Here is a 72,089-nt window from a genome sequence, read left to right on the forward strand (position 1 = left end):
CTTTAGAAATAATCCAGGAAGAGAGCCAAAGAACAGGATTGCTGGAAGAGGGAGTTGAGAGAAATTGATCCACCTCCAGAGACAGTATTCCTTAATTTAAAAAAAATGTATTAAGTGACCAGTCAAGACGTTCTAATTATGGTCAAAGGATTCTTTCATTCTCCAAAGACCTTGGAAATTCCTGGCCCATGTAGCTATATACTCTTCGGGGAGCTCATTATTCAGTTCTTCCCGTGAACATCTCGAGACATCTCTAATTGGAAATCAGCTAATTAGAAAGTGGTCCATCATATCCTTAGCCCTTCCACAACAAGAGATGAACAGGTGATTTCCACAGGAAAGGAATCATTGCAAAACTTTCCTGTTAGCCAGAATTTGTGAAAGGACAACATTCCTCAGGACAAAAGAATGCCAAACTCTATAGACTCAATGAAGCCAGGACCTGCTCAGGAATTTTCCCTTATATACAGCAATTGGTTGGGCCTTTATAATCCAGGGCTCTGATATAAAAATAATACAGTCTGTGAAAAATACATTTTTACACCCTTAAAGGCCATTGGAATTTGTGGAAGAGGAGGGAGAGGAGCTTGAAACATTTCCACTTGGAGAAAACTCTAGGAAATAAGGACAGGGCTTCTTGGTGGAAGCAGAAGGATCTTTCATAGATAATAGACTGAAGATCCTCAGCAACCCGGAAAAAAAGTGGTAAGTGGTGATATGTTGCCTCTTCCATGACAGGCACAAAGAGAAGACTCTTCAGGGACTATTTCACAGCTACTTTGAGCACTAATGAACAGAAAGGAAGCACTTTCTGGAAGTGTATTTCAAGGGGGCCTTTGAGGGAATAGCAATATATCTATACAAGTCCCAATGAAGGTAGGTGTTGAAAAAATGGTAATAATAACAGTAACAATATTTCTATAGCACTATGTGCCAGGTACTGTGCAAAGTGCTTCACAACTTTTATTTAATTTGATTTTTTTGCTTCCATTTCCTCATCAACAGTCTCTTGCAATATGGCTTCCATCATATCCTACCAATCAATTATATCCAAAATAAGCAATGACCCTTTCATTGCCAAATTAAAACTCCTTTCCCCAAGTGATCTCTATGTAGTATACTACTGTTGAAGCCCCTTTCTCTACCAAGCATTTTTTTTTCTTCCTTAATTCCTGATCTCTTGTAATTTTGCTCTTGCTCCCTGGGTTTGGATGTTCCCTGAGGCACTGACCTATCTTTACTTTTTCCCATGGCAATTTGATCCATTGCTGTGGTTTTAGTTATTTCTTTTTTTATAGGTGATCCAGAGGGTAGGACAAAACACTCTGAACTAGGAATCTGTGTTAAAATCCCAACTAGTAAGCTTCATTTCTTTTGTTGTTGTTGAGTCATTTTAGCTCTTGTTGACTCCAAAGATCCTAGAATGATTTACCATTTCCTTTTCTAGTTCATCTTACACATGAGGAAACTGAGGCAAGCAAGGTTAAGTGAATTTGCCCAGTGTCACACAGTTAGTAAGAATTGGAGGCTGGATTTTAACTTGGGTCCTCCTGACTCCAGGGCAGTTGCTCTATCCTCTACTCCCCTCAGTTGCCCCTCATCTCTTTTAGTCTCAGATAATTCAGGTATAAAATTGAGCTCACACTACGATGATCACCCACTCCACAAAGTTATTGGCTTTGAATTATCCACTGAATATATTTACATCCTTTCACTATGCCTCTACAGCTTCCTATTAGCATAAGGCATTGTTAATAGGTATAAGCCAGCACATAAGTTGAACTCTTCCTTTGTCCAACCCACTCAGAATCATTCTGTTTCCCCCTTTCCCCAAAAGGATAAAATAAATCTTTAAATCTTCCCTCCAGATTGGCAAGCCTCTGAAGAATCTGGCAATGTCTCTCTGGATCTCTGATTCCAGATTCCCTGTGGAGAGAGAAGATAGGACACCCGCCAGGAGTTAAAGCCATGAGCCCAACATCACATTGCAAGTAATTAATTTGGCTTCTCTGGGAGAAATGAGATTTCCCAACAGGAGTTCGGTACACTCTCTGAAGATCATGTGAATTCATTGTCTTCCTTGCCTCAACAAGCAAGTGTGTGTGGAGGAGGAGGGGAAGTAGGACTAGAAAATAAGGATGACTACAACTCAGTGTCTTCTGAAAATGCTCCAGAAGAGAGACTTCCTTCTCCTTCACTCTAATTTGACCGCAGCCCCAACATTAAATGAAGTTCTTCTGGAATCTCATCTAGGGGAGTTGGCTTAGGGCCAAGAGCTCTCCCTCTTCTCCTTTTCTCTACATCTTCTGACATCATTCCTTTTATATCCTCTTTCTCTCCAGTTGCTAAAGAGTTGACTCTTCTCCTTGTCAAATCCAACCATTCTATTTGTGCTCTTGATCATATCCTCTCCAATCTTTTTCAATAGACTGACTCCTCTATTATCCCTACCAATAACTCTCCCTAACATTCGATCTCTCCATACCTAATGGCTCCTTCTCTGATGACAAACATTCTTATCTTACCATCTTACCCTCTCTTGATCCTCTTATCTATGCTAGCTATCATTCTATAGCTCTACTCTCTTTCTTAGCTAAACTCCTGGAAAAAGACACTTAGTAGCAGTGCCTCTACTTCCTCTCTTCTCTCTTCCAAACTGCAATTTGTCATCCCACCTCATCATTCAACTAAAAATGCTCTCTCCAAAGTTACCAATTATCTCTTAAATGACCAATTTAATGGCCTTTCTCAATTCCTATACAGTACTTAAAAAAAAAAAAACCTTATCTCCTATCTTAGAATCAATACTGTATATGTACATAGTACTGTGTATACAGTATTGATTCTAAGACAAAAGAGTGGTAAGAGCTATGCAGTGGAGGTTAAGTGACTTTCCTGGAGTCACGCAGCTAGGAAATATCAGAGGCCTGATTTGAACTCAGGACTTCCTGTCTCTAGGTCTGATTCTCAATCCACTGAGCCACCTAGCTGCCCCCTATACAGTATTTCTTAACATTTGACAGTGTTCAGCCTTTGACACTCTGTCACTCTCTTCTCCTTGATACTCTCCTGTTTAGATTTTCATGATATTCTTTTATCTCTCCTGATTCTCCTTCTACCTGTTTGACAGACCCTTCTCAAATTCTTTTGCTGTATTTTCATCCATGTCACACTTACTAACCATGAGTGTCCCTTCAGGTTCTATCTGAGCCTTTATATATATGTATTATTTTGTGTGCTGAGTTTACCAACTCCTATGAGTTGAATTATCATCTTTTTGGTGATGATTCCCAGATCTATATATCCCAGACCTATCTTCCTTCCTGGCCCTCAGTAGGGAATATCTGTCTATTTTATTCAGTTGTTTTTCAGTCATGTCTGACTCTTTGTAACCTCATTTGAGTCTTTCTTGGCAAAGATGCTAGAAAGGTTTTCCATTTCCTTCTCCAGTTCATTTTACAGAAAAGGAACTGAGGCAAATAGGGTTAAGTGACTTACCTAGGACATATAACTATTAAGTGTTTAAGGTTGGACTTGAATTCAGATCTTTCTGTCAGTCCTGGCATTCTACCCATTACTCCACCTACCTGACCTATCTGCCTATTAGAAATTTTTTATTGGATGTCTTGTGAACATCTCAAATTTAACACCTCCAAATCAGAACTTATCTTTCCTGTCAAACCTCACTCTTTTCTTGATATCTCTCTTATTGTCAAAGGCATCACCATCATCCCAGTCACCTGAGTTCACAGCCTCCTCACTCATCCCACATCTTCAATCTGGTGATACTGACAATTTTTTTTCAGATTTCCCCATTTCTTCACTTACACAGCCATCACTGTAACTATGCCCTTCATTACCTCTCCATTAGATTACTACAATAATCTTCTAATTAGACTCTCCCTCAGCTCTCCCCTCTTGAAACAGACTTTCTAAAGTGAATTTCCTAAAGAGTAAATCTGACCATGTTATCCCTTTCAATAAATTCCAGTAGTTCCTTATTACCTCAAAGATCAAATATTAAGTCCATTGGTACTTAAAACTCTTTACAACCTAATCTCTTTGTTTCTAAGCTTCTTTAAGAAAAAATATTTTAAACCAAATTTAACCAAAAAAAAGTCCACATACATAGCAGAACATAAAATAGGATTCTATACAAAACTATGAATCTCTATTTTATAATGCTTACCTTTTAAAAGTATAGAGCAAATTCACTTAACTTTGAAAACTTCCCTCCTTCTTCTATATGAATTTCCTTCTGCTCTCATTTGCATAATTTTTATAATATTAAAATGGTGTATAATTAGAAAACCTTGTACCCTTGGACTTCATCTCCCAGCACCCTTTTCCCTGCGCCCCAACATTTGGTGTAAACTGTGTCCTTTCTCTTCTTTTTCCTATGTGCATGGCTAAGTTAGCTCCCTTTTTACTCTAGCTTTTTGCTTTAGTTATTATTAATACATCTTATTAATTATAATACTTGGATATATTGCATATTAATTTTAAATCTTACATTTGCCCTCATTTTTTGGAATCACTATTGCTAATTTCTTTTCCTACTTCTGCTCTCTTGGGCTAAGGAGAACAATGATAACAAATGTAATAATTCTTCCTCTGAATATTTAATTTTATTATATAATAAACATTTATTATTTTATAAATACATACATAAATATAATTATGTATAAATAAATATAAATTATTATATAAATACCTGAATACCAATATTTCTTAAATTTCCTTCCTCCCTAAACCTGGTTTCATCAGCCTTAGATCCTTCAGCAGATTCTCTCAAGGCAGGTTTCAAGTCCCCTCACTACACTGGTTATATCCTCCAAAATGCTCCAATTTCTTCATGTTCCTTGCACATTTTAATAATCAGAAGTGGTTTTCCAACTAAATTCCAGATGTGACCAGGATAGAGAACAATGAGAGAGTCAGTCAGTAAACATTTATTGAGTCTATTGTGTAAGTACTGGGGATACAAAGCAAAAGTTAGTCCCTGCCCTCAAGGAGTTTATAATCTAACAGGGGAGACAACATGCAAACAGTTATGTCCAAACAAACTCTATGCAGGATACTAATCAATAGAGGGATGATGGATCAGGAAGAGAGACCAGGAATACCTTCTTTTAGGAGGTAGGATTTTACCAGGAAAGCTAGGAGGCAGAGACCAAGAAAGAGAGCTTTCAATGTATGGGAGACAGTCAATGAGAATGTCTAGAGTGGGAAGATAAAGACTTATTTGAGGAACAACAAGGAAGACAGTGTTACTGGGTCACAGAATATGTAGTGGGGGCATAAGATAAAAGAAGACGGGTAAGGGTTGGGGGGGGCAGAGAGGGGCAACTAGATTATGAAGGGCTTTGAATGCTAAATAGAAGAGGATTTTACAAGTGATCCTTGAAATGATAGGGAGCCAAATGAACTGATTAAGGGAAAAATTATGTGATCAAATCTATGCTTTAAGAAGGTTCTGCTGGGTGACATAATGGATAAAGCACTATGCCTGGAGTCAGGAACACCAGAGTTTAATTCTGGTTCCAAACACTAACTATATGATTTGGGGCAGGTCACTTAACCCCATTTACCTCAGTTTATTCATCTGAAAAATGACCTGGGAAAGAAAATGTCAAACCCCTCCAGTACCTTTGGCAAGAAAACCCCAAATGGTGTCACAAAGAATTGGACATGACTAAGCAATGTGAAAGGGAATTCTTGATTCTCTGAGTTCGCACCTTACTTGATGCTAGATGAGAACAAGTCAGAAACTTAAGAGTTGAGGACAAACCCCTTAGTGAGTTTACATCTTACACTTAAGAGTTCACACACTCAGAAAGGTGTGGTTCCAAAGGTGAGAACTCAGACAATTTAGAAACCGTGATTGGCTCCCATGAAAAGGGGCAGGGACAGGAAACCACCATAAAAGCCATGAAAATCCCTGAGGAGGGAGGCTAGTAGAGAGTGGACTCCAAGAAGAGACTCATTCCAAGAAAGAGAGAGTGAACTCCAAAGGAGTCACTCCAAGAAGGAAGTTGGCTTCAAGAAGAAGGTCAGCTCAAAGAAGAAAGTAGGCCTCAGGAGTCACCTTCAGCTCCAGTCATTAACTTGGGTGAGTGGATAGCTGGTTTTCTTTCCTGTCTTCTGGAGATAGTTTAATTCTGATAGGTTAACAAGTCCTGGCTGAGCCAAGCACTAGAACAATATTTAGTTACATAGGCTAATGCCTTTTCTACTCTTTTGTACTTTCACTTTCTACTTCTTTTATAAATAAAAGATTTATAAATTCATTTATTAATTTTTTTATGACTTTGAATTTTTATTTTTTAGAAAATTTTTCCATGTTTACATGATTCATGTTCTTACTCTCCCCTCCACTCCCCCACCCCCACCCCATAGTTGATCAAGCATTTCCACTGGTTTTAACATGTGTCATCAATCAAGACCTATTTCCATATTATTGATAGTTGCATTGGTGTGGTCGTTTCGAGTCTGCATCCCCAATCATGTCCACATCAACTCATGTGTTTAAACAGTTGCTTTTCTTCTGTGTTTCCACTCCTGTAGTTCTTCCTCTGAATGTGGGTAGCGTTCTTTACCATAAGTCCCTCAGAATTGTCCTGGGTCATTGCATTGCTACCAGTACAGAAGTCCATTACATTCGATTTTACCACAGTGAATCAGTCTCTGTGTACAATGTTCTTCTGGCTCTGCTCCTTTCACTCTGCATCAATTCCTGGAGGTTGTTCCAGTTCACATGGAATTCTTCCAGTTCATTATTCCTTTGAGCACAATAGTATTCCATCACCAGCATATACCACAATTTGTTCAGCCATTCCCCAAATGAAGGGCATACCCTCATTTTCCAGTTTTTTGCCACCACAAAGAGCGGCTATAAATATTTTTGTACATGTCTTTTTCCCTATTATCTCTTTGGGGTATAAACCCAGCAATGGTATGGCTGAATCAAAGGGCAGGCAGTCTTTTAGTGCTCTTTGGGCATAGTTCCAAATTGCCATCCAGAATGGCTGGATCAGTTCACAACTCCACCAGCAATGCATTAATGTCCTGATTTTGCCACATCCCCTCCAGCATTCGTTACTCTCCCCTGCTATCATTTTAGCCAATCTTCTGGGTGTGAGGTGATACCTCAGAGTTGTTTTGATTTGCATTTCTCTAATTATTGGAGATTTGTAATTTTCATATATTTAGCCAAACCACTAAATTTTACATTTACAGCAACAAAGCATGCTTTAGGAGAGATCACTTTGACAGCTTAGTGAAAGATGGACTGGAATAGAGAGAGATTTGAGGCAGAGAAATTTACCACTAAGCTACTTCAGTCTTCTAAATAAGAGGAGATGAGGGCCTGCATCAGGGTGGAGAGAAGAGGCATATTCAAGAGATGTTACAAAGGGAAAATCAACAGACCTTGGCAACAGATTGGATGCAAGGGGAGGGGTGGGAAAGTGAAGGGTCAAGGATGACACCTAAGTTAATACCCTAACGAATTGGGAGAATAGTGAAAGTTTAGAAGTGGAGAAAGATAATGAGTTCAGTTTTGGACATATTAACTTGAAATGTCTATAGGACATCTAGCTCAAAAAATGTCTAAAAGACAGTTTGAAATGAGAGACTAGAGGTCAACCCAAAGGATAGAGCTAGATAAGTACAGTTGAGATTCATTAGCATTCTTGGGAGCTGATGAAGTAGCCAAATAAAATCATACAAAAGGAAGAAGCAAAGAGGGCTCAGGACAGAGCCCTGTGGGACACCCACAGTTAGTGATCATGGTCTCTAGATGAAGACATAGCAAAGGAGACTGAAAAAGAATGGTAGTTTAGATGTTAGGAGAATCAAGAGAGAGAACTGTCAGGAAAACCTAGGGAGAAGTATCAAATAGAAAAGGGTGAAGAATATTATCAAAGGTTGAAGAGGAATCAAATAGGATGAAGATTTTTAAAAGACCATTCAATTTGGCAGTTAAGACATCATTACTAATTTTAGAGGCAATAGTTTCTGTCAAATGATGAGATGAACCTTTCCTAGGTAAAGACTAGACCCAGACCAGGAAAGCAGGGAACATACCTCTCCCAGGATAACAACTTGGACAAAAACTTACAGACCCCTTGAACTAGCACTGAAAATAGCAACACAAAACAGTCTGAGACTTGGGACAGTGCTTCCCTATCCTTATGTGAGCACAGTTTGACTTTAACATAAAGTTCACAGTCAAGAAACATGCTACAAAAATGAACAAATAACAATAAAATTTGACCATAAAAAGCTGCTATGGTGGCAAAGAAGACCAACGTATACACTCAAGAGAAGATAACTATGTGAAAACAGCTACAAACAAAGCCTCAAAGAAAAATGCTGGTTGGACCCAACCCCAACAAGTATTCTTGGAAGAGTTTGAGAAAGAGATACAAGTGGTAGAGGAAAAGTTGGGAAAAGGCATTAGAGTGGTACAAGAGAATTATGAAAAGAGAATTAACAGCTTGGTAAAAGAGTCACAAAAAACATTGAAGAAAATAAATGCTTTTTAAAAAATAGAATTGGCCTAATGGTAAAAAGAATCACAAAAATTCACTGAAGAAAAAAATTCATTTGAAGCAGAATAGACCAAATGGGAAAGGAAGTACAAAAATTCACTGAAAAGTGAAAAGAAAAGGAACCCCTTTTAAAAAGAAAAAACTCTTTAAAAAGCAGAATTGGTCAAATAGGAAAAATAATATGAAAACTCACAGAAGAAAATAATTTATTATAAAAATTAGAATTGAGCAAGTGGAAGCTAACGACTCCATGAGATATTGAGAAATAATAAAACACAGTCAAAAAATGAAAAAAGGAAATGTAAAATATCTCATTGGAAAAACAACTGATCTGAAAACTAGATCAAGGAGAGCTTAAGAATTATTGGATTACCTTAAAGCCATGATAAAAAAAAAAAAAAGAACCTAGATATCATATTTCAAAAAAATATAAAAAAAAAAACTTCCCCAATATCTTAGGTCCAGAGGATAAAATAGAAATTAAAATAATCCATGGATCACTTCCTAAAAGAGATCCCAAAATGAAAACTTCCAGGAATAGTATAGCCAAACTCCAGAAATCCCCAAACCAAAAAGAAAATGCTTCAAGCAGCAAGAAATAGACCATTAAAATACCATGGAGCCAAAGTCAGAGTTACACAAGACTTAGCAACTACTATGTTAAAGAGGAAGAGAGTTTAGAAAAGAAAGAGAAGAAACAAGATAGAAGGAAATCTATAGTTAGTAATCCTAACTGTGAATATGAATGGGATGAGCTCATCAAAAAACCAGAAAAAGATAGCAGAATGGATTAGAAACAAGAATGTAAACAATATATTTTTTAAAACCCTTACTTACTTAGAATCAATACTGATGGAGGCAGCTAGGTGGCTCAGTGGACTGAGAGCCAGGCCCAGAGATAGGAGGTCCTAGGTTCAAATCTGGCCTCAGATATTTCCTAGCTGTGTGATCCTGGGCAAGTCACTTAACCCCCATTGCCTAGCCCTTAACACTCTTCTGCCTTGGAACCAATACATAGCATTGATTTTAAGGTGGAAGGTAAGGATTAAAAAAACAAACAAACAAACAAAAACAGAAAGAAAAACACAGAGCATTAAAATAACGAGCCAAAGCAGAATCTTTTATGCTTCAGTTGAATTAAAAAAAACCCAGAGGTAGCAATCATGATCTCAGACAAAGCAAAAGTAAAAAATTGACCAATTAAAAGAAATAATTAGGGAAATTACCTTTTTTGCTAAAAGGAACCATGAACGATGAAGTAATAAAAAATTGTGATAGCAAAATTCTCTGAGAAAGCTCTCATTTCTCAAATATACATTGAGTATAGAACTGAGTCAAATGTATAAAAATAAGAGCCTTTCTCCAATTGATAATCAAAGGATATGTGTGGGATGAGATTCAGTATGTAATTCTCAGAGTAGTATTTGGCTTGTTGTAACCCCAATTTTCAAGACCCCTTAGTATTACTATTCCTTAGACTAAAACTGCCTCCTTCCACCATAAAACTTTTCTTTTTTTTGAAAATAGGTTTTCCTGACCTATTTTCAAAATCCTCGAGAAGAGTTTATCTGTATCCTGGGAAGAAAGCCAACTATAAGACTGTAAAAAGGGGAAAATGGGAAAGATTATGGTTGGCCTGGATATTTAAAGTTTGGTCTCCAGGGATCGATTATTCGATTCCAAAATAAAAGAGACCCAAGTCAGGATGACTTTTATGGTAGTTTATTTACAATTAGGAAGGTTGAAGGTAGGGGAAATGAGAGAGAAAAACTCTGGCTGGGACCAGATGCCCGAACCAGGGAGGCTTCAGAGACCCCAGCAGAGGGGGCACAGAGGTTAATTAAACAAGGCTTCTAGCCACAAGGCTTCCTCTAAGAAGAGAGGCCTCCTTGAGGCTAGGGCCTCCAGAAAAGCCAAAGGAAAAAGGAAAGAGAGTCAGCCTAACTTACCCAAGTGACAATTCAAAGGGAAGCAGCCTGAAGTCTCACAAGAGCTCCTCCAATGCCAAGTTCAACAGGGCAAAAAGCCCCTCACAGGAAGTTACCATCAAACTCATTTATTTATTTATGTGTTTGCTTGTCTGTTTATTTATTTATTTGTTTGTTTGTTCATTCATTTATTCATTTATTTTTTTTTTAAAACCCTTACCTTCTGTCTTGGAGCCAATACTGTGTATTGGCTCCAAGGCAGAAGAGTGGTAAGGGCTAGGCAATGGGGGTTAAATGACTTGCTCAGCATCACACAGCTAGGAAGTGTCTGAGGCCAGATTTGAACCCAGGACCTCCCATCTCTAGGCCTGGCTCTCAATCCACTGAGCTACCCAGCTGCCCCCATTACCATCACATTTAAAAGATAGCATCTTTCATTACTTCCTGCATTCACCTCCAGTTTTATATGGACAAACGGCAGCCTCAATCCTGTTTTAGACTGCCCAGGGGGCAGTCACTTGTTTTTGATTTATCACTTGTGGGTCACAGACCTCTCCCCTCCTCACTTAATTCTAAGTTGGGTGGGGTGACATTATTCCTGGTGGCTAAAATCTAAAGAATGAATGAGGGTGAGCCATTTCCATTTACAAAAGATAAGCTGAATGAGGGAAAGTACGGGGAGTTTCGAAAGTATCTTTTTTGTCCTAGCCTGGGAATCCCATGATAGTCATGGGTTTTTTCTTGATCATGGGAGTCTTTAGGGGTATGTAGAGTAGAAAATTACCCACTTGAGAGATGAAACGTCACCATACCCCGCTTCTGTGGGACTGGACAAAGGGGAGAAAGAGAATCTTGCATCAGGATTATTATAAATGTCTGTGATTGTACCTAGAAGAAGAAAGGACATTTTGTACCTCAATCAAGACACTTGTATGGGCAGAATCCCTTTTCCTTCCCTTCCCTCCACCACTCCCACCCTGTCTACACCACCAACATCACATCCCCCACGTTGTCCACTGTTTTCTCCAAATAAAGGCACTTTTCTCTGCCAGCATCTTATCAAGTCTCTTGTCTGCTCATTAGAGTGATTTCTAGGAGTAAGAGCCTCCCCAGAATTCCATACCACACAGGATACAAACAGGCAGTTTTCAGAAGAAGAAATCAAAGCTATCCATAGTCATATAAATATATTCTAAATCACTATTATTTAGAAAAATGCAAATTAAAAGAACTCTGAGGTACTACCTCACACCTATCAGAAATGACAAATACTAGAGGAGATGAGGGGGAAATGGGCACACTAATGAACTATTGATGGCATAATGAACTGGTCCAATTGTTCTCGGTAACAATTTGGAACTATGTCCAAACAACTATAAAATTGTGCATACCTTTTGACTCAGCATTGCTAGTAGGTCTGTATCCCAAAGAGAAGAAAGAAAAAAAAAGAAAAAGATTAGAAATGTAAAAAAAAAAATTATAGCAGCTCTCTTTGTGGTGGTATAGAATTGGATATCAAGGGAATGCTTATCAAATAATTTTTTAAACCCTTACCTTCTGTCTTAGAATAGATACTGAGCATAAGTTCCAAGGCAGAAAAGCAGTAAGGGATAGGAAATGGGGGTTAAATGACTTGCCCAGGGTCATATAGCTAGGAAGTATCTGAGGTCAAATTTGAATCCAGGATCTGTTCTCTATCCACTGAGCCATGTAGCCACCTGGATCTTTTCTTTTAAATCAGGTTGGCTAAAGGTTTGTTAATTTCATTAATTTTTTTCAAATAATCAGCTTTACTTATCATTTCTATAGGTTTTATTTCTAGTTTCTTTTCTAATTTTTAACATCTTTGTGTATTTTATTTTAGGGTTCTTTAACTTTTTCATGTATTAATTCATTAATCTTCATTTTTATTTTATTAATGTGTGTGTTTTGGGGATATAATTTCCCCCTGACAACTACTTTGAGAAATTTTAGCAAGTTCTTTCATCATTATAATTTTCTTTCATGTAATTATTAATTGATTCTGTAATTTGTTCTTTGACCCACTCATTATTTAAGATTTCATTGTTGTTTCCATTTGAGTTTATATCTTTTGCATTCCAATAAAATTATTGTTTTATTATATTATTTATTGGGTTGGCATAGTGTTTGGCACAGGGTAGACATTATATAAATGTTAAGCGTTGCATTCATATGTTTACTCTTTTTGCCTTTTTACATTTGTTTCTGATATCGGGTGTTAACATATTTTAACACAGTCAATTTTTGTAAAGTTCCATATGGTGTTGACAAATACATATATTCTTTAAAAGTCCCTTTTAAAAGATGTAGTATTTTAGCACTAGTTTTTCCAGTTTTTCTATTTGCTCAATTCTAAATTCTCCCTTTTATTTATATTTCTGTTATAGTTAAGCAAAACAACATTAAAATCTCCTTTTGCTATTTTATTACTTCGTATATCTTCTTCTAATTCAGTTAATTTTTCCTTTATGAAAAGCTAAGGCATTTAGAGTATATAAACTTAATGTTGATATCGATTTGTTGTCTAGAATGGTTTCCCTTTTTCAAATCTCTGTTTATATTGCAAATTTTGGGTTCTACTATGTCACAACTGCTGATTTTTAGCATTTACCTGATGCTTACTAAATTTTGTTCTGGCCTCTCATTTTTATTCCATATATATTTTTTGGTTTTTAGGTGTGTTTCTTATAAGCCAGAGATTATAGGTTTGGTTTGGTTTTTAATCCAATCTATCATTTTTATTTTATTAGATTACTTAATACATTTAAATTTATGAGAGGTTTATATTTTCCTCCAATTATCTCTAATTTTTTTTCGAAAAGAGGACTTCTTTTCCATTTCTCTTCCTCTGTAAGACAATACTTTATCTCTCCAGTTATTTTTGCTTAATCTACTTTAAAGTAATTTTTATTCCCATTTTCTCTCTGTATCTCACCATCCCCTTCCTCCCTCATTTATCTTAATTTACTAATTCCTTTTTCTTTTTTTCTTTAATCTAGCTATCTAATTCCTCCCCTCATTTTTCTCTTACAATTTATTTCCTTCATTCTTGTCATTAATTCTGTTTATGCCTAGTCTAGCTAGACTTTTATTCTTTGATTCATGGCCCTTATACTTATTCCTTCTTTAGTCTCTATTACTCATGCAATTAAAGCTTCTAAAGTACCTATTATGAATTCCTTCTTCTAAACAGTTTCTAGGTTATTGCCTTGTAGATTTTTCCCTTTTCTTTTCTGCCTCCTTAGAAACATCAATGCTATAGGAGATAGATAATAGATGTATTACTCTATCGCACCCTTTGCCACTTCACTCATTCTCCTATAAGCCCTCTTTCTCCTGAGAAACTATAGTAGTTGTTTTCCCTTCACAGTTAACCATTGAATTGATTAGGATATATTACATATTCCCCTCTATTTTCTTCCCCCTTCCCCACCTCTTTTTATGTACCCTACCAATCTGCATTTAGTGCCATCAAAAAAGAAAACAAAAATTTGATTCACCTGTATTTCTGTTGTCTGGGGTATTTACAAAACAAATAACGTGTTCCAGTCTGGTTTTCTTTGAAAGGAAACTTAAAATGCCTCTTTTTATTTAACATTTAGCTCTAGTCATGTTGATGATTAAGCTCAGGTTTACTGGGTAAATCACTTTAGATTACAGTTTGAGCTCCTTTGTTTTTCAGGATGAATGTTCCTTCCTTTGGGTTCTGATGCAGAATAGTCATGTGCTATTAGAATTTAATTTCTTTTATATTTCAGAATTTGTTGTTTGTCAGAGTGTTAAATTTAACTACTATGTATCTTAGAGTTTGCAGTAGAGGTTTGTTTGGTTTTTTGGAAGTGATTTGTCGATTCTTTCCCACCTTGTTCCTTGGTATCCTTAAGAGGTTAGAAAATATTTCTTTTTGCCATTGACTCAAGTTCCTAATAGCTGGATTCCCTCTGTATTTGAGGGGTCCCGTGACTAGCACCCTATTTCTATTTAATCACTTAACATTAGACTATATTTTTTCAAAAGGGCATTTACTCCAATGATACAGTAAGAACAAACATACATTTCTCCCAATACCTTGAGGATTCAATTCCCTTTATACTTCCTCAGACTCTGAGGGAGTAGAAAAGGAGCAGAGGGAATAGGTTCACACCTTAACTCAGTTCCTACCTATCATTAATTCTACAATTTTCAAGTCGAAAGCTGGCAATGCAGGCTTCTGCTCATCTGGTTCTCCCCAGACTTTTACTATCCAGGGCATTTTTGCTGAGCTAGACTGGATTCCTGAACTCTAGAATTTTATGATTCATCCTCCTGAACTATATTTCTTGGCCCAAAAACAGAAGGAATGAGTGAAAAGGCTAACAATCCTTGCCCTTTTCTCAGACACATATAGTCATAGGGGGAGGGACACAGGGAGGAAAGGAGAATGAGAATGAGAGAAGAAACATTATTACCCCTTACCACTTATTGTGAGTGAAGGATTCATTTTTTATCCTCAGATGTGAACGCCACCAAAGCCACAGTTATTTAAAGATCCCTACAGTTCTATCCATGCAGTCAGTGGCTGCTCCCAACCATATGGTAGGCCAATACAGAATTCCAACATACTCCAGTTTTCTATTCTCCTGAGTCCAGTTCCTAGTTTTTTTCCACGAGTGATACCATCTTAGGTGGTCATGGGATGTGTCAAATCTTCAGCCTAGAGAGGGAAAGTAACTTGCCCAAGGTCATATAAGTAGAAAGTTGCAAAGTTGAGATACTAATCTGTCTTCTGAATTCAAATCCAGGGCTCTTTTCACTTTATCTGAGAACAGTCTATGATTCAATTTGCTTTTGTCATGCTATAATTCTATCCTAGGATTCTGTCATTTCTGACAGCTGGTAGAGGGAGTCCTGGGACTTTCTCCTCTCTATAAGTGAACAATGACACACTGTCTCTTATCAACCAGTCCATTTCCCCTTACCCTTAAAAAAACAAACAAACAAAAAAAAAAAAAACGACCATAGCAAATCTGGTGACGTTTTACTTTCTTGGTGACTCAAAGTTTGCTGAAGAGGGTGAGGGTCATCTCTGGTTTATGGTGTTCCCTTCCTCCTTCTTCCATAGGCTTTTGAGTCAACTGTCATTCTTTCAAGAGAACTTGGCACCTAGGCACTAGTTTCCCAAGACTCAGAGCAAAAAAATCACCTGAATTTGGAGCAGGAGAATTCAAGGCAGGATAATAGTAGGTATGAGGGCAAGTGTTGGGGTAGAGAGAAAGACTATGAGACAGGTACCAAACTCTTTGAAAGAGTGGAAATAATCTGAGGTCACTAGAATCTGGATAGGGTGATAATTCAATTCAATTAAATAAGAATTTATTATGTGTCAGGCCCTGTGCTAAATGCTGGGGATACAAATAAGAAAAAGGATAATCCCTGTCTCCAGTGGGTTTACATTCTAATGGGGAAAGAAAACAAACAGAAGGAAGCTGAAAGGGTAGGGGGACCCATCAGGAGGAAAGGTGGGTCTGGCATTAGGAATGAATTTCAATTTCCCAACCATAACCAAAGTCAGAGAGTATGATAGAAAGTATAGCCAGCAGCCAAAAGGATGGCTAGGGGACCAATATTTTCAGAAAGAAGTGAGTTCTTAGTATATGCCAGAAGATGGAGTGAGAAAGGAAAAAGCTTAAGACAAAGGAAAATTGTTCATTGTAGAGTAGGCATTTCTAGAGAACATAGTGAAAGGAGTGGATAACTCTGGAGGGAACATGGAGGGAAGTAGTTGGGAATTAGAGAACAAACAAGTAGGATTGAAAAAAGATATTTGGTCATCACTAGCCAGGCATAATAATCACTGCGGGGGGGGGGGGGGGAATACAAGAGTAAAGATATGCTAACCACTAGTAAAGTTCAAAGAAGAGTGATATTGGATGGGGAGAAGTCCATTAAAGGGGGGCATATGAATAGATGGCTTTGAGGCCTGACCTCAAATCAAGGACTGTAAGACAAGGCTCATGAGAGGCAGCAATAGTAGGGGGGTTGGCTAGGGAATCTGTTATCCCAGTCAGAAGGTATGAGATGGAAGTGGGAGATGGGTCCTGTAATGGAGTTGGAAGGAAGAGGAGAAGGCACTGGAAGCCAGATGGTTGTACCTCTTTTGTGTGGTAGCAACAGTCATCACCTGGGCCTAGCCCTGTAATTAGGAGGAAGGATATATCCACATCTGGAAACAAGTAAGGCTTCGTGGAGTCTTGGCCTCTAACCCATGTGGCAGTCATAAGCTGGCCTCTCCCCTGCCTACCTTCAATGCCAACAAACCTAATACCGTTTGGAATATAGATAGAGGAGCCCTAATCATAGGATATGTTCCAAAGTCAAACATTTTTTAAAATTAACTACTATTTTTTGATTGTCTTTCCTGCTGCTGCTTCATGCCTATAGAGTTCTTATTGACTGATATGGAGGAAAGAACAGTACAGGGTGGTGTCAGGAAAGGACAGTAGACTTAGAATCTTGGATTTAGATTTGAATTCAAGCTCTTCCCATGATTGGATGTTTGACCTTGAGTTCTTAGAACCTCCATTTCCTTACCAATAAGAGATACAGAACTTCTAGCCTCACAAGGTTGTTCTAAGGAATGCATTTTGGACACCTGAAAGCTCTCTATAAATGTTAAGTTGTTAACTTTTTAAAACTCTACATGTATGTTAATATTATCCTTAGTGATTAAAGTTGGAGAGCTGGATCTAATCCATTTGTGAGGAGAGAGTAGACTAAGGGCAGAGAGACCACAAGAGAATCATAGCCATGAATTCCCAGTCAGCAAGTAATCCAGAGAAAGGACTCTGTCCCATCTGCCAAGAGTGTCTGATGGAGCCAGTGAGCACCGACTGTGGGCACTTCTTCTGCCAAGCTTGCCTCATCCAACATGCTAAAGAGACTTTAGAGGAAGAAGTCCTCTGCTGTCCTGTTTGTTCTCAGAAGCTTTGTTCTCAGAGCATTCTAGGGGCAGGCTACTACTGTGAGGTCCACCAAAAAAAGGTAGACTGGTTCTGTGAGGGAAAACAAGTCTTCCTATGTTCTGACTGCCACACATCTCCTGAACATCAAGACCACTATGATCTACCCATTGAACAAGCCCTCACTCACTATAAGGTAAGCTATAAGGTATATCTTTGGACATTGTTGTTGAGTTGACCACTCAGAGAAGTGCCCCAACCTCTCCCCTTCCTAATAAAGGACACATTTTCTCTGCCAACATCTTATCGAGTCTCCCATCTGCTCATTGGAGTGACTTTGGGGTGCAGACCCTGAGATTCCACTCCACACACCTCTATCAACATCAATTATTTTTTCCATCGCTTCCTAATTGAGATCTTCCTTGAGTCTAAATTCCTTCATGCAAAGGAGAGAGAAAATATTTGCCCCTCCCCATCTTGAGGTCTGATCCATTTTCACGTATTTGCAAAGAACCAGGAGATAATAATAATTCAAATTTCTAGAATATCTTCAATATTCACAAAGCAGTTTCCTCACAAAGGGTCTCAAAGGTTACCATAAATTCCCATTATATATAATAGTGATTCATTTATTCATTCAGTTAACATCTTCTAGGTATCTACCATGGACATTTCTAAAGCACCTTAAGATCTGAAGGATGCTTTCTTCATTAAAAAAAAATCTGTGAAGGAAGTAGCAAAAACTATTATTGTGCCTATTTTCCAGATAAAGAAACTGTTCTCAGGGAAGGTTATGATATTTGCTCATTCTCACACAACCAAATAGAAAAAAGACTGGAGCCTAGATCCCTACGATAATTAATTTTGAACTGGAAGTAATCATTAATCCAACTCCCTCATTTTCATCCAAGACCCAGAAATGTGAAATGTCTTATCTATACTTATACAGATAATAAGGAAGAGAACTGCATTTCCAGCAAAGGTCTTCTGATTCCCAAACCACACTATTCTCAAGGAGCTTATGATCCTATTGAGTCATAAGACAGGCACGCAAATAACTGTACAAGACAAAATATGTTAAGATCTATAGATAGGAAAGATACATACAATGCTATTAAGGATTAGATGAGGGAGAAATCACTTCCAAATGATACAATCAAGGAAGGCTTCCTAGATGTGTCATTTAAGCTAGGCCCAGCCAGGAGGATGGGTATGATTTCAACAAAGATCAGGTTGGGGGGAAAAGTACCACAGTCAGAGAGACTAACTGGAGACATATCCAAGAAAGAAAGAATATTGTCCTGTCTAGTTTTCACATCTAAGACACTAGTGAGAGAGAACCTGGAAAAAGCAAATTAGGGCCAGATCACAAAAGGGACTGGGTTAGGAGTCAAAGCATTATATTTGAAATCAGAATGTCTAATTGAAACAGCAACTCTGTCATTTATTTTCTGGATGACCTTGGTCAAATTATTCTTCTCCCTTCCAGGGACTCTGTTTTCTCCTCTGTAAAATGAAAGGATGGGAAAGATATGAACAGGCAGTTCTCAGATGGAGAAATTAAAAACATAATCTTGAAAAAAATGCACCAAATTACTCTTGGTTAGAGAAATGCAAATTAAGACTACTCTGAGATACCATCTCACACTTATCAAGTCAGCTAATATAACCAAAAGGGGAAATGATCAATATTGGAGGGGGTGTGGAAAAATTAGGACACTGCTACTCTTTTGGTAGAACTGTGAACTGATACAACCCCTCTGGAGAGAATTATGGAACCACACCGAAAAGGCCATAAAATTATGCATACTATTTGACTTATCAATACCATTAATGGGTCTATATCTCAAAGACATCAGAGATAAGAAGAAAGGACCTACTTGTACAAAAAATATTTTTAGCAGTTCTTTGTCGTGGCAAAGAATTAGAAATTGTGAGGGTGTCCATCAGTTGGGGAGTGGCTGAACAAGCTGTGGTATATGGTTATAATGGATTGTTATTATGAAGTGATGAACAGGATGAGTTTAGAAAAACCTGGAGAGATTATATTAAAAAAGGAGCAGTGTATACAGAAATACCATATGATGATCAAATGTAAAGGACCAAACTATTATCAGCAAAACAAGGTTCTAAGTTAACTCCAAGGGACTCATGATGAAAAATGCTCTTCATAGCCAAAGAAGGAACGGTTGGAATCTGATTGCAGATCAAAGCACACCATTTTTCAATTTATTTCCTTCTTGAATTTTTTATTGTATTTCCAATATGTGTCTTCTGTCATAGCATGAACAACATAGAAATACATATTGCATGAAAACACTGGTTTAACCTATATCAGACTATTTACCATAGAAGTGAAGGGGGAGAAGGGAGGAGAAAATCTGAATCGCAAAATGTCAGAAAACAATTACCAAAATTATTTTTACATGTAATTGAAAAAAGTTACTTTAAATGAAAGGTTGTATTGAATGACCCTTAGGATCTCTTCCAACTCTCACATTTCATGACACGATGAGATAATTCTATGAATGAAAAGCTAAGAAGTATTTTCATCTCTTTGAATGACATTTAGCTTTATAAATGACTAGTTCTTTCCCTCGATGCTTCCATGAAAGGGTCAACTGTCTTTTCACCAGCATCATGCCCAATCTCAGGTCTCTCATGAAGCCTTCAAGAAGAAGATCAAGAAGTTTATCCAGAACCAGTTGGACATATGATAAAATCAAGAGAAACTGGCATAAACCAAGAGTCATGAACAACAGAGTGTGAAGATCATTCAAGGGCCAGATCTTGGTGCCTAACATTGGTTATGGAAGCATTAAAAAGACAAAGTACATCCACAGTGGATTCAGGAAGTTTTTAGTGCCCAGTATCAAAGAGCTAGAAGTGCTCCTGATGTGTAACAAATCTTACTGTGCTAAGATTGTTCCCAATGTTTCCTCTAAGAATCTAAAAGTCATTGCTGAGAGAGCAGCTCAACTAGTCACCAGGATCACCAAACCAAATGCCAAACTGAAAAGTGAAAAAAATAAATAAAATGCTTTCCACTTTTTTATTTGTGTTAAACCCTCAAACTACTGAGACACACACACACACACACACACACACACGCAGAAAGATAGGGACAGAGACAGAGGGGAGGAGTGGGGGAGTCAGAGAGAGATGACTTTAAAACACAGTAAGGATCAGCCAGGTTGACACTGAACTCCATCCATTGAGCAGATGTACCATTCTCTAGTAATGACAAAGAAATGCCTCTCTCCTCAGGAACGGATCCACCGAAGAATGAGAAAGCTCCGGAAGATCCTAGGGAAATATTGGCACCTTCCTGAAAAAAAGGAAAAACTCCAGACTCTGTGGGTAGGTCCCTAGGGCCTTAGCAAGGACCATGTCTTGTGTTTCTAAGTTTCCTTCTTGGGGATGTTACTCTGAGAGCAAATGTATTTTTTTTGTTCATGAAAGTTGTGTAGGGCTAGAAGAAATCTGGGCCACATTCACATTTTGTGATTTGTATGTCTCTACCATCAGTCAGTTGGCATTAAAACAAAAAAAACAAACAAAAAAACCTTACCTTCTGTCCTAGAATTGATACTAGAAATCAGAAAAGGATCAAGGGCTAGGCAATTGGGGTTAAGTGACTTGCCCAGGGTCATACAGTTAGGAAGTATTTGAGAGTAAATTTGACCCTAGAACCTTCCATATCCCTAGCCCTGGTGCTCTATTCACTGAGCCACTTTGCTGCCCCAATAAATACTTATTAAGCACCTACTATGTGCTAGGCTTACCACTCCTGGGCTAAGGACGGTCCCTAGCCTGGATGAAAAAGGAGGAGGGTTGGGCGTGGGGCTAGCAACCCCACCCAGTAAAAACTACATCTGCTAAAGAAACTGCAACCTAAAGTAGGGGCAGCTGGGCTAGCTCAGTGGATTGAGAGCCAGGCCTAGAGATGAAAGGTCCTAGGTTCAAATCCGGGCTCAGACACTTCTCAGCTGGGTGACCCTGAGCGACCCATTGCCTACTGGTTGTGGCCCTATGCTCCTAGAATGGAGTCCCAGGATAAAAAAAAAAAAAATGTGCTAGGCAATGCGCTAAGGCTGGGGATACAAAGAAAGACTCTCAGCAGCTCACAATCTAATAAAGAAACATAGTTCACAAAAAGAAGCAAAAAAGCAGAAGAGAGGAGTACCTTGTGATGGAGTAAGTTCAACCAGGTGAGAAATGATGATGGGAAAGAGTAAGATACATAACATACACAGAAAAGTAATATTATCCCTATTTTATTGAAACTTAGAGAATTAAATTACTTGTTATGTTTTTATAGAAAAGACAACAGAGGGCAGATAGCAGAGAGTGGATCTCTATCCTGGATATCTATCTCTATCACTAGGCCTGGAGTCAAGAGGCCTTTGTTTCAAATCTGGCCTCAAACACTTCCTAGCTATATGATTCTGGGCAAGTTATATAACCCCAATTGCCTAGCACTTTCTGCTCTTCTGACTTAGAATTGACAGTAAAACAAAAAGAAGAAAGGAAGGAAGGAAGGAAGGAAGGAAGGAAGGAAGGAAGGAAGGAAGGAAGGAAGGAAGGAAGGATATGAATGTCCATAAGTAACATGTCCCTCTATAACATATATGAGGTAATTAGAGTTGACATTATAGAGGTGATAAAGTTTGGACCTATGATTTCATTGCTATAGGAAACTTTCAGATGAGGAAACACTTTCATTAACACAAGTTGGCACCTCTCTAACTTAGTCTCTTAGTCTTAGTTGGCACTGAGCATGTTAAATGATGTCAAAATCTACAAGCACTTATTAAGTCCCTACTGTGTGCCAAATATTGTGAATATGAAGAAAGCCAAAAGACAGTCTTCCTCTTTAAAGAATTGCTGGAAGATACAAAATGCAAACCATGCAAACATAGCACATACAGAATAAACTAGAGACAAAGGAAAGCACCAACATTAAGGTGGGGGGGGGTGTTCTGTAGAAGGTGGGAATTTAATTTGTACTAAAAGGAAGCCAGGGAAACTAGGAAATAGAGATGGGCAGGGAGAGCATTTCAGGCATGGGGGAGAACCAATGAAAATGCCCAGAATCAGGAAATGGAGGGGAGTAAAATGTAAGAGCCTGGAAAGGTTGATGGGTGGGTCAGATTTGCCAAGAGTTATACTGCCAGAATATGTCAGAGCAGGTCTTGAACTCAAGTCCTGAAGCCAGTTCTTCATACATTATGACATGTTGCATTGCTGACATTTATATGGCATATTATTCAGATTCTTCCACTCAATTCAGTAGGGCTAGTATCGACATTTTAAAAATAAAGAAGATCCAAGTCAGAGAATTGAAATGACTTCCCAAGGACACTTCACTGATTCCAAATCCCATTGTTTTTGCCAACCAATACTCTGATGCAACTATTCTAGAGGAATGAGTGTGAAACTCAGGGAGCCACCCTCTTCCATAGAGTTCTCTCTCTCTCTCTCTCTCTCTCTCTCTCTCTCTCTCTCTCTCTCTCTCTCTCCATCACCAATTCAGATTCTTTTGTTTGTTTGTTTGTTTGTTTGTTTGTTTTTTAAACCCTTAACTTCTGTGTATTGGTTCATAGGTGGAAAAGTGGTAAGAGTGGGCAATGGGGGTCAAGTGACTTGCCCAGGGTCACACAGCTGGGAAGTGTCTGAGGCCGGATTTGAACCTAGGACTTCCTGTCTCTAGGCCTGACTCTCAATCCTCTGAGCTACCCAGCTGCCCCCACCAATTCAGATTCTTGACAGTGACTTTGTCTCTTCCCCTCCAAGGATGAAAGATGAGCCACATTTTGCTTGTCCTTAACTCTAAGATTTTCTTTTTCTGCAGAAACAGATGGACGCAGAAAAGCAGAAGCTGAAGGATGTCTTGGAGAAACAACAAATGGGAGAACCATGGGGCACTGTCCCTGAGCTATCTCTGGACATAGTGGATAGCTTTTTGGAAGCAGTAACAGTGCTCCAGCACAAAATTTCTGAGGAAGAAACCAAACTGAAAAATCTGATCACTAATATGGAAGCGGCATCTAAACAATTGGACATCACCATGCTACAGGTCAATAACTTGCCCCCAAAGTAGGAACCTCTAACGCACTACACTTATCTCTTTTTTTGTTTTTAAGAGGTATGTGATTGTCCCCAGTTACACAGTGAAACTGAAACCCAGAAATGGCTGTGTGGCTTACCCAAGGTCACTCAGCTCATATGTAGTATAAAATTAGAATTGGACAAGAAAGAAGAAAAAAAAAAAAGGAAATGGAAAAAAAAAAGCATTTCTTAAGTACCTGCTGAGTGCCAGGCACTGTGCTAAGTGGTACCTCGATATATGAGTACCTTATATAGGAGCAGTCACATCGGGATTTTTTTTCTTTTTAGTCACAAGCGGCTATTTGAACCACGAGCTTACATCATCTTCCACTAGATAGCCTGCCTAGCCTTCAGTATCACAAGGCTGTCTCATTTAGTTCGGTGTTTAACTGATGGTGCTAATGTCCATATTGAATTGTTTTCACTTTCTTCTTTATTTTTGTCTTTATTATCAGTTTTTTTTGGGCAAATTTCTTAACTTTTAACTCTGGGTTCTAACAATGGAGGAATTGAAAGAGTTACAACAGCAGCAGCATGCAGAGGTTTTGCAGGAAATTAGTGGGGAGGATCCGGAGGTGGATGAGGCAGTCAGTACAAGCGAGATTAAGGAAATGTTGAGGATTTGGGAAAAAATTAAAGTTAATTGAAAAGAGATGCCCAGAAAAAGTTGTGACAGGTCGTGCATTGGAGCCATGTAACAATTGTTTCACACATTATCAAAACGTTCTGAAAGGGAGGAAGAAACAAACTTCAGTGGAAAGGTTTTTGTTGAAAAGGCCTCTAAGTGAAATTGAACAAAGTGTGGCAAAAAAAAAATTCAGTGAAGAAAATGATGATAATTAAGTAAAGTAAAAAAACAGCAATTAAGTTTAGCAATAAAGTTACACATAATAAGTAATGTATAAGGTCAATTTTACATTTAAATGTAGCATTATATGTGTAGAGAGTAAGTTATGTTAAGCAATAGCACACAAAATGAAAACCTCCACCAGCATCTTCGTCTGACCTTGAAGGTAAATAACATTTCATAAGCAAGTTTATTTCTTTACAATCTTTTTTATTATCTAGAAATATATTTATTTGTTATTTATAAAATACATTTTCATATTTAAAAGCATACAAAACAAAAATTTTGTGTGTTTTGGGGGGGGTCGGAATGGATTAATTGCATTTCCATTCATTTAAATGGGGAGATTTGATTTGACACACAAGCAAATTAAGTTACAAGCTTGGCCATGGAACAAACTAAACTCGTGTGTCAAGGTACCACTGTATTATCTGTTTTGATCCTCACAACAATCTTGGGAAGTGGTTATTATCATCCTTATTTTACAGCTGACAAAACTGAGGCAGACAGATGTTAAATGATTTGCCAATGGGCACACAGTTAGCAGGTATCTGAGGTCAAATTTGAACTCAGATCTTCTTGATTCCAGCCCCAGTATGCCACCTGGCTACCCCAGCTCCTCATAGACCACTGAGGAGACTGACTATGCCCACTATCCCTCAATCTAGATAATAATCTCTAAGGTAGGTGGTGTGGGGATAAGATAGTCATAGCCTATGTTCCTAAGGCTGTATAAATAATCCTCGGGTGGGATGGTAAAATGAACATGATGTCTGGAACTGAATTCCTGTTGTGTTTCTCTTTTTTCTCCTAGAGTGTCTGTGATTTATTGAGAAGGTATGGAATTTTATCTTCTTTATGTACCCCCCTTTTCTTTTAGACAGATACTCAATAATGCTTATAAATACATACATATGAACATGTAGATATATGGGCAGACACACAAGTATATAATAATACCCACACAGACACATAATTCAAACATAAAGTTACATATAGGTCATCCAGACCTCATGAGCTCCCACCAATGTGCTTACCTCTACTGGTCAGTCGGACTTTTGTGCGATCATTTTCAGTCATGTCTAAATCTTCATGATCCCATCTGGATTTTCTTTGCAAAGAAACTAGCGTTAAGTTGCCATTTCCTTCTCCAGTTCATTTTATAGATGAGGAATCTAAGGCAAACAGGGATAAGTGACTTGCCCAGGATGATAAATGTCTGAGGCTGGATTTGAACTCGGGTCTTCCTGACTCCAGACCCAGTACTCTATCTACTGAGATATCTACCTGTCTAAAGGATGCAAATAATTTAAAGCAATGACATTTCTGTCTGATAATGCTATTAGCACAGTAAAACAAATAGCAATAAAACATAAACCTGGAGCCCATTCTCTCACAAATACATACATAATCAGTGGGAAGAGTAGACACACACAAGATACTTGCATAGAGAGGCACATACATCCTGAACATATTTGACCAACATTCAAGGATAGAGGGGGATGATTCATATCTACTGCACATTAGGACCTCAGATGTCACTGCTGTTTTCTGGTGATGCTAATGATCCTTTCCTGACAAATCTTCTCTCTCCACTCCTGAAAGTCTCATGTGATCTGTAATCTCTTTCAGATGCATAGTCTATACCAGATATGTAGTCTCCCTTGGGCATCACTTTCTCCTAGTCTCATGGGGCTGCTGCTCAGTGTTGCCCTGCTGGTCCCATGGTTGCCATTGGTTGTAGCTAGAGGCAACTCCATTGGGCATGAGTGAATTGGTGAAATTTCTCTGCTCCCAGTTTCTAACTTCAGTTTAAGTCCTTAGCTAGTATCCTATCTCTTCCTCATGAGAATGAATGGCTTCTTGCCATTGCCTCTTTAATTTGGGCTTTGCAAGAAGGGGAAATGTAAAAGCTCTCCCAGAAAAGCAAAAATTCTTACTTTCCCAGTCATTAGTGTGGAGATTAAAATTAATGTGCAAAATATGAAATATTATAGTTATGAATACTTTATTAATAATAAACTAACAGAGGCCTAACTAAAAGGTTGCTAACCAGCCCACTCCCAGGAACAAAAGAGAAAGAGGGAGGAGTTACAGCCAAATATAAAACAATAAAGTGATCATGCAAACGTGGAGGCACAGGAGAGATTAAAGGGAAACTAAGGGATTTACAGGGGACAAAGTCCAAGGTTCAAAATCTCCATTTATACATTAGACAGGGATAGAGGGATAAAGAGTGGGAATCTACCCAGAGTAGGGGAAAAGACTTTTTTCTTGTCATTTTATTTTTCTAAAGCTGTGGTCTATGTTTCGTTCGTCTTCTTTTTAACCCTTACCTTTCTTCTTAATAACAACTCAAAGACAGAAGGACAAGACTAGGCAAATAGGGTTAAGTGATTTCCCAGGGTTGTACAACTAGTAAGTATCTAAAGATGGATTTGAACTCAGGAATCTCCTGACTCTAGGCTGAGTGCTTTATGCACTGCACCACTGACCTGCCCCAAAAGTTAGAGAGCCATCTATAAATTGTATAACCTAACACAAATAACCAAGAGTTTTCTCTCTTTCTAGGAAAGTTCCGGAAAAATTATATGACATAGAAACCAACTTTTCTGAGTTGGAGCAGAAAGTCAGAAAGCTGATTCAGCAAGCATCCTATTCCAGAACACCCCTACCTAAGAATTGAATGGCTCGCCTTTCCTCCACCCTCTCCATCCAACTCACTAACTCCCAGGCCTGACCTACTTTCCCTCCCTGCTTCCTAACCCAGTTACACTTGACCTATGGCAATAAATTCTTCATTGGACTCCTTTCCCTTTGCCCTGGGTCTCCTACCTCTTCAGGGAAATCCTAACTACCACTGCTGCTGCTAAGAAAATGATAATGGCTACCAGTTACATCTCCTTTCCCAGCCACCTCAGTAACCAGATCGGAACTGGGGAAGTCTTGGCTACTTAATGACACACAGAGCAGACTTTAGTGGCATGTAATAGAAAAGAAAACTGAATTTGTAGTTGGGAGTCTCAGTTATAGCAAGATTAATTATGGAAGCCCCTGATGGATTTGGCAGGTCTCTCCCTGCTTCTACCAAATGAAATAATTGCCATGGAATCTTGTTAATTAGAAGCACCTCCCATCAAACTTGACATACATACTTGGGAATGCATTTCTGGGAATGCATAGTGGATATCTCCAATGGCTGTAACTCTCTCCTGAAGACTGACAGACTCAGGAGGACAAATGTGTATAGGAAGAGCCTCTCTGGGAAAGATGCAAGGAAATTCCCCAAAGGCCATAAAACTGTGCATACCCTTTGATCTAACAATAACACTACTAGGTCATATTCCAAAGAGATAAAAAAAAAAGGGGAAAGGACTTGTACAAAAATATTTAGAGCAGCTCTTTTTGTGGTGGCAAAAAATTGGAAACCGAAGGGTTGCCTATCAATTGAAGAACGGCTGAACAAGTTGTGGTATATGATTATAATGGAATATTATTATTCCATAAGAAATGACAAGACAAAAAAAACCTGGAATGAATGAATAATGCAATAAGCGAGCAGAACCAGAACACTGAACACAGTAATAGCAATAATGTATAATGGTCAACTGTGAAAGACTTAACTTGCATTATCAACAATGCAAGAACCCAGGACAACACCAAGGGACTCATGATGAAAAAGGCTATCCACCAATGCAGATTGAAGCATATCATTCATTTTATTTCCTCCGTGAATTTTTCTCTAATATAAAAGATGTATCTTCTTTCACAATATGATAAACATAGAAATATGTATTATTTAATAACACATATATAACTGATATATTACCTACCATATTGGGAAGGGGAGAAGAGAACATAAAAACCAAATGTCAGAAAATGATTATTAAAGATTGCACTGGTATGTAAAAAAAGAAAGGAAAAAAAAAAGATCCAAGGGAAAATTGTTCTAACATACTTAAGAATCTCTTTTCCAGCACTTTCTCTCCCTTGGACTTCCAGCAATAGGGGAAAAGGGGATTTTTCTCCTCTGAGCACAAATACATGACAGTAACTAGTTATTCCCTAAAATACACATTTCCAGCCTTGATGGTTGCCTGGCAAGGTCCATTAAGGCATCAGATAAATGGAGGGGAAGTTTCTACTAGTTCACTGTTCAGGAAAGAACATTTCCAAGATGATTCCATACCCAAAGAACTATCAAAAACCATGCCTGACCTGGCCAGAAATCTGAACCCTTAAAAACTGTTCTAGGTCACTGGGGCAGTATAAGTTTGTGAGGAACATGAATTAGCTGTTCAGCAATTCTACAAAGGAATAGTACAATGGGCCTAATGAGTTATTTATTATGGACTGTTAAGATTTTGTTTACATGTACCTATGAGACCTTTGCATTTTATGTAGTTTCTGTGATAGAGAAAATAACACTATCCTTTACCTGATACCTGTATTGTATATTGAATGCCTCTCTGCAGGAGGACCTTGTTACTAGGGACTGGGGAAATCCTATACATGCTTTTGAAATTTCTCTGGAGTTTCTCCATGAAATTTTCTCATCTATAAATATAGCTATATGTATGTATGTGTGTCTCTCTCTCTATATATAATGTATATGTATCACAGAATTGGTAGAATTCAATGAGAAAATACATGTAAATCTCTGTCAGGGGTAAATTGCTATGCAAATGGAACGTATGTTTATTAGTTCATTTCAATTCAACAAAAATATATTAATCTTATACTTTGTGGGAGGTGCTGGGCTGAGCAATGAGAATACAAGAACACAAAGCCCTACTCTTAAGGAAGTTCAATATAATTGGGGGAGGGTGGAAAAAGACATTATATATCCAGCAAATTACAATGAAAAAATTGAGATCACTTTAAAATAAAAGGGAAAATGCTGGAGGATATGCTGACTGAGTTAGATCTTGGAAGAAGAGAGAGACTTTATTGGACAGAGATATGGGGCAATGTAGGGATCTATTCTAGGCACAGGGCCAATGTAAGCAAAGGTATAGAGATGAGAGCAGTCAGGGTAAGAAGGCTGTCACAGAGAATAATCTGGCCAGAACAGACTATGAAAAACAGCATGAGATAAGACTAGAAAGGTTGACTAAATTGTAGAAGGTCTTGAATTCCAATATCAAGTCATATTTTATTTGGTAGACAATGCAGATGCTCAAAGTTTTTAACAAGAATAAAATAACCAATGTCACCAGAACAACACTTGAGCAGTGAGTTATGTAAAGAATAGGTTAGCAAGGGCAAAGACTGAAGAAAAATAAATGAGGAGATTCTTAGCGTAATCGAGGGAAGAAGAAATGAGTACTTAATCTAGAATATTTAAAGTTGAAGTAAAAAGGAAGAGAAAAAATAGCAATACTCTCAGACAATTATAATTGATATAATTACTTATTTATGTATAAGATATCTTCTTAATTAGAATAGCAGGGACTATTTCATTTTTTTTCTATGTATCCCTAGCACCTAACACAGTGCTAGCACATAACAGGCACTTCATAAATGCTTGTTAATTGATGGATTTATTGAATCAACAAATACCTACTGAGCCTTCCACAACAGCAGTCCTTAAACTTTTTCTCTGGGACCCCTTTACACTCTTTTTTTTTTTAACCCTTACCTTCAGCCGTAGAATGAACACTATATACTGATTCCAAGGCTTCTGGTAAGGGCTAGGCAATGGGGGTTAAGTGACTTGCCCAGGGTCACATAGCTAGGAAGTGTCTGAGGCCAGGTTTGAACCCAGGACCTTCCATCTCTAGGCCTGATTCTCAATCCACTGAGCTATCCAGCTTCCCCCTCAGCTTTACACTCTTAAAAATTCTTGAGGATAGCACATGTAAAACCCAGTGGAATTGCGCACTAACTATAAGCGAGGGGTAGGAAGAGGGAGGAGGGGAGAGAAAGAGCATGAATCATGTAACCACGGAAAAATATTCTAAATTAATTAAATTAAATGAATAAAATAAAATAAATTATCGAGGACCTCAAAGATCCCAAAGAAGACCCATATATAAACAAAATGTTGTTTATATAGGTTATAGTTATCAATATTTACCATATTATAAATTAAAACATGTTTTAAATATGAATTAATTTTAAAATAATAACCATAAGTTTATTACATATTAGCACAAATAACTATCTTTTCCAAACAGAACAAATTCAGAAAAATCTGGAAAGACATATGAACTGATGCAAAATGAAGTAAACAGAATCAGGAGAACAATGTATACAGTAACAGAAATATTATATGATGATCAACTGTGAAGGACTAAACCATTATCAGTAACACAAGTTTCCAAGATAACCACAAGGGATTCGTTGTTTTTTTTTAATTGGGAATCATTGGAGTTTTTTTCTTGTCATCTTTATTATTTTTTATTATTTTTATTTTTTTTTTAACCCTTGTACTTTGGTGTACTGTCTCATAGGTGGAAGACTGGTAAGGGTGGGCAATGGGGGTCAAGTGACTTGCCCAGGGTCACACAGCTGGGAAGTGGCTGAGGCCGGGTTTGAACCTAGGACCTCCTGTCTCTAGGCCTGACTCTCACTCCACTGAGCTACCCAGCTGCCCCCTATTTTTTATTTTATTTAATTGATTAAGAGAATTTTTCCATGGTTACATGATTCATGTTCTTTCCCTCCCCTCCTTCCACCCCACTCCCGTAGCCAGCACTCAATTCCACTGGGTTTTATATGTGTCATTGATCAAGACCTATTTCTATATTATTGATATTTGTACTAAGGTGATTACTTAGAGTCTACATCCCTAATCATATCCCCATCAACCCATGTGATCAAGCATTTGTTTTTCTTCTGTGTTTCTACTCCCACAGTTCTTTCTCTGGATAAACCATAAGGGATTCATGATGAAAAATGCTGTCTACATGTTAAAACCTGTGGAAATCTGCCTCCTTTAACTCTATTTTTCACTCTTTCTAGATAATTATAGTCAATGTAGTCAACAGATCTGGCTTTGCTGATTTCAGTCTTGATGAAAGCATATATGTTCTCCCATATTTTCTTGGACAGTGATGTGCAAATTAACTGAGACAACTTAAAATAATGAATTTATTGGCATACAATAAAACATAACTTTTAATAAATACATATAACATGTAATATACACAAATACACATACACACAAATAACTTAAAATATACAACATGTGCTCTTTTTGCTAAAAATCATTTGATCCCATGATTTGGTACTAATTCATAAGATCTTGACACATATTCTAGGTAGCATGGAGGACAGCATGTTGAGGTTGAAGCCAGGAAGTTCTAAGTTCAAGTCCAGCCTCAGATACTTACTGGCTATGTAACCTTGGGCAAATCACTCAACCCTTCTTTGCTTCAGTTTCCAAAACTATAAAACGGGGCTAATAATAGCACCCACCTCCCAGTGGATAAGCTTGGTGTCTTCAGCATCTGACTAAGCTCTAAACACTCCATGGAGCCTACTTCATCTGTCTTCATGACCAATGGAATAAATTGTTCTCATCCATCCATCCCTCCACAGGAAGCCTTCACATGGTTGGAGTAGACATTTCCCCTAACTCATTAATAAGTTTGAAGTCTGTCAGTTACCCTCAACCTGATTTATCAAATCTGGGTCTGGGAGAGTCTCTACTGGTGGACTCTCCCATTGAATGAAAATACTACCACAGAACTGGAGAAGAAGATGCAAAGATGTAGACTTTATTGCTTTCGAACGAAAGAGATATTCCCCAGTTTGGGTGCTCAAGTAATGCCCAAATATCAAAGCCAACACCACCAATTTATAGAAGTCACAATAACAAACTTTCTCCCTTATCTCCCTCCTCCCATCCTTTTGTTCAAGTTAGAATCCAGTGACTGGGAGCTCTTGACTTCTAAACTAAAAGTTTAAAGGACAATCTGTTAGGTCAGAGGTGTTAAAATGTATACACATAGAACATCTTTTGACACTTTTGGTACAAAGATAAGGGAGTTGCTAAAGTTGGAAAAGTTCTCCTGGGAAAGAGACTTCCTATTGTACATCCTTTGGGGCCTTATCTTCCTTACTAAATCATCTGAGGCCTCTGGTATTCAAATTAAGCACCTTTGGAATTTAAATTGGGCAGGTAGAAGGAGTAAGAGATTTGTACAAAGGTTTGTTTAGAGAAAGGGGAGGAAGGGGGTGTATTTTCAGCTTAAAGAGGGTTTAAGGGGAAATCCTAATATCTAACTGGGCACTAATACAAATCTGATTCTTAAAATTATTGGGATACAGACTTAAAGGAAAAACTTAAAAGTTTTAAAACACTTGTTATGAGAAAGACACAGATTATTGTCCTACTGAGGCCAAAGGAGCCAAAGGGCTTTTGTGTTAGAGATGGGGGTAGGATGGTCTCTTTTCTGAGTGGAGATATCAATTCTTGCTGGGGTCCTGAAAATATTAGGGTTACAAGCCACATGTTACCCTGAGAATTACACATTTAATCTCATCCCACACACTAGACAAAATTCAGGATAACTGGCAATGGCCTAGGATGCAGTCTTGGCATCTTCAATGTCTCCCTCCCAGAGTTACCATGAGGTTCAAATGATATAATATCTGTAACATGTTTAGCCCAATGTCTTCCTCACACATAGTTGTTGTTCATCCTTCGTTTCAAAGAACCATATTCTAAACTTCTCCAGCCAAATGGAAGCATTCCAAAGAGAGCTGACTGTAGGAAACTTTGGCAATGTGATAAATCGGATGTGGACAGTGCATTAACAGTAAGAAAAAGAAATCTCAGACTTGTTCAGACTTATAATCTCACTTTCCGAAAGTCTCTGCTTCAATACTATCCAGATATAAAACCTTTTTTATTCAACTCCAGTTCCTATTGAGTTTTATAGTATTGGTTTGTTTTCATCAAATGAATTAAGTAATATTGTTAAAGATTTTTATGATGTGGTTAAGGGCCTAAACTGATGTGAACTGAAAAGAATATGATTCATCTGAATAAGATCATATTTTTCTTTTTCATTTTTTCTAAGACCCAGAGACCCATCTAGATTGATTACAAATTCCTTTATGGCAGGGACTACTTTTTTGTATCCTCTCCTGCCCAGCTGAGATTCTTAAACAGAGAATATATTCAACAAAGTTTAAATAAAAAGAATTATATGAAGCCGTCCAGCAGCTCCACGAAGATTCCTAGTGGGTTGGCCACTTAGAAAGGGGAACCAAGGACTGAGTGAAAATGGGTAGCAGGTTAAAAACTAGTGGAAAGAGAACATAAGGCAAGAATAAAGACATGCAGACATAGAAAGTTTCAGGATAAGGTAGACAGACAGCCAGTAAGCTCTGGTGGTCAAGAGCTTAGATGGTTCAGAGATCTGATGTTCAAGAGCTTCCTTGCCAACTGACTTCTGGTCACCTTTATTGGGATTACAACAGTATGGGGGGAAGGGGAGAGCTCAGTGGCTTGATACATTAACATTATGAGGTAATCATCATAAAATGCAAACTGCCAGGACCTAAAACAATAGGTAGAGCTAAGATCTGGATCCTGAGCAGATATGGTCTAAGGTATCTACTGATGTTTGATACCTATGTTAATTGATCATTGAAGGTAAAGTAAGGAGACTGAGATAACTGACCGGTCTTCTGGGGTGTAGCCTTAGGGAAGGGCTAGGGATTCAATTTGACTCAAGATTACAGAGATCAATCATTAGCAGTATAAGAGTTAAGTTTTTGAGCACTCTTAAAATAATATCACAATTAATGTATACCTGGATTACTACATTATAACTACCCCACACTAAAAGTTACTATAGTATCTTTAACAGTCATTAAAGTGTGCTCTTAAGAGCTCGTAGTAATATCCATTCTTAAGAGCCACAAAATTTAAAACATAACAGAAGAGAGCAATGAAACATGTATATGGGGGAAAAACATTACAGCATCCAATTGACAAAGAAATAACAGAATGTGAGGAAAATCAACTCAATCCAGTTTCATCTGATCAATGTCAAATAATCTGAGTCAGTTTACTGTAAATAGAAGTACACAAAAAAGGGCACAGCTGGGTGACTCAGTGGATTGAGAGTCAGGTCCAGAGATGGGAGGTCCTGGTTCAAATCTGGCCTCAGACATTTGTTAACTGTGTGACCTTGGGCAAGTCACTTAACTCCCATTGCCCAACCCTTACTATTCTTCTGCCTTAGAACCGATATACAGTATTGATCCTAAGACAGAAGGTAAGAGTTAAAAAAAAATGTATGTATAAAAGACAAATGCTATCACAAGATGAAGCCATATCAAAATTATTGTGTTTCTCAAGTAATTCACATATTACTCTGTTTTTATATTCATCTTAATTTTATAACATCAAATTATTCTACTCTAATAATTTATTAATTTTCTCTTTCTTAAATGTTTCTCTTTTTTGTTATTACAAATTAAGCAACTGTTCATTTTTACACATATAGATCATCTTTTTCCTTTTTAAATGTTTTTTGGGTGGTTAGAATCATAGCAAAAGAATTGCTAGGTCAAAAGGCAAGATCAGTTTTGTGACTCGTTGCATTTATTGCTCTTCAAGATGTTTGCATCAATCTGCAATCCCAGGAACAATGTGTACCTTGGAATTGAATGGGGCATTCCCTGAGTTGCCTTCTCAGTTTTTGGCCAACAATATGTGTTAACTCAGTTGGTTGAGTGCTTTGGAGATGACAAACTCCGTGGCTACTTCTGCCCAGTCATCTGTAACTCAGCATTTGGACATTTGGGGAATGATAAAAGAATGCTCCTGTTGAACAGAAAGAGCCAGTGCTTCTATGGATCATTAAAAAGGAAGTAGCTCCACCCTGGTTCTCTCTTCTTTCTACCGTCAAGAAGTATCAGGTAATTATGGAAATTCTGGGGGGCAGGGACGGGGGGTGGGGGGTGGGGGTGGAGAGGGAGATCTGGTCCTTCTCCATTCTAGCTGCAGATCAATACCTCCTCCACAACAGTCAGAAAAGGGAAGTTCAATTAATCAACTTGAGTTTAGACCTTTGACTACCTCTTCAGTTTTGGATTTCTTTTCCCTGTCCTGGATGACTGAATATGGAACTTGTGATGTACTTGTTGCCAGTCTAAGAGAAAACCTTGTGAGTTTGAAAAGTCAAGAGATTCTGAATCCTCAACCTGCCTTGGCTGCTCTTCACTATGAGTCTCTAGCAACTATGCCAGTGATCTGGGAGAAGATAGATGATGTTGTTAGTCAACAGATTAACCTAATCCCTGGCCAGATTTGCTAGAAGATGAGGGGCACAGCATAAAGTCAAGCTGAAATATACAGTGCTTAGTCAGCAGTCCTGCCAAAAGCTTTCTGTTTTGATGGTTTTAAATTTTAATTTAATCAACAGTATTAACAGTAGTTATTATTGTTGCTTGTTTAGTTAGCTCAAGTAGTCTGTCAATGCTTGCTTGAATTTTGTTAAGTATTTTCTTTTTTGTTGTTGTTTTTTGTTTTTTTTAAACCCTTACCTTCCATCTTAGAATCAATACTGTGTATTTGGTTCCAAGGCAGAAGAGTGGTAAGGGCTAGGCAATGGGGGTTAAGTGACTTGCCCAGGGTCACACAGCTGGGAAGTGTCTAAGGTCAGATTTGAACCTAGGACCTCCCATCTCTAGGTCTGGCTCCCAATCCACTGAGCTACCCAGCTGCCCCCTAAGTATTTTCTTTTTAAGTAAATTTATTTATTTTTATTTAAGTAAATTATTTAATTAAAATAATTTGTTGAAAGGCAATTAGGGTCAGGCTATAGGCACCCACAGGTAGTCTTAATAACAAGAAAAAAACAAGGCTGAAAGACTCAGTGCTTATGAATAGCAGGGAAATTTTGCAGAGATTTGCACTATGTAAAATGTTTGTTTTTCTATTATATTCTACCAATTTCTTTTCTTCTGTCTTCTAGAATTGATTTGTGGCAGCTAGGTGGCACAGTGGATAAAGTACTGACCGGAAAGTCAAGAAGACTCATCTTCCCAAGTTCATATTTGGCTTCAGACACCTAGTAACTGTGTGACTTTAGGCAAGTCACTTCATTCTTTTTGCCTTCAGTTTCCTCATCTGTAAAATTAGCTGGAGAAGGGGATGGCAAACCACTGCCAAGAAAACCTGAAACGGGGGGTCACAAAGAGTTGGATGCTACTGAAAATTAACTGAATAACAAGATGCGAATTGTTCCATCTGTTAACAGTTTCTGTCATCTATTTTCTAAGCATAGACTGATTTTCCTCATGTTGTTAGAAAGAATAAGAAAGTTAGACTTCAATTGGGGATGGGGGTACAGAGAGAGAGAAAGACAGTGACAGAGACAGAAAGGCAGAGAGAGAGAAAATATGGTTGAAGAGAGGGGAAGATTCTTGTCAATATATTAGAGGGGAAGAGCACTACACAGAAAGGAAAAGAATTATTTATTAGAACAGAAGCTCTTTGGGGGCAGCTGGGTAGCTCAGTGGATAGACAGCCAGGCCTAGAGATGGGAGGTCCTAGGTTCAAATCTGACCTTAGACACTTCCCAGCTGTGTGATCCTGGGCAAGTCACTTAACCCCCATTGCCTAGCCCTTACCATTCTTCTGCCGTGGAGCCAATACACTGTATTGATTCCAAGGCCAAAAGTAAGGGTTTAAAAAAAAAAACAACTTACCCCAAGGGGGTGGTAAGGGGTAAGTGAGTGTTCAGGACGAAGTCAGGTAAGAACAGAACACATCCCTGGATCTCCAGGGCTTTATATACTCTTGGCTCAACTGGCAGTTGTGCCCTATGTCTCATGCCACTGCCAACATTCCATCCAGGGCAACTGACAGGTTGCCCTAAAACCAACATGGCAAGGTTAAAAATCCTATATTACAATATCCAAAGCATATAACAGAGAACCACTCCAGACTTATCAAATTAGATGTTAACTATCCATTTCTGGTAATTTACATGGCATCAATGACACTTCCAGAAGGGACATTTTTTAAATTATGTATATGTGTGTATAGATATAGATCAGTGGTTCCCAAACTTTTTTGGCCTACTGCCCCCTTTCCAGAAAAAAATATTACTTAGCCTCCTGGAAATTAATTTTTAAAAATTTTAATAGCATTTAATAGGAAAGATAAATGTACCTGTGGCCATCACTGTCCCACCCTGGATTGCTACAGCACCCATCAGGGGGCAGTAGCACCCCTTTTGGGAATCACTGATATAGATAGACAGATAGACATAGATAGATAGATAGATAGATAGATAGATAGATAGATAGATAGATAGATAGATAGATAGATAGATGCAGCTAGGTTGCTCAGTGGATAGAGAGCCAGGCCAGAGATGGGAGGTCCTGGGTTCAAATCTGACCTCAGACACTTCATAGCTATGTGACCCTGGACAAGTCACTTAACTTCCCCGCCCCCCCACCCCCAATCACCTAGCCTGTACCACTCTCCTGCCTTGGAACCAATACACAGTATTGATTCTAAGACAGAAGGTAAGGGTTTTAAAATATATATTGCCAACAATTATGAAGTCTTGACAAGAAACTGAAAACCATAGGGGCCTAGATTATGTTTTCCCTACTCTTATTCATTGAAGGCAAGGGATTCCGAAGAGAAAAATTAATCTGGGAGTAAGTAGCTAAGTGGTACCTAAAATCGAACTTGGATTTCTAGACCACAGCTTAGAAAATAGGGATGATAGACTGCTGACCTGAAATAAAGCACATCTGACAAAAGCTAGTAATAATTTGTTTTCCAGATACTTTATAAATCTAATCAAAAGAAAGTTAAACTAAAAGGGAAAAGACTATTTGTGCATGACCTCCAAGTTATATTCCATAGAAAGCAATCATAAAACAGAAGAAAAATAATTGAAATACTCAAAATTTTACAGAAGACAAAATTTGAAAAAAGCATCAATAGTAAAACATAACGTCACAATTGTTTCTACATAAATACCCAAATATAGGTAACGAACAAAAGGAATTAGAGGTCCTAAAGCAAGGAGGCAAATTTAATCTCATAGAAAACATTGTCTTGGAGGAATGAAACCCATGGCTCTAGATAGGCATTGTAAGAGGGGAAATTAGATATATTTAAAGTATGGTATAATTAAAAATAGATCCAAGTCAGAATGCCTTTTATAGAAGTTTATTTACAATTAGGAAGGTTGAAGGTAGGGAAATAGAGAGAGAGAAACTCTGGTCTGGACCACCAGAGGTCCAGACTGGGTGAGAGTTTAGAGGTTAATTAAACAAGGCTACTAGCCGCAAGGCCTTTGACAATTAGAGAGGCAAAGAAGCCTCCTTGAGAGTAGAGACTCTAGAAACGCCAAGGGAGGTGAAAGGAAGTCAGCCTAACTATCCACGTGACAATTCGGAGGGAAGCTGCCTGAGGTCACACCTGAGATCCTTCCACACCAAGTTCAAAGCCCCAACTGCCTCCACAGGAAGTTACCCCGTCACTTCCTGCGTCCACCTCTAATTTCAAGTGGACAAATGGCAGCTTCAACATTGTTTTGGATTGCCCAAAGGGCAGTCCCTTGTTCTTGATTTGTTACTTATTGTCACGTGTGGGTAACTAATTTCCCCTCCCCACTAAGTTGGGTGAGGTGACATTATTTCTGGTGGCTAGAGTCTTAACAATGAATGAGGATGAGCTAATTCTATTTACACAGCATACATGATTTAAAATGAACAGTATAGGAAAAGCAGGGGGTGGGAGTGGCAATAAGATACTCTGTATTAAGAGGGTATGCTCATACTGGAACCAGAAAGAAGAAGATCAGTGAAGGGAGAAATTAAAATGATTTTGTTATTAGAATTTGACAGAAAAAGGGAATAGATGAAGAGTTAGGGAAAAGTTTCACAAACCTGACAGAGAAGCATAATATAATGTTAAAGCAGGACTTCAATTATCCAGGCATCTGTTTGATCCCTTTCTTCTCCTCCCTTCTCCTTCCTCCTCCCTGCCTCTCCCCATTCCTCTCCTCTCCTCTCTCATTCTCATTCTCCCTGCTCTTCCTCTCCCAAAAGATAAGCAGCTAATGATTTCTGGACTTCCATTAGTAGTAATTTCATGTTTCAAAAGTAGAAGGAACCTAGGGAAATTCTATTCTGAATCCCCTTCTCACTAATAAGGCTATTGTTGTGGTTGTTCCTAATATTTATATAGTACTTTTAAAGTTCACAAAGCACTAGGGATGTTATTTCATATCCCATATGGAGTAGAGATGATGGCAACTCTGGGAAGAGGTGATAACTCTGGGAGAAAAATCCAGAAGGAGTCTGCCATGCACCTTAGAGTTTAGGGAAACAGATTTCAAAGGATTCAGCAGAAAGATAAGTAGGATCCCATAGGAGTTGCTCAAGCATGGAATTCTGAAGTCACAAAAAGGAACAGTTCCATTGAGAAGGGAAATAAAAGGGTATTTTCCCAAAGAGATCTATGTGGATTCACAGGAAACTTGCTAACTCACCTAGATTTTGAAGACATGTACAGAAGATGGAAGCAAGACCAAGTAACAGAGGATGAATATGAGTGTAGTTCCGTCCTGTCAGGTATGCTAAAGCTCAGAATGATTTTTCCATTCATTTTAACAGCTTTTGGGCTTGTCTTCCATTATCTGCCTTGTTTATAGTCACATTCATGACAGATAAGTGTAAAATTGGGGCAGTGTTCCCTTCAAAAAGAATTCTGGCTTTTCCTTTGTAAGCTGCAGGGCTGACATTTTTTAAAAGAATTTTAAAGCCATATTGGCAGAAAAAAGATCAAAGAAAGGAGCAGACTTTTGTGTGAGGTAAATGGTATCACACCTGTCAACAGAGAGAAAACAGCATTTCTTCTTTTCTTTCTATTAAGGAAAATTACTTTTTTAATAATAAAAACAAAAAAAAAAAACAGAAAAATGAATAATAAAGAGAACATACCCAAGTTAAGTAAAGAGATAGCTGTCCTTGATGAATTCAAATCTCCTGACCCAGATAAATGACATTGTCAGGGATTGAAAGAATGGACTGACGTGATTTCTGAGCCACCAGCAGCGATGATTAAAAGATCATGGAAAACAGGAGAGGTGCCACAAAATTGAAGAAAGGCAAATGCTGTCTCAGTTTTCGAAAAAGGAAAGAACAGAATCTGAAAACTATAGGCCAATGAACTTGACTTCAGTTCCTTGGAAAATTCTCGAGTGGATCATCAATGAGATAGTTGGTAAACATGTAGAAAGGGGAAAAGTGATTATGAGGAGCCAGCATTGTTTTATTTAAGACCAGATTATGGAAGCCGCTAGATAGCTCAATGGATTGAAAACCAGGCCTAGAGAGAGATAGGAGGTCCTGAGTTCACTGTTCTCAGATCCTTTCTAGCTGTTTGACCCTGAAAATGTCATTTAACCCCCCATTGCCTAGCCCTTACCACTTTTCTGTGTTAGAATTAATATTTAGTATTGATTCTAAAACAAAAGATAAGAGTTTTTTAAAAAGAACACATTGTGGTCAACTAGCCTCCTTTCCTTTTTTGATAGAATTACTAGACTAACAAATGAGAGGTATACTGTAGCTATGTTTCACCTAGATTTTAGTAAAGTTTTTTGACAGAATACTTCATATTATTCTTGTGGAAAAGATGGAGAGACAGCTATAGATAAAATAAGAAAGCAATTAGATGCATTTAGAGCTGGTAGGATGGCTGGATGCAAAGAATAGTTGTTAATGGTTCAATCTAAATGTCAGGTTCCAGGTTTCCAGTGGAGCACCCCAGGGATTTGTACTTTCCCTTGTGCTGTATAGTACTTTTCTCAGTGATTTGGATAAAGGCATAGATGGTGTGCTCATCAGATTCACAGATCACACCAAGCAAGACTCCAAAAAGAACTTGGTAGACAAGAGCATTGAACTGAATCTAACAAGATGAAATTCAGTAGTGATGAATGTAATGTCCTATACTTGGATACAAAAATAAGTTTCACAAGTACAAAATGGAGGAGGTATGAACAGAGAGCAGTTATTCTGAAAAAGATCTGGACTGCCAGCTCAATATGAGTCAGTTATGTGGTATGGCTGCCAAGAAACCTAATGGAATCTTGGACTACATGGAGAGAAAGGCCTTCTAGGAATTAGGAGATGACATTTCCCCTATATTCTGCCCTCGTCAGAGGGCATTTGGGATATTTTATTCCATTCTGGATGCCATTATTTAAGAAGGAAATGGGAAACTGCTCCAGTATCATTGCCAAGAAAACCCCAAATGGGGTCACAAAAACTCAGATATGATTGAATAACAAAATGGGGGTTCCTGGTATGTGTGGATTGTACTAGATGGCCACTGAGGGCCTTGTGAACTTTCAAATTCTGGGATTTACCTTGTCCACTGAGTACTTTTCTACTCTCTACTTTGAAGAAACTCTAGATGTGATCCCAAATCTAATATTTCAGGAAATCCTCCTCAGGGCACCAGAATGGGAGGATAAGGAGCCAAAGAATTTGAAAAAAAGGAAACTTTTTTTCTAACTTCCTGTTAGAAGTCTTAGTACCAATTCTAAGACAGAAGAGCAACAAAGGCTAGGCAATTAGGGTTAAATGACTTGCCCAGGGCCACACAGCTAGGAAAGTGTTGGGCCAGATTTGAAGCTAGGTCCTATTGACTCTCTAACCACTGTGCTGCCCTAAAACCAGCTTTTGTTATTAGAGACCAGGGTTCCCCAGAGCTGAAGTTGGTCACTCCTAAATTTGATAGAAATGTATTAGACTTAGTATTTGTTTCAATCCTTCTTTAGAAAAAGCAATAAGGAGAACTGTTATTTTCAATCTGATCCTCACCAACAATGAAGTCAGGATCTAAAGAGATCTTAGTAGGGTAGAACATTCGAGCTGAATCTAACAAGATGAAATTCAGGAGGGATAAATGTCAAGTCGTACATTTGGTACAAAAATCATCTTCACAAGTACAAGATGGGAGAGGCATGAAGAGAGATCAGTTACTATGAAAAGGCTCTAGCCTACAAGCTCAGTGTGAGTCAATTGTGTAAAGTGGCTGCCAAAAAATTAACTGGAATCTTGGGTTACATTGAGAAGTGGGCCTGATGGTGTTGCTGTAGAAATGTTGGAAGCCTAAGGTGGACATGACCACATTACATATGAAAACTTGTCATAGAGATAGAAAGGAAAACCAGGAACCATCTGGTGTGTACCCTAAATTTGAAGAAAGCAGATGTAAAAGGGTTCAGAAAAAAAAGATAGGCTCTCTCTCCTGTTTGTGATTTGCAGCAATCCATCACCCTGGAGGAAGAAATTAACTCTTTAATTCTCATTCCCTCAGATCATTGCCCATCCCAGCTACAGATTTCATCATGCTCCCACACCAACATCACCCCCTTCTCAGCTGCTTTTTATCTGTTGTCTTCCTCATTAGATTATAAACTTCTTGAAGGCAGGGATTATTTTATGCTTTTCTTTCTATCCCTTTGTGATCAGTATTGTTCCTGGCACTTAATAGGTCCATTATCAATGTTAATTGACTGACTCTGGATGCCTTAAGCAAAAATTATTGTAAAACGTTATGGCATAATGGATGTACAAATGCAATTGGAGTCAGAAAGTCCTGAGTTTTAATCCTTCCTAGGACATTCACTTGCTACCTAACCATGGGCAAGTTACTTAAAACTCTCTGAGTCTTGGTTTCTGTTTTTGTAAAAATGCAATGCTGCTATTGTTTCAAGTATTTCTTGTCCTTCCTGGAGGCCAACTTTGTGGTTAGCATGAATTCCTTCACCAGGACTTGACCATACCTAATTGAATTGATGAGGACAAGAATCTGCACAGCTAAGGATGAAACTATAAACAGTAGTCACTCTACCAAAGTATAGACCTTATAAAAGAACAGCCTGAAAGTCTGCCAACTTTTCCCTATTCTCCAGAGAGAGCAATAATCATCATTTTAACAGCCCAATTGAATGCAGTGAAAATTGACAGGCAGAAGATGATACAAAATGATGTAAACTCAGATTTTTCCATCTTTGACCACTAGCTTTTTTGTCCTTATTTATGAACTTGAGTATATTTGATGTTCTGGATTCCAAGGCCATACTGGAATAAATACTGCTTTTAGAGACAAAAGATCCATCTGGGTTTGAGTCCTGGCTTCAGCCTTTATTATCTGTCTGACCCTAAGCAAGGCACACTTTACCCTCCTCTGTTTCCTAATCTGTAAAATGATTATAATAATACTTGTTATATACCTATATTATATACCTGTCTGTTACCTATGCCCACAGATTATATACCTATATCATATATAGATTATATGCCTTCATAATATAGATATGAATAATATACATATAATTTTAATATATAGTGGCTATATCTTATATATTGGTTATATACCTATCTAATATAGATATATTATCTTCCTCATAGAGATGTTGTCAGGAAAGTGCTTTACAAAACTCAAAGTGCTATATAAATGTGAACTATTTTCATTATTATTGCTATTATCTCATTCTCATCTTCAGTGGGAATTCATATACAATAGCAGGTCACTTTCTGCTTTTATGTTTAATTTAAATTTAAATTTTATATGTAGAACTACATACATAAGTACATCTGGATAATCTTGCATCATCATAGTAATCATTGTTATTATTTGTTAATATTATCCTTACACAAAGAAAACCCCTAAGGGAGAACTGATTCACAAAGAGCTGGAAAGCTGCCAATTTCTCTATCTCATTCTCTCTGACTTCACCCCTCTCTTATTCATGCTTGGAATGGACAGCATCCCCTTAAATGGCTTCAAAGCCCCAGCCTGAACCCAATTGGCACTTTGGCAGTTCATTTCTACCATGTCCATTAAAGGAAGAGGGATTGAGGTCTTTTTGTTCAGGTCTGATCTGGAAGAAATAGTATTATACCTGCATGTCATCCATGACTCCATCCTCCTTGCACCTCCACCCCTATACCTATCCAATTAGCTTCCAAGTTGGGTCAGTTCCAAATTCCCCAAACCTCTTCTACAATTGCCCTCTTTTCTATTTCCACTGACACCAACCTTAATTTTTAGTATTGTTTCCTTCTTCTTGGTCTACAACAAGCAATCTACTTAACTGACTGCTCCATCTCTAACCAGGTTCCTCCCATCCCAATCCAAAATGGTTCAGTGGTTTGAGCAATGGAATGAGGAAGACCTGAGCTTGAATATGACCTCAGACATTTACAGGGCAAGTCTGCTCAGTTTCTTCATCTCTAAAAAATGTGGTAATAATAGACTCTGTCTTCCAGGGTTGTGGGGAGGATAAAATGAGAATATTTGTAAAGTAGTTTACAAACCTAAAAGATCATATAAATGCTAGCTATTATTATGATGCTACTTCCAAATTTTCCTTCTGCACCATTTTGATCGTCATTCCTCCACTCAAGACTCTGATGGTGTCCTCTTACCTACTAAACACAGTCCAGACTCCTCAGCTCACATTCAAGGCTCCACAATCTACTCAGTATATTTTGGTGTACTTAGTTTCATTGTCTCTTCCCATTACATTGTAAATTCCTCGAAAGAAAGGATTGTTTTCTTTGTATCCCCAGAGCTTAGCACAGTGCTTTGCACACCATAAGTATGTAATGAATTCTTTTTATTTGAATGAATGATTCCAACCTATTTTCCTAACCTTATGTGACATTATTCTTCTTTATGGATTCTATGATCTAGCAAAGCTGCATTATGCATCAGTCCCCAAACATGATCTGTATGATCTCTGTGATTTTTCTCACCTTAGTTAATGTTGGAATTGTCTCTGGCCCAACTCCAGCTTTTGACATCCTACAGTTCAAATTTCTATCTCTTTTTTCATGAAGCCTTTCCTGATTCCCATAATCACTAACAAACCTTCCTCCCCAATCCCCTTAAAACCTCACACAGCACTCAATAAACCTCTCTATTGTGATTAACATATTCTCATTTGTATTCTAGTTCTTTGTATACCTATTCTAGTACCTTAATAGACTGTAAGTCCTATGAGGGGAGGGACTAGACCCTAACTAAATTTGGCATCTCCTTCAAGGATTAGTATGGTGCCTTGTATAAAGACAAATCACATCAGTTTGTGGAATGATCAAACTCTTTAATAAAGAAGACAGTTAAACAAATAAATAAGAATATCATTAAAATTTGCTATAAATAAACCAAAACCTTGGATAACTAGGAACTAATTGTAAGCAGAAAAAAAGGTAATAAAGTGCTGGCTGCCTGTGGAATCCAGAGGGGCAAGATTAATCGGAATTCATCTTTCTAGCAATGAAAGGAGTTTCTGTCATTAGTAGGTTATCTCATCATACCATCTCAAGGTAAATGCCCAGAGATATCATTGTAGATGTATATACTTGAAGAGAAGATGTTGGTAGAGCTAGGTAGCACAGTAGATAGAGTGCCAGGCCTAGAACCTAGTTTCAAATTTGACCTTAGACTAGTTGACAACTTCCTAGTTTTGTGAACTTCAGCAAGTCATTTAAACCCAATTGCCTAGCCCTTATTGCTCTCCTGCCTTAGAGGTGTACCAGTTCTAAAACAGAAGGTAAGGGTTTAAAAAAAAAAAAGAAAAGAAAAGATGTCACTAACTCCCTGAATCCCCTTATCTTGAGCCCCACATCTCTTCTAAGGAAGTTATAGATGCTACAAAATTCAAAACCTTCTTGCAATCAAGATATGTTTTATTGTTTGCAAGATTTAAGATTCGACAACAGGTCAAACAAAGCTAATGTGTCATTCTATTTCCTATAAACCCATGCAATAAATTGTTAGCCCATATACCAAGTCTCAGCAACAATAAAGCAGATTTCTGGGAGTCACTATTACTCTGCACACATCACACATGTGGTTATAACCTCCTTTCCAGAATCCCACAGGGAAGTCCTTCTCTCAAAGGTCTCACTCCTTCAACTCAATCCCTTTCCCACTGCTAGTCTTCTTCTAGTCTGAATTTTTCTATCTCCCTTCCTCCCTTCCCCTTGAATAATTATTACTATCCAGTTCTAGAAGACAACATTGGATTGGTTTGCCATTCATTGGGCTGGAGACAATAGGTCATGAAGCACAAACCCTCTGGTTGCATTCAGGATCCCACAAATGGCTTCTCTACCTTTATCCTACCACTTGTGCATTCCCCTCTTTTCACTATTTCCCTGAATTAGGCTTAGGTGTGGGTTTCAATTTTAGAGCAAAAGAGAAGATAAATGCTCTCAGGGTTTGTGTGATTCTGCCACTATGGCAAAAGGGTAGATGAGATGGATAAGAGCTTTTGGTTTCCTGACTCTCAGCCCATCAGTCTTGAGCAAGGTTCTTTTCTCTACCTTCTCCAAAGGCTGAACCTCCACCCAGAATGGCAGACAGTGGGGTCTGAGGTTACTGGATACATAGGATGGCACCAGTAAACTCCTGATACCCCTTTCCCCATGTAGATCTGTGGGATCATTTGAAATTCTCTAGGACAGCCATGACCTGAGCCTCTCTGGGATGCAAACAGACAGTGGAAAGTCTCTGGGAGTCAATAGGAGATTTGGAAGGTAGAGAATTGAGGGTTTGAATTCCTCTTTTGCTTTTTCTCACTAATGTGTGACCTTGGATACAATCTCTCCCAGTTTCACAAGTGACTAGGACTAGCGGCACACTCTTAACACCTCTCACCCCTACCTCACCCAGAAGATAGTCTCTTCCTTCTCAAGAGCTCAAGGAGAAACTGGATCCTCTGCCCCAGAGCCCAAAGAAGGGAAAAATCTTTCCAGTAAAAGAGGCAGTAAAGGTATGGATGGGCTCCTGAGTGACAGCATTGCTAAATGTCACCCAGCCCACCTCATAATCAAGGGAGACACGGATTTGCCTGGGATTCTCTTCCAGGGACAACCTGGTAGGGTAGGAGCCCAAGGCTGAAACAAATCCCCAAGCCAGGCGCACTGCCCATATCCCCTCCTCTGGCCTGAGCCGGAGCTCCCCTTTCCGACGGACATCGTGGTTTACTACACCCATTGTGCAGCTGCCCCCATGGACCAGGTCAACAGCTACCACCCATGTGTGCCTTCCTCCCACAAAGCCAGCCTGGGCTAGGACACAGATGGCCCGGTCAAAGCGTTGTGGACTGTCTGGTGAGGTCTGCCATTTGTAGGAGAATTGGGCCCGCTGATAATCTTCTGATAGGAGGAGTTTGGGATGGGATGTCTGGGGGTCTAAGGAGATATGAGCTGAGAGAAAGAAAGGAGTGCATGTGATTAACATCAGGGTCATAATTGCATGGGGAAAAGTTTTAAAATTGCATTTGGCCTCAATTTTTTGCTGCATCTGGGCATCCTGGTCCCTTTCCTTTTCAATCCACTATGGACCAAGATGGCACCTCCCTTTATCTGAGTGGTCTGCCCTTCTTAGAAAGCAGGCTTAAGCTGAAAGTCAATGGACCTCAAGCGTAGTGTGAACTTTACCACTAACTTGCTCTGTGATACCTAGGACAGTAGGTATCATGGGACTTAAGATGGAAGAGCTTTTAGAGACCATCTAGTCCAACCCTCTTTATTTTCCAAAAGACAAGTATATATAAATATATATTCTAAAATATTCCAAATCTGGTTTAAAGCTCTCTTCTAGGAAGCCTTTCCTAAGATGTACTCATTCCACTTGGATTTATCATTCAATTTAACAAACAATTCTTGGGGATTTAGCAAAGGAGCAAACCTAATAATAAGAACTAACATTCACATAGCACTTACTATGTGCCAGGCACTATGCTACATGCTTTACAATTATTATTTCATTTGATCATCTCAACACTCCTGGGAGGTAGGCACTATTATTAAGCCATTTTATAGATAAGGAAACTGGAACAAACAGAAATTAAGTGACTTGACTTGTCACATAGCTAGTAAGTGTCTGAGGCCAAATTTGAACTCAGGCCTTCCTGACTCCAAACCAATTCTATCTACTCTTTCATATATGTACCCTACCCATGAAGTACTAGCTTTTCTTCCTTTGGTAAGACCTTCAGAAATATCCTTTACAGAGCTCCTGGATAATTCTCTCTCCTTGTTTTGGGAAGCCCTGATACTCTTAGCACACACACATCCACATTTTTCTTGACCCCCAAGACACTCACCTGGTTCATAGTCCAATTCAAAGAGCAGTTTTTCTGTGGGAAAGGAACAAAAGAGCAGATGGGATTTAAGTCAGATCTAAGAGAGAATTTAGAGAGAGTCTAGTTCAGTCCTTCATTTGACAGATAATGTAGCTAAGAGCAGAAAGTGGGAGAAAGGCTCAGAGGGATCCACTGAGGGGTGTGCAAATTCTAATTTGTTTGTGAGCAATAATTGTCAAATTTTTCATGTGAGCATATATATCTCAGAAATGTGTAACTGCTACAGATCAGGAGAAAATGTTAATAAGGCAGATTAAATTTATAAGTATATATGCATACATTTCAGCCTGGTTATTAAATATTGACCAGCACACACACACACACACACTCTCTCTCTCTCTCTCTCTCTCATTGGCATTTGGGGGCAGCTAGGTGGCTCAGTGGATTGAGAGCCAGACCAAGAAATGGAAGGTCCTGGGTTCAATTCTGGCCTCAAACACTTCCTCGCTGGGTGACTCTGAACAAGACGCTTCATTAACACCCCCCCCTCCCTTGCCTAGCCCTTACTAATCTTCAATCTTGGAACTAATACACAGTATTGATTCCAAGATAGAAGGTAAAGGTATTAAAAATAATAATAATTGATATTTACATAGTATTTTAAGGTTTGCAAAGTGTGTTACATTTACAATTTCATTTGAAGCTCACATTGTCCCTGGGTTAATGTCAGGATATGGAGAAAACAGGAGGAAAATAAAGAAGAAATAGGTTAACATTAAAGAAGGCAGTAAGGTATAATAAAGACAGCCCTGAACTAGAAGTCAAGAAACTTACATTCAAGTCTTGGCTCTGTTACTTATTGGCTGTGCAACCTTGGAAAAACCATTTCCCTTCTCTGGCCTTGAATTACCCCATCTGTAAAATGAGGCAGTTGGGCTAGATGGTGTTTAAAGTCTCTTCCAAATCTAGCATTCTTGATTCTCAATTATGAATTATCAGCATTTATTATAAATGCTATTGATTTTTCCTATTGTTGATTAATTTTATTAATAACTTGCTTTGTTATTTTTCTATTGATAATCATCTGGATCCATTTTTCTAGCACTTTAAATAGCTTTTTTTCAAAAATGTTCATTATTGTTTATATTATTAAAATTATCATAATTTTATTAACCATGATGTGGCATTATTTAATAGTATTTTTATAATTATCAACACACCATCCCTGTAAAAGGGGACAGAGATTATCCTCCTTATCTTGACAAATCTGTAGATATGCAAACTCAGATACAAACTGGTAAAGCAATTTGCCAGAAGTAACGCAGCAAATCAGCAGTGGAGCTAGGAAGCAAATGCAGGGTTTGTCCATGAAGAAAGAACTTTACATCACTTAGGACTTCAATGTCTGGGGTTTCTATGCAAAAGCTGCCTTTCGCTGCCCTGGGACCTGGAGATACTGGTTCTTCTTACCTAGAAACGTCTTCATTTCCTTCTGCAGCTGAAGGGCCTGTTGAGGAAAGTCCCGGATCCTCTCACCCAGGTCAGGAGAGACAGCCTCCGGTTTCCGGCACTTCCGGGCTTCACACCTAAAAATACTCAGACAAAAAGAAAAATACGATGGGATCCTAGACATCATCCTGCTTGGGGGATCTTTGAGCACTTTGAGCTGGTCATTAGTCCCTTTTAGCGCTGGAATCCCAGCTCCCTCAGCCCAGGGACACTTTTTTCAAATGATGGAGGCCAATCTAATTTTTTCTCTGAGGCTTTTTTTTTTTTAAATTGAGGCTAGATTTACATATCTATGGGCAATAAGTATAGGGATTACACTTGTGATTTCACTGGTGGATGATTTCACTCCCAAGTGAATAAAGTCCTTCCTCTAAAGCAGAGCAACACTATCTTTGCAATTTTATAGTCTTTGAAAGTTGCACTGAGGGGCAAGCCAAGTGGCTCCATGGATAGAGAGATTCTGTGTTTGTTTTTTTAAACCCTTACCTTCTGTCTTAGAATCAATACCACGGCAGAAGAGCTGTAAGGGCTAGGCTATGAGGGTGAAGTGACTTGCCCAGGGTCACACTGTTAGGAAGTGTCTGAGGCTAAGTTTGAACCCAGGACCTCCTGGGCTCTAGGTCTGGCTCTCAAACCACTGAGCCACCTAGCTGCCTCCTTCCATGTTTTTTTGTTAGAGGTACTGACTGTTGGGCAAGTCCACTTCACTGCCCAGTGACTCCATGCAATACTCCAAGCTCTGTTACAGAATAGTTGCATTGATAGATAGTTTCCTCTCTGGGAATTCCCCATGCCAGTGTAATCATAGGTCTGAATCAGATGATGATGATACAGTATTAAATTAAAAGTGTGTTTGTATACATTTGTAAGATACAAATGATACATCAATGTACATAACTGAGTAAGTATGTGTATGATACATATGTATATGCATTTGTGAGAAAGAGAAGGGAAGAGCAAGAAACAATCACTTGCCTGATCAGGGTGCTCCTGATGTCCTAAAAAAAAAGAGAAATACCAGGCATTCAGTTCCCATGATTCCCATCTTTCCTGCAGGTCACTAGAAACTTGAGCACCACAGCCACAGGCATCTGCCCTGGGGCACAGTATCCTAGGATCCCACCATTGGCTGGGACTCCAGAAGTCATATCTAATTCAGGGCTTACCCAATCCATGAATCTCACCTACAACGTTTCTGGCTAATGCTTAGCAGTTATCCAACTTCCCCGATTGGCCATTCCCAAGAGGCAGGGAATTCACTACAGGTTGAGGCAGTCCATTCAACTTTGAGACAATTAATTATTAGGAAGATGTTTTTCCTTACGTTGACTAGAAATCTGTCCCCCTCTAATGACTTTTCCCCCTATTTTCTTTTCTTTTTATGTTGAACTTAAATAAAATTAATATTTTTATATGTAATAAGGAACGCAAGGAAAAAAATATATATATATATATATAACTGTGAATCTCAATTTTGTTGAGTTTGCTTTTCTTTTTAATATAAAAAATTCATTTGTAACTTTCAAAGCTGTCCTGTTTGTGATTCTTTCTGGTCTTCCTTTGGTTCACTTCTCAGGATGGGGATGGGGAGAAAGGTATTATAGGGTATGGGTGAGGAGGGGAGGAGTCCTATCCCTGACTTCTCTCCAGGAGTCTGCTAGTAAATATTTAACTACCAGTTCTCTAGAAGGGGGGAAAATGTCTGCATAACATGCTTTTGAATTTACTCTGCATTATAAACATTTACTCTGTCACTTTTTAAAGTCTACACAAGGAACTAAACAAGAAATTAAGCCCTTCTGTTTGTCTTTGCTGCTGTTGTTTTGTCAATTATTGGAATCTGACTTCTCATAACTCCATCTGGGGTTCTGATACTGAATGGTTTGCCATTTCCTTCTCAAGCTTATTTTACAGAGGAGGAAACTGAGGCAAACAGGATGAAGTGACTTAACCAGGGATCACACAGCTAGTAAGTGTCTGAGATTGAATTTGGACTCAGGTCCTCCTGACTCTAGACCTGGCACTCTATCTACTGTGCCACCTAACTCCTCAAAATTAAGCCCTGATGTAGCTTTTCTATAATTTTTGAGGTATAAGATGATCCTGCTGAAAATTTAACAGTTGATTCCTGCACATAACTAACTCTCACCCATTTATTTCCTTCCCCCATAACTTCCATCTATTATTTTTGCCATGTCTTCCTAGCCCTTAGGGAAGCATCTTCACAGTAGTGCCCATTCTCCCCTGAAGCCTGACTACAAGTCCAAAACATCTTCACTGCAGAAGGAGGTTACTTAAGTCCTTTTGAACTTTGAAATCCCGAATATCTGTAAAGTGACTACTTCACAAGGTAGTCCATTTTGTTGTTATTCTCCTCTAATTGTTACCAGGGACTCAGTGGATAGAGCACTGGCCCTGAAGTCAAGAAGAACTACTCGAATTCAAATCCAGCCTCAGACACTCAGTAGCTATGTGACCCTGGGCAAGTCACTTAAACCTGTTTGCCTCCATTTTCTCATCTGTAAAATGAGTTAGAGAAGGAAATGGCAAACCAGTTAGAAAAGGAAATGACCCCGCCCAAAAAAAGAAAGAAAAGAAAACTCCAAATGGGGGCACAAAGAGTCAGACTTAAACACGATTTAAACAACTAAATGACAAATTGTTACACCTCACCTCATACTGAGGTGTAACATACAGACAAATTGTTCCTCCTCATACTGAGTGGAAATCTGCCTTCTTAAACTTCTATTCATTGGTCCTAACTCTGCCTTACAAAAGAGAGAAGTGATAAAGAAAGCAGAGGAGGAACAGGGAAGAAGAGGTAATCACATTTTTATAGAGACTTACATAGCATTTTTTCATGATAACCCTTGGTTGTTGCATTTAGCACAGTGCTTGGCACTTCACAGGCACTTAATAAACAATTATTAGTTGATTGATTCTCCGTGAGGTAGGTATTTATAAATTGGTTCATATATTTATGTATTATGTGTTTATGTATATATTTATGTATTATATATTTATGTATATATGTATTATATATTTATAAATTTTAATAGGTTCATTGATTATTTAAAGATTCCCAGGAAAGGGGATTCCATAGGCTCCCTCGGTCATCCATTCTCATCTACCTCAACAAATAATATTATGCCCATCTTACAGCTGAAGAAACCGAAGCCCGAGATTAAATGATTTGCCCCTGGTCCTATAGTAAGTGTTGTAGTCTCAAAATGCCAGACAGTGTCTTTTTGCAGTGTGCCACAATACCTATTCAAATGACTTAGATGGGAAAAAAGTGGGTCTCTCCACATTGCTTACCTTCAGTAGCTCTCTTGCTGGGCACTCCAGTTTTTCCTCCAATTCTGAAATCAAGGCGTCAAAACGGCAGATCTCACTCTGGACAAGGGACTCAAACTCATCCTTCTGCTTCAAAATATCTTCATCCAGCTCTTCCAACTGGGTCAAAAGCGAGTACTGCTGCCTCTCCAGGAACCGGCACATGTGCTCAAATTCTAAGATGACCTTCTCTTTCTTGGTGGCCACCTGAGTCTAGGGGAGCAGGAAGAAGGGACAGAGAGATGCCTGAGAAATGGCTGCCACCACCTCTTCCTCTTCTTCCCCCTCCTCTTCCTCTTCCCCATTCTCCTTCTTCACTCCCATTTCTTCCATCTCTACCATTCCATCTCCCTCAGTTTAGTGACACTGATATTTCCCTGCATGCAACACATCAAAAGTCCTGAAAAGGAGCAGCTAGATGGCTCAGTGGATAGAGAGCCAGTCCTGGAGGCCTGGGTTCAAATCTGACTTCAGATACTTCCTGGGTGACCCTGAGAAAGTCACTTAACTCCAATTATCTAGTCCTTACAGCTATTCTGCCTTGAAACCCATACTCAGTATTGATTCTAAGACAGCAAGTAAGGGTTTGAAAATTATAAAAGGCATAGAGAACCCATCTGCTTTCTCTCTCACCAACTGCAGTATAGTCTGGAGGGCTAGAGAAGGCAATGCCCTACTGGACCCTGCCCAGATTGAGGACTCTCCAAAAGGAGATCACCTACGGGAAGAAGATGGTTAGCAAAGGAATGGCTTACCAATAAGACCTGGATCCTCTGATCTTCCCTGGACTGGATTCCTTGAATATCTTCTCTCTCATTCTTCAGAGACTCCAGACACCTATGGATTTGTTCCTGAGAAGAAGAGAGAAGTCATCCTTAGGATGGAAAATCAGAGGAATCCTCTGAGGGTTAGAGAAATTTATCTTTTTCAAACACTTGCTTCAAGGCAGGCCCTACCAATGAGACTCTGCTCTCTCTTGATTCTCTTCCTAGAGGCAGCAAGTATAGTTTAGTGACTACGATATGGTTCTTGGAGTCAGGAGAACCTGAGTTCAAATCCTGCCTCTGACACTTACTGCCTATGTGACCCTGGGAACAAATCACTTCATCTCTCTCTGTGACTCAATTTCCTTATCTATAAAATGTTAGACAATAATAGCATCTACCTCCCAAAGTGGTTAGGAAGACCAAATGAGACAATATATACAAAATGCCTTGCAAACCTTGCAAATGCTAAGCTAGCTCTATGTCCTATCTGACAATTCTCTCTTAGGCTTAGAATCAAGAAGACTCATATTTCTGAGTTCAAATCTGGCCTCAGACATTTACTAGCTGTGTGACCCTGGGCAAGTCACTTACCCATGTTTGCCTCAGTTTCTTCATCTGTAAAATAAGCTGGAAAAGGAATTGCATACCACTTCAATGTCATTGCCAAGAAAAACCCAAATTGGGTCATGAAGAGTCAGGCATGACTGAAATGACTCAACAACAACAAATATATACATAGACACACATACATATTATCTTTGCTAGACTACAAGTTCCTTGAGGACAGGGACTTTTTAAATTTTTGTCTTTGTATTCTCAGTACATATACATATACATATACATATACATAGTACATGCTTAATAAATGCTGATTGATCATTTATTTATTTATTCACACACAAAGGAGATTCCATAGACATTCTCAGTTGTCTATTTCCATTCACCTCAACAAACATCAAGTATCTCTGTAAACAAAGACAAAAAAAAACTTAACAGTTCCTGGCCTTAAAGGTCAAGATTTACTTTCTAATGAATTCAAAATATGAAATTTCCAGAGGTTTTGTGGAGAACATTCAGACCCTTGGCTCCCTTTCTCATATTTGATTCCCTCAGACCCCAACTCTGTTTCTTCAGAGCCTCTTGTCATGATCTTCCCTCATCAGATAACCCTCTCCTTCATTTTGGACCCCATACTTGAGCCTTTATCTGTTCCTTGCACTCTACCTTACTGGGAATTTAAAGGCCAGCCTCAATCCATCATACTGAATCTTAGCCCTCTCTCCTCTGGCTTCACCCTTTATAGAGTATGGTCAACACATTTCTCATTTCTCTTCTTCCTTTAAAAGCAGTGTTTCTGGTTCAATCCAATGCAACATAACAAGAATTTATGGAATTCCTACCGGGTATAAAGCACTGCAGGATACACTGGGGATACAAAAACAAAGACAAAAGGAAAAACAGGCCCTGCCTTAAAAGAGCACATATTTTTTAGAATACATAAATTTAGAATACAAAAAAGAATACATAAATAATTTGAGGAGTAAGAGACCACTAACAACTATGGTGACCAGAAAAAGTTTCCCCTAGAAAGCAGCACATGAGATTAATCTTTAATAAAACTAAAGATTCTAAGAGGTAGAAATGAGGAAAAAGGGAATTTCAGGCATGAGGTACAGTCTATGCAAAGGCACAGAGATGAGAGATGAAACAAGTACATTGGTCTGGCTAGAAGTGAGGGCTCAAAATGGAGATAATGTAAACATGGAAAGTTGACTAGGGCCAGAATGTAGATGACTTGGAATACCAGGCTAAATAATTTCTATTTTATCCTAAGGCAATGGGGAGCTACTAAAGATTCTTGAGCAGGGAAATCCATGGTCAGATAAGCATGATATGGTATTTGTATTAGATATTATAGTGTAGAGAAATAGTGTGGGGTAGTAGATAGAGTGAACTCTACTCAGAGTCAGGAAGACCTGGATTCAAGCCCTGCCTCAGATACATTATAAATATGTGATTCTGATCAAGTGAATTTACTTCTCAAGTGACCCTGTGACCCTGAAGATTCTCTAGGAATACTGCAAAACAAGTTGCAATAGTACTGAGGATCCCTTCCATCAATGTACCCCTCTCCAAAATAATTATGGTGTTTAGGATTTTAGCTTTAAAGGCTCTTCTCTCTCTCTCTCTCTCTCTCTCTCTCTCTGTCTCTCTCTCTCTCTCTCTCTCATTACCTTTTGACTTAGAATCAATACTAAGTATCAGTTACAAGGCAGAAGAAAGGTAAGAACTAGGCAATTGGGGTTAAGTGACTTGCCAGGGCCACACAGCTAAGAAGTATCTGAGGTCAAATTGGAACCCAGGACCTCCCATCTCCAGGCCTGGCTCTCTATCCACTGAGTCACCTAATTGTCCCTAAAGGCCATTTCTTGCCAATATCCACAACTAAATACTAATAGGTATGTACCAGAGTTATTAGGGAGCTCCAAGCATTGGGATAACCCTCCCCTACTTTGCCCCCCTTTCTTACCCTATAAGGATCTGCTGCATCCTCCAGAAAGCGAACAGTGTGAGTCCTGTGCTCCAGGGCCTCTCGGCACTTCACACACAACTGCTTTTCATCATCCTCACAGAAAAAGTAAATTTTTTCCTCATGTACTTCACAGAGGTCCTCTCCCAGGCCTGAAGGGGGTGCTGACTTTAGCTTCTCTATGTTTTCCACAACACTAGCCAGTTGCCAATTAGGCCGGAGTCCCCCAGGATGGAAGGGATCCTTGCAGAGTGGACATATGGGTTGCTCACCAGGATCAGGACCAGGGATTTCACAGTAGCGAGTAAGGCATCCTCGACAGAAGTTGTGGCCACAGTCAATGGTAACAGGCTCTCTCAGGATGGCTTGGCAGATGGGGCAACTGACCTCATCTTCCAGGCTGGTCAGAGAAGCAGCTGAGGCCATAGTGGTCCCCCAAACCCTTGGTGTCCTTGGGGCTTATCCTTCGTCTCACCTTTTTCTGTTTGTCCGGCTGGGATAGGAACAAGGGGAAGTGAGGAGGGGACAAACGTATGTGCGCTCAGATATGCACAGGGTCAAAAACACATTCAGACAAACACATACTCGAGTACACATTGATATATGAACACTGCACCATCACATTTATACACAGTCACATACAATGTCAACACAGTCACATAATAGCCTTAATTGCCCCACACACAATCAGACACAAATGTGGCTGACCATGTGGAGCTTCAGGACTCCAGGTTTCTTTGTCACTTTCTCCAACCAGAGCCAATGCACCATACCAGTCAACTGAGAAAGGGCAATGGTAGAGGAGAGGCTTGCAGAGACTCCAGAGATGACCTTAACAGCTCTCAGCTTTGGGCTCCATGATGTGCTACTCCCCATCACCTCTGTCAGTCTGGACAAGCATGACTAGAGAAACTAAGCCCAAGCTCAACTCAGCAATGGTAACGAGACTGACCGTCTACTACAAAAATAGCGTCTCCTCTTCAGCATACTGGAGTATAGGAAAGGAGAGAGCACTGGGTCATATAGGGGTAGTGACAAACCTGACCTCTCCCAACCCCAGTCCCCATCAAGAGGGCCAGATGTCTCCAGGAAGATTGCTCATATCAGCTGTCTCAGGCTACTGGCAGCTGTTCTGCAGGGGTATGTAGGAGTTCTGATAAGGGACTTGGTCCCTGGTGTTTTCAAGGAATTATATTCATTCTAGCTCGCCTGAGCAAATTAGGATAGGAAATGAGCTAGGCAATAGGGCCAGGTAGCACAAATGGTGCTTGGAAAATAGGAAAGAAAAGTGATCTGATTTGAGGACTTTTCTTGAGGAGAGGAGAGACAGGGAGATGGTGACAAGAACCTTGGTCTTGGAGTTGGGAGACAGCTCAGTGAGTGTGGACCATTTGTTTAACCTTGATGAGCTTCAATTTCCTCATATGTAAAATCACTGTAATTACCTACATTACAACATTATTGTGAGGATTGAATGAGAGAGTGGGTTTGTACCTACAGATTAGGTGCCCAACCTTTTTTTTTTTTTTTTTTGCATCATGGGCCTCTTTGGCAATCTGGAGATAAAAGTTCAGAATAATGTTCTTAAGTGGATAAAATGAAATATGTAGACTGCAAAAGAAACCAATAATATTGGAATATAGGTATCAAAGTTGAAAAAAAATCATGGTCCCTAGGATAAAAACCTCGGCTATAAAGTTCTATATAAATGTAAATAATAATTATTGTTATTATTAGGGTTCTGATATTAATATTTATCATACCCAAATATAGCCTATTAAGATGAGATTTCTTTGGGGGAAAAATAAGAGAAAGAGAGAGAGGTATTTTCTAGGGGAAAATATAATTTTAGGCTGAATTTAGATCTTTTACCTGCCAGATTTGAGAGAAAGTACAACCTATATTCAGACCATTATGGCACATTCATCATTTCTTCAGACACAGTCTTTCTAGTTGTTGACTTTTATACAGCACTCTAAGGTCTTTTCCTCACAACAAACTCCTTGAAGGCAAGTAAATACAAGGGAAAGGACAAAGTATAGTGCAGTGGCAAGAACTTGATTTCAGATGCTGATTCTACCATTTACTACCTTTAATAAGAATGAGCCCCACATAGAAAAGGGCCTCCCTACAGCAAGGTCCATCATCATGTGGCTTAAAGGCAGGCTGACATCATGTGGCTTAAAGGCAGGCTGAATAGGCAGGTGTATTCTTCTTCATCTTTCTCCAGGGGAGACTTTCATTACCACCACATGAGAAAGGGGGCCAGAGGCCACCATTCTGCTTTCCTCAGAGTAAGGGGTACTGGGCTAGAAATTCCCTTACTGATTCCCTAAATATTGTTCCTCTGGGGGATATAATTGGTTTTGATCTAACTTTTGATCATTTTGTCCTTTTGAGGGGAAGTGGGACCCTAAGCTCTATACTACATAGAGACTTCAGAGAGTTTCTCCTTGGATGAGATCAAGGTCTCTCTTGATTTGGCCATTACCTCTCTTATTAGAATTAATAACTGATATACCAACTTTCTTACCTATATAAAATTTATATAAGAATAACTTACATAAGCTTTGAGGTTATCTTTGATGAGGAAATTAAAAGGAAACAGGCAAGTTTCACATGCATTATTCCATATTAGACAACCTTTCCCATTATATATGTAATGAGGTTTTGGCACATGCCTAGATCACCTAAGTTGGAGACACCAGAAACCTTCTTCTGAAAGAAGACATCCTGCAAGCGTCTATCACTTGAAGTAGGAGGTTCCTTCCACTGGCTGCAGAACTAGTCTATGAGACTCTCATTTTCTTTCTCTGTCTGTCTGTCTGTCTGTCTGTCTCTCTCTCTCTCTCTTGTCCCATGTAGTAAGCTGGATAGAGGGAAGAGCCACCTTTCCTTTCCTTTTAGGCCCTATGACCCTTTGCATTTTGGTCTTGTTGCATTTGCCCTTCAACAGGGAATGGATTCACAGACCCAAGAGTTTGGGATTTGGGGACTTGCAGGATTTTAGGACAGATATTGCAAACTAGCAGGAAATCAAGCAAGGCAGAATTTTTAATACTTGGAACTTGGTGGGACAAATGCTATATGGAAATAAAGCTAAATTGTGAATCTCAGTGGTGTAGAGGGAATTATACCCCTTGAGTCAATGAGTCAGTCAATAAATATTAATTAAATACCTACTATGTGCCAGTCACTGTACTAAATACTGAGGATACAAAGAAAGACAAGACGGTTCCAACACCCTGAGGTGTTAGCAGGAGAGAATGTTTGTATGTTTTTTATTTACTTTTAAAGTAAGTACTCCTTTGAAGAAGCTAATTGATTATTGAGTGGTTAAACAGAACCGGGGAATAAATATAGATATATAAATATAGATATAAAATAAAACTCCCCAAAATGGGGAGACTACAACTGGTGATGGCTTAAGCCAAAAGGCAGAGATAAAACCCTTCAACTCCCTAAGAGTACAGGAGAACCCTGGAGAAGGGGGTGGGGGATGTAATGTGCCAACATTCAGGCAGTAGGGGCCAATGTTACATATAAAACCAGCAGTCCTCAAGGAGGGTCACATCCATTTCTGAGTTCTATTTCTCTGATAAATGCATGGAGACTATTCAGTCCAGTACTAACATAAACTATGTATAATACAATTTCATAATTTCATTTCAACAATAAGCAGCAAAATTTTGAAGACTGACATACACAGCAGTATAACAATAACTTATCTGGCCTTTTAGGATTATGTTGAAAATTTTGTTCTCAAATTATAGCCTAGAAGGGAAAAAAAAACAAGGAAAAACATTTTAATAAATCTCTACAATGGTCAATGGAATAAGCAGCCTTAGCTTGAGTGAAAACAGCCTTACTCATTTTTATCTGTGTTTTCTTTCACAACATGACTAATATGGAAATGTGTTTTGCCTGACTGCACATGTATAATCTTTATGAAACTGCTTGCCTTCTCAATGAGGAGGGAGGGGAGAAAGGGAGGATGGCTGAAAATGTGGAACTCATAATTGTGAAAAAAGAAAGTTAAAAATTGTTTTTACATGTAATTGAGAAAAAAATAAAATGTGATTTTAGAAAAAAAATATTAAAATTAAAAAAAATCAGTCTTATTCAAATGTTTAAAACTAGATCCTCAAGAAGCCCCTAAATGCATCACTATCCTCCTTCATTTCCCCACATAACTCTGAGATTCCCCAAAGTTTCTATGCTATTGAAATCCATAAGCTCGAGCTCTAAGTAGCAACTCCGTGCCAAAATATGTCAAACATTCTAAATCAGAGCAGGAGACAATGAATTAAAATAGAATGCATGGGAAATGATGTGGAATCAAATTAGGTCAGAAACATTCCCCAATTCATCCCCCCAAGATCCCCAGGCAGTATCAGAGTAGCTTAGTGGTACAGTGGATAGGGAGCACTGGACCTGAAGTCAGAAAGATTTGAGTTCAGATCTATCCCCACATACTTACTTGGCCATTGACCCTGGGCAAGTCACAACTTTGGTTAGTCTCAATTTCCTCATCTGTAAATGGGATGAATAGTAGCACCTACCTTCCATGGTTGTTGTGAGGATCAAAAGAGATAAAAAATCATAAAGTACTTAGTACAGTGCCTAGTACTACTAAGAGTTGTTTAAATGGAAACTCTTAAAATTATAGGTTAGGGCTGAAAGGAAACAAGTATCTAATTAGTGCCTACTATGTGTCAGGCACTGTGATACCTCATTTAATCCTCATAAGTACCCTGTGAGGTGGGATTTGAACTTGGGTCTTCCTGGTGCTCTATCTGCTGTACTATCCAGCTGGATGCAACCACAAAAGCCATCTAGTCTCTAATCTAACCCCTTGTTTTCACAGGTAAGGAAACCAAGGTCAAGAGAGCTTAAGTGATTCATTTAAGACAATGAAATTAATAAAAGTCAGAGATAGGATTTGAACTTGGACAATCCTAAATCCAAGTCTTACTCTCTCCATTCTTTCCAATGGTTCTCGAAGTGGTAGCCAACCCTCAGTGGTTCCCCAAACCAGGGGATCCTCAAGGTCAAAATTCTTTTCATAATAACATTAAGCTATTATTTACCTATTAAAATACTGTTCTCTTTACCAAATACATATATCTGTATGAGGCTGGACTTTCTATACTTCAACCAAAACAATGTAACACAACAGACTGAATGCAGAAGAAGATATGAGAAACTAGCAGTCCTCACTTAAGCATTTGCAAAAATACATAAAGCAATGCCATTCTAGTCGATAATTTTTTGTTTTGGAAAATGTAGTTTTTTAACTTAAAATATGCTATTTGTTTTGACATATAATGGAATTATTATTTTTAATTAATAAATATATTTAAATTTTATAAACTTTAATTTTTAATATAGTAAATATAATCCATATAAACAAAAGCCCTTTGAGGTCCTTGACAATTTTTTTTTAAACCTTTACCTTCCATCTTAGAATCAATACTGGGTATTGGTTCTAAGGCAAAAAAAGTGACTTGCCCAGTGTCACCCAGTTAGGAAGTGTCAGAGGCCAGACTTGAACCCAGAACCTCCTGTCTCTGGGTCTGACTCTCAGTCCACTGAGCCACTCAGCTGCCTACTCCCTGACAAGTTTTACAAGAATAAAGGGGTCCTGAGACCAAAACATTTGAGAACTGCTGATCTAGACCTTGGTGCTTCTCAACCACTTCCCTTTCAGGCTTAGTGAAATAATGTTCAACTATTTCTCAGGTTTTAGAGCTCCAGGATGTCAGGGCCAGCTCCTTGTCAACAGTGTACCTCTTCCTCCATTTTCTGTCATCTCTGTCTTTTGGGAAACTTTACTAATAATTCATGCTCATATGAATTTTCTGGGTTCTATGGTCATTGATTTCATTTGAGCCTCACATCAACCATGGGAGGGAGAGAGTTATTAAAAGAATTATTATCTTCATTTTGAAGATAAACTAGGGATCAAACAGGTAATAGAGGACAAAGACTGGAAACCAAATCTTTGGGTTCCACTCTCCCTTGTGATTTTGTCATTTAAAGCACCATATAGATGGAAGTTATGACCATTACTACTCTTTCCACCAAACCTTTTTTGAAAAACTATAGGGGTGGTTGGAAGAGGCATGGATTTGAGGAAGAATATGGGGAAGGGAGAAATGGAAAATAAAGGAAAGGAGTTTGAGGCAAGAGTTGGAAGGAGTCCATTGGAGGGGATTGATCTGTCCTTATACATTTCTAATTTGTAATGAGCTACAGTGGAGTCCTCCCCCAATGCCGGAAGCAAATCACCACCTCTTGGACTTTGCAGTCCTGGGCACTCCCTGCTACCTTAGGTTTATGGCCTCTCACCAGTTTATTTAACAAAAAGTCTCTCCTCCCCCTTCCTGAACTCCCTTAGATCTCCTCTCTTCCCTCCAATGCACACACTAGCCAGGGTGAGGCATTCCAGAACACTATGCTTCCCTAGCATCTTTCATCACCTTCCCCTCCCCTTCCCACAGGAAGACCTTACAATAAAACCTTAATAAGAGCTTGACTCACTTGGCAAAGGTCTTCAGTTCTGGGACCTAGAGAATGCTGGGTAAAGAAAAACTGATTCCCTGGAGTTTGAACTTTCTCAGCTGACACTTAGAAGCTGGGGGTGTAGGGAGGAGTAGGACGGGATAAGACAATTTTCCTTTCAGACTTCCATAGGATCACAGGGCTTAGAGCTGGAAGGCAACTTAAATATCATCTCTAGACCAACCCACCCCCCTCGTTTTACAGATAAGGAAACAGAGGCTTGGATCTCTTTCTATTCTTTTCCTTCACTGACTTATTTGAATAGAGAGGAAAGAAATTTTATGGAAAAAGTAGCAGAGTCCCAGAGGAGCTCAAACTGGGATAAACCGTGATGCCGTCCACTCCCTCCCTGCAGATAGTCCATGAGGAGGTAGACTGCCCCATTTGTATTGGCATCCCCAAGGACCCAGTGAGTGCCCCCTGTGGACATATCTTCTGCAGATCCTGCCTCACCTCACCCTTACCGATGGGAGACTATCCCTCCAAGCTGTGTCCAATCTGCAAGGATAAGAGACAGCCAGAGGTCCACCAGCCCTGGGGCTGGGCCACTGAGAACCTTAAGTTCCTGGGCCCAATAGGAGAGACTCACTGTGATGAGCATGGTGAGAAAATTTACTTCTTCTGTGAGAAAGACGGGGAATTCCTTTGCGTGCTCTGTCGGGAGGGTTCCAATCACCAAGCTCATGCTGTGGTACTCCTGGATGAAGCCATTCGACCCTACAGGGTAGGAAGCTCTCGATTGTCCCTGCTTGGGTAAGGGTGGTTTGATGGTCCTACTTCTACCTTGGAAACCCCCATTTTCACAGTTAGTGAAGCAGGGCAGAGTCTTGTTCTGTTACAGGTAATGGGAAGAATCCAGAGGAAAGGGACACTTTCCCTAGCCTAAAAGAGCTCCCAGTCAGATGAGAGAGACAAGATGTGGGAGGCAAAATAGAGAGGAATATTTCTTTCTCATAGGAAACTCCCAATGAAATTGGAGAATGACAATTACTGTACCTTGGAGGAAGAATTTAGAGATTCTTCTTCAGAACAGAAATTTCCCAGAGGAAAAAGAAGTGAGGTTGGGATTGGGGCTGGAGAGAAGAAAGGAAAGGAAATGAATGATTTTTTTAAAAGCCTACATATAGGGGGCAGCTGGGTAGCTCAGTGGAGTGAGAACCAGGCCTAGAGACGGGAGGTCCTAGGATCAAATCTGGCCTCAGACACTTCCTAGCTGTGTGACCCTGGGCAAGTCACGTGACCCCTATTGCCTAGCCCTTACCACTCTTCTGCCTTGGAGCCAATACACAGTATTGATTCTAAGGTGGAAGGTAAGGGTTAAAAAAAAAAAAGCCTATATATATATATATATAAAAGAATAAATCTTCCATTTCGATTGAGATGGCACAGTCAAAGTCCCAGCTCTTTGACTGATAATTCTATAATGCCCCTTGCTGGTTCTGAGGATAGTGGAAGTGGTCGTACTTATTTGGGGAGGTGGATTCATAGAATTTATAAAAGATAAAGTTGAAAGGAATCTTAGAGAATAGTCCAGAGTCTAGATCCTTCATTTTACAGATGGGAAAACTGAGGTACAAAAAAAGTGTCTTACCCAAGGTTGCACAGGTAATAGGTAAGAGAAGCAATATTTGACCTTAGGTCTTCTAAAAATGTTCACCATTTTCTTTAGGGAAACCAGCCTAACACACCTATCTCTCAAATATACAAGAGTTATCATCCAGTGTAAGGATTCTTCAACTTACTTTCTTCCACCAGGAACGACTCCGGAGTAGGTTAGAGGACCTGTGTTTAGAGAAAAAAGAAATGGAAGATATGAAATATGGAGAAGACCAGAAGCTCCAGGTGCTCTTGGTAAGGAGGCATTGCCAGCCAGCTATCCCTGTTGGAGGTTTCTCTCACAAACTTTAGGGAAGACTAGTGGTAAATTAAGTACTGGTCCTTAAGTCAGAAAGACCTTCAAATCCCACCTCTTATTAGCTATATAATTATAGGCAAATCATTTACTTCATTTTCCTCTTCTGTAAAATGGAAAATTTTTAGAAGACCTAGGGTCAAATATTGCTTCTGCTACCTAACGCTTGTATGACCTTGGGCAGGGGTCGGCAACGTTTTTGGCCGTGAGAGCCATAAACACCACATTTTTTAAAATATAATTTCGTGAGAGCCGTACAGTGCTCACAGTGCACGCTCCTGTAACAGCGCCTGAAAAAAAATGGACTTTATGGCTCCTGCAGAAAGAGCCATATCTGCCCTCAAAAGAGCCAGATATGGCTCGAGAGCCATACGTTACCAACCCCTGACCTTGGGTAAGACACTTTCTCTGTATTTCATTCTTCCCATCTGTCAAATGGGAATATTTACTGCATGGGGGATGTTGTGAAGCTCAAATGACATGATACATATTACATGTTTTGCAAATTTTAAAGCATTATGTAAATGTAAGCTATTGTTATTTTAACGATGTACAAGACTGGGGCAAGGAAAGGGTACTGAAATTTTATCAATTCCATTCTTCCAGCCTTAGTGCTCAAAAACATCTATTACCTTTCCCATAAATTCCCTTTCCCCTAAAACTGAGAATTTGAGCTAAAAGGGATATTTATGACCATCTGGTCCAACCCTGATTTTACAGAGTAGGAAAATGATATCCTGAAAAAGAAGGTATCAGGATGATAAGATTTAGACTTGGGAGGAATTCAGAAACCATTCTGTCCAAACTTCTTATCTTATACATGAGGAAATTGAGGAATACAGAGTGACTTATCTAAGGTCACAAATCCAGTAAGTAGCAGACCTGAGGTTTAAACCCAGATGTCCTGACTCTCCATTCAATAATCTAATGAAACCAACTGATATAGATGAAAAGCAAGGCCAGGGAAATGTCATCCTAGAAAAGATGGTCTAGTGGAAAGGCTTCTGGAATGATACTCAGGAAATCTATTTTAAGACCCATAGATTTGGAATTAAGGCACCTAAATTCAATTCTAGGTTTGATACCAATTACTTGTTGATCATGGGTAGGTAAATCAATTTCTCTGAGTTTCATTTTTCTCATCAGTAAAGTGGGAATAATACCCACCCTTCCAAACTCTAAGTGTTTAGTCATTTGTGTCTCTCCTCTCCATTAGCATATATATTAGGGTAATAGTAATCTAATAAGGGACTTTTAATAGTTTGTGTGGTATAATGGATAACCTTACACTCAGCAAGTTTTGGATTCAAGTCCTACTTCTGATACATGCTAGCTATGTAACCATGGACAAATAACTTCTTTATACTCCAGGCATTTCTGTACTTTTCTATGCTCCATTGTAGCTAGGTAGCACAGTGGATAAAGTGCTGGGCCTGGAGTCAGGAAGACCTGAGTTCAAATCCAGATTCAGATACTTAATAGCTATATAACTCTAGTCTAAAGTCACTTAACCTCTGTTTGCCTTTGATTCCTTAACTGTAAGATGAAGATGATAGCACCTACCTCCCAAGGTTGTAAAGATTAAATGAGATAATAATTAAATGTTTAGCACAGTATCTAGCATGCAGTAGGTACCAGATAAATGTTAACTATAGCTAATAAGAACACATTTAAGTTGAAAATGACTTGCTGGTCTCCATTGCCAGAATTTATAACCTAAAATCTGTTAGATCATGCAGTGGATAGAATGCTGAGCCTGGAGTCAAGAAGATATGAATCAAATTTGGTCTCAGACAAATTTATTAGCTGTGTGACCTGTTATTTAACCACTGTCTGCCTCCATTTCCTTGTCTATAAAATGGGTAATAATAGCACCCAACTCACAGAGTTATTGTGAGGGTCAAAGTAGATAATGTCTGTAAAGCACTTAGTACAATGCCTAGTTCATAGTAGACACTTAATAAATGTTTGTTCCCTTCCTATAGCCATTTCTCTGTAACAGATTGTGACACTGGGTAAATCATTTACTTTAATTTCTTCAAATGGGAAATGGGAAAAATCATCCCCATTTATCGCACAAAGATGTCATAAGGACATATAGAGGTTATACACATACCACTAAAAATATAACACCACAAATTCAAAAGGACCATTAAAATTACAAAAAGTTATTAAAAAAAAACTTTAAAGGAGCAGTTAGATCAGTGGATTGAGAGCCAGGCCAAGAGTCAGGAGGTCCTGGGCTCAAATCTGATCTCAGATACTTCCTAACTGTGGCTCTGGGCAAATCACTTAACCTCCTATTGCCTAGCCCTTACAGCTCTTCTGCCTTGGAACCAATATTTTAGAGTTGATTCCAAGTCAGAAAGTAAGGGTTTAAAAAATAAAACCTTTAGCAATTTCTAGCATAGAAGAGCAGATGATGCTCAACTATCATCACCATCATTTAGTAAGTCCTTCCTGGGATCTACCCTAAGTATTTCTTGCTGTTATAGTATTGGTGCTTTGGGGAACTGGTTTTGGAATGGTTATCTTATGTCATTTTTACCCATCCATAAAGATGAACCTTTCTAGGACATGGGATGTGAGGATAGATGACTCCCCTCAATTCCTTTCCTGACTACAAGCTTCCCTCTCCTATTCTCTGCCTTTCCATTGCAGACCCAGATTGAATCTAAGAAGCAGCACGTGGAAGAGGTATTTAAACAGTTACAGAAAGTGCTTCAGGTGCAGCAGCACCTTCTCCTGGATCAGCTGGGGGAGCTAGAAAAGGAGATCAGGAAGGAGAGAACTCATTACATTGCCAAGATCTCTGAAGAGATTGCTCGGCTAGGGGCTCACATCAAGGAATTAGAAGGGAAGTGCCAACAACCAGCAAATGAGCTCCTAAAGGTAAGAGAGACTTCCTCCCTTATCCATGCCCAGCCATGAGTAAGAATGTGAATCAGTCAGACTTTTTTTATTCTGACTTTGGACAGAACCCTCTCTAGTTGTATAGAATTTTGTTAGTCTAAGTGGAAAAGGAATTGATATTGATGGTAGGAAGGAAATAGTCATAGAATATCTGAGCTGAAAGGGACTTCCTAAACCATTTAGTCTAGATCCCTTGTTTCACAGAGGGGAAAATCAAGGGCTCTATTAAGAAGGTCACAAAATGAGTAAGTGGCAGTGGCAGGAGTCAGATGTGTAGATAGAGCACTGGACTTCCGGTCAGGAAAATCTAAATTTAAATTGTGCTTCAGACACTTATTAGCTATGTGATTCTGGGGAAGTCATTTAGCCTCAGATTCTTCATCTATAAAAAGCAATTAGTTTCAATGGCCTTTTTGCATCTCTAAATATACAACTTAGTGGGGGCAGCTGGGTAGCTCAGTAGATTGAGAGCCAAGCCTAGAAACGGGAGGTCCTAGGTTCAAATCTGGCCTCAGACACTTCCCAGCTGTGTGACCCTGGGCAAGTCATTTGACCCCCATTGCCTAGCCTTTACCACTCTTCTGCCTTGCAGCCAATACACAGTATTGATTCTAAGACAGAAGGTAAGGGCTTTTTTTTAAAAATGAATGAATGAATGAATGAATAAATGTACAGCTTGGCATCCTAATAGTTTGTTCCTGACTTCAGAGAGTTACCAGATTGACAGAAATAGGACGCCCAAGCAAGGAACATGTATAAGACACAGAAAACATGAAACAGGTGCAAAATGATAAGTGGCCATAAATTAAAGTAAGGGGGTATTAAATTAGGAAGAAGTTGTATAATATAATAGACAGGATCTATCCTCAGGGGGAAAATGTTTGCATGGTACACTTTTAAGTTTAACAAGTTCTGATCTGTTATGTTTGCCAATTTCTGAGGCATAAATGCTCACACAGAAAATTTAAGATTTGGCTCCCAAGAGCCAGTACAAGCTGACTCCAGCATACCCTTGACTGGACTGAGTGCCGGCTTTAGTTTTAGCTCTGCCATTCATTTCCTTCCTTCCTTTCCTTCTTTCTTTCCTTCCTTCTGTTCTTTATTTGTCTTCTTTGTTTCTTTTTTCTTCCTTCCTTCCTTTCTTCTTCTTTTTTTAAACCTTACCTTCTGTCTTAGTATGAATTCTTAGACGAAAAGAAGGTAAGGGCCATATAATTGGGATTAAATGACTTGCCCAGGGTCACACAGCTAGGAAATATCTGAGGCCAAATGTGAACCCAGGACATTCTATATCCAAGCTTTCTTCTCTATACACTTATCCACCTCACTGTCGCCCTGTCATCCATTTTCAGTGTGATCTTGGGCAAGTAATTTGCCCCAATCTAAGCTTGAGAATCCTCTTTTATAAAATGAGGAGATTAAATTACATGGAATCTAAGGCCCCTTTCAGTTCCCACATTCTATGATTCCACATTTCCCTCAAGAAGTAGCTCTGCAAGTAGATATGGAAAGAAAGAAGAAAAAGAGTTTAAAGTGGATTTGGAACACTAAGTACATGTTCTTATTTTATTTTTTTCTAGGACGTCAGAATGACTCTAAACAGGTAGGTCCTTCTTTTTCAGTCCTACTTCCCTCATACCTACCACTAAGCCATGAATGAATACATACCTACAATTAGTATCCACATTGATATAAAGATAGGCATTCAAATAGCCATTGCACATATTCGTATAGCATTTTTTTTAAAACTCTTACCTTCCATCTGAGAATCAATACTGTGTATTGGCTCTAAGGCAGAACAGCAGTAAGGGTTAGACAATAGAGGTTAAGTGACTTGCCCAGGGTCACACAGGTAGAAGGCCAGATGTGAATGCAGGACCTCCCATCTCTAGGCCTGATTCTCAATCCACTGAGCCACCCAGCTGCCCCTTGTATAGCATTTTAAAGTTTAGAAGAGGGTTATGTCACAACAACCATATGAGGTAGAAAACACAAGTATTGTTATCCCCATTTTATGAGAAACACATTTATATAAAAATTAAAAAAACATTTATTGTATAATGAAGTCCTATCATTGTAGGGGATTCTGTCAAAGGCATTCTTCGTATTTATAGTATGCGGTGTTCAAGGTTAAGACTAGAATGCAAATGTTCTGAATTCAGATCTAGCAGTATTTCAGATATTGTCTTCCACATATACACCCCTGCCCTGACACAATCCCATAAAGTCTCAAGCCCATTGATGTGCATATGCTATCTCACTCATTCTTTTATCCACACACTCCCCCTAGTAACAAACACAGCTATAATGCCATATTACTCCTATGTCAAACCGACACACACACACACACACACACACGCACAGATTCTTCCTAATTGGCCAATCGGTTGTATTCTGAAGTCTATTCTTTGGCATTTAAACACATTTTCCCACAGAAATGTTATCCATGGAGATTAGGTTTCTAGGATGACATGAAGAAGTCATGTGGTCATGGATTAAAAGATGGAGAGGGGGGCAGCTGGGTAGCTCAGTGGATTGAGAACCAGGCCTAGAGACGGGAGGTCCTGGGTTCAAATTCGGCCTCAGACACTTCCCAGCTGTGTGACCCTGGGCAAGTCACTTGACCCCCATTGCCCACCTTTACCACTCTTCCACCAAGGAGCCAATACACAGAAGTTAAGGGTTTAAAAAAAAAGTTGGAGAGGATCTTAGAGAACACTGGGTCATTGTAACTCCCTCATTTTAAAGATGAGGAAACTGGGGCCCGGAAGGGCAAAGTGACTTGCCCAAAGTCCCCTAGTAAATATCTGAAGGAAAATTTGGACCTAGGTCTTTATTCCAATTATTCCAATGAGATCAAGCTCAAATGAAAATAGATCCCTGCAGGCCATATATGGATTTAGACAACCCTAAATTAACATTACAGGGCATTATATTTTTATTTATTATGTTAAACAATTGTCATTTTATTTTGATTGGTCAGGTACATGAGCTGAGTTTGGCATCTCTGCACTATACCACATTATTGCTAGTATTATCATTAAGCCACAAGAAAGAGTGGCAGCGAGGGTGGAGAAAAAGACCTCAGTTTAAGCAAGGACTGTGTTTAGAACATATTGGCTATTTAGGAGGAATGGGACACTTCCCTTCCTGAATTTAGGAAATTGCATCTGGTCACTTTTCCCCTATCAACTTGGAATGTCCCTAATCTTTTCTCCAATTAAATCAGACTACCTAATGTTGTGCCATCTCTTTTTAATTAATTGATTAATTGTTTTTAATTTATAAAAAATCTGTCTCTCCCTGTATTTAGGGTCCAGCCATAAGCTGAGGGAGGGACCTGGTCCTGGTTTCTTAGGCAGTTTGCACGTATTGCTTAATAAATCATTAATAAATAAAAAAAAAAACATATTGGCTGTGTGACCCTAGCCAATTCATTTACTCTTTCAGTACACCAGATTACTGAAACTCTTAATTTGCAGAGCAGATGCAGATCTGTACTGGTAGAGTATTCCTCACCATGAGATTCCTATGACATGGAAAACATGTCCATTCAAAAAAAAATTTTTTTTAAGCTATAATAAGATTTTTGTGGACTTCTCCCGGGATCTCACTTCCATACATATAGTTGTTTCTTTGGGGAAAATCTTTCTGTGGTAGACAGAGAGAAAGGAATGCTGGACCACCAGAACTCATCTCCCTCTCCCTTTTCCTTCATAGGTAAGAAAAGGCATATTCATTTTATATATATGTGTATGTATAAATAATATTTTTTATTTTATTTTATTAAATACTATATAATATATTATTGTATTAATTTAATATAACATATTGAAAGTGAATGTCTTTGCCTTTAGCATCAGAAACCATTCATAACATAGAACGTAACATATATTATTTCATTAGAACCCCACAACAATACATAAAATGAGGGACAGAATCACACTAAGTGTATGTGACTTGCCCAAGATCACCCAGATAAATAAGTAGTAGTGAGACCAATTAACCGCCAGACAATAATGCTACAAATTCATTTCTTTTT

General features: G+C 38.8%; 3 protein-coding genes across 3 annotated transcripts in view; 2 read left to right on the top strand and 1 right to left on the bottom strand.

The window, feature by feature from the left end:
• Nucleotides 1-17,290: 17,290 nt before the first annotated feature.
• TRIM40 (tripartite motif containing 40) lies at nucleotides 17,291-27,086 on the top strand. The gene is made up of 5 exons (XM_044675257.1): nucleotides 17,291-17,638; nucleotides 20,710-20,802; nucleotides 23,297-23,521; nucleotides 25,215-25,237; nucleotides 26,972-27,086. The coding sequence occupies exons 1-5, from the start codon at nucleotides 17,291-17,293 to the stop codon at nucleotides 27,084-27,086; spliced, it is 804 nt and encodes a 267-aa protein (XP_044531192.1).
• A 19,007-nt stretch (nucleotides 27,087-46,093) lies between these two features.
• Nucleotides 46,094-57,328, bottom strand: TRIM10 (tripartite motif containing 10). Its single transcript, XM_044672389.1, has 7 exons — nucleotides 56,659-57,328; nucleotides 54,117-54,212; nucleotides 53,344-53,574; nucleotides 51,001-51,023; nucleotides 49,987-50,102; nucleotides 48,538-48,570; nucleotides 46,094-47,635 (listed from the first exon to the last, which is right to left on the bottom strand). Exons 1-7 carry the CDS (start codon nucleotides 57,082-57,084, stop codon nucleotides 47,118-47,120), a joined length of 1,443 nt encoding a protein of 480 aa, XP_044528324.1. The 5' UTR covers nucleotides 57,085-57,328; the 3' UTR covers nucleotides 46,094-47,117.
• A 6,225-nt stretch (nucleotides 57,329-63,553) lies between these two features.
• TRIM15 (tripartite motif containing 15) overlaps nucleotides 63,554-72,089 on the top strand; it is a 17,527-nt gene continuing 8,991 nt past the window's right edge. Inside the window, exons 1-4 of the mRNA XM_044674711.1 lie at nucleotides 63,554-63,946; nucleotides 64,978-65,073; nucleotides 67,796-68,026; nucleotides 69,628-69,650. Coding sequence (XP_044530646.1) covers nucleotides 63,554-63,946; nucleotides 64,978-65,073; nucleotides 67,796-68,026; nucleotides 69,628-69,650 — 743 coding nt within the window. The remainder of the gene's footprint in view (nucleotides 63,947-64,977; nucleotides 65,074-67,795; nucleotides 68,027-69,627; nucleotides 69,651-72,089) is intronic.

The sequence above is a fragment of the Gracilinanus agilis genome, chromosome 4 (assembly GCF_016433145.1).
Source record: "Gracilinanus agilis isolate LMUSP501 chromosome 4, AgileGrace, whole genome shotgun sequence".
Taxonomy (NCBI): Eukaryota; Metazoa; Chordata; class Mammalia; order Didelphimorphia; family Didelphidae; genus Gracilinanus; species Gracilinanus agilis.

Coding starts and splice junctions, on each gene's coding strand:
- TRIM40 (XM_044675257.1), top strand. CDS start 17,291: ATGAATTCCCAGTCAGCAAGTAATCCAGAGAAAGGACTCTGTCCCATC. Junction 20,803..23,296: donor AAAAACTCCAGACTCTGTGG/GTAGGTCCCTAG, acceptor CTTTTTCTGCAG/AAACAGATGGACGCAGAAAA. Junction 25,238..26,971: donor GTCTGTGATTTATTGAGAAG/GTATGGAATTTT, acceptor CTCTCTTTCTAG/GAAAGTTCCGGAAAAATTAT.
- TRIM10 (XM_044672389.1), bottom strand. CDS start 57,084: ATGGCCTCAGCTGCTTCTCTGACCAGCCTGGAAGATGAGGTCAGTTGC. Junction 51,024..53,343: donor CAGCAAGAGAGCTACTGAAG/GTAAGCAATGTG, acceptor CTTTTTTTTTAG/GACATCAGGAGCACCCTGAT. Junction 48,571..49,986: donor GGAAATGAAGACGTTTCTAG/GTAAGAAGAACC, acceptor CCTTTCCCACAG/AAAAACTGCTCTTTGAATTG.